The sequence below is a fragment of the Mercenaria mercenaria genome, chromosome 9 (assembly GCF_021730395.1).
Source record: "Mercenaria mercenaria strain notata chromosome 9, MADL_Memer_1, whole genome shotgun sequence".
In the NCBI taxonomy this organism is placed as follows: domain Eukaryota; kingdom Metazoa; phylum Mollusca; class Bivalvia; order Venerida; family Veneridae; genus Mercenaria; species Mercenaria mercenaria.
Window position 1 is genome coordinate 27,661,469 of NC_069369.1, and position 72,089 is coordinate 27,733,557.

The window sequence follows — 72,089 nt, forward strand, 5'->3', positions numbered from 1 at the left end:
TGTCCAGTTTCGATATCATTTATGTTTCTATTTTCAATTGGACGTTTTCAGCTTCCCAAAGGCATAAAAAGGGGGCCTCAGTGGCCAAATGGTTAAGGTCGCTGACTTCAAATTACTTGCTCCATATTGATGTGGGTTCGAGCTTCACTTGAATTTTTCATGTGAGGAAGCCATCCTGCTGGCTTACGGAAGGTTGGTGGTTCTACCCAGCTGCTCGCTCGTGATGAAATAATGCAAAAGTCGCCATATGACCTATAATTGTGTTGATGTGACATTAAACCCAATAAAATAAAAATAAATAAAACAGAGACGTCAATAATCGAAAAATATACTTATTTGTCAACCATGCATCCTGGTCATATGACCAAGTTTAAAATATCTGATTAACAATCACTATGGCTTCTTTACAACGTCAGTAAATAACCAATGTTACAATACTTAGTTTTCAAGGTATTTTCAGGGACTCTTGAGAAGGTAAGGCATTAATCAGGTTGCGACATAAAACTGACAAAACAAACTGAAGTACGTTTTGTGAATTATCTGCATCGAATCATAGGCGGTAGCTAACTATGTCGATTTTGCGATACCCTATAAAATTTTAATGGCTTTTTTGCCAAATGTTTAAAGTAGAATAAAGTATTTAGCTTACAAAATCAAAAAGAGCGAAAGCCAAAAACATACACTTGACAAAATTTTAATGCTTTCATGCAACCTTCATATTTAACTACAAGTGTATATTTCTGCAATCTGTAATACTTTTATAAAAAAAAGTAATGTGGTAATTTCAAACTATACCAAAATGTCAACGAAAGCGCCAATGTCATTTTATTCATTTAATGATTTAATATCATCTTTGAAAAGTCGCAAAAAACAAAAATATTAAGAATTGATAAACACACCAAAGATTTATAAGAAAAGAAAATAGTTAGTAAACAGAAAGATGTCGGTTTTATGTCATATCTAAGAAAAACATATTTTTGTTTGATTTGTATAACTTTAATCTATTTAAAAGCCAACATTTACAACAGAAGATGCTTGTCATTTTTCACATTAAACAACAACAAAAAAATACAAAAAAAACCCAAACAAACAAATGAAATAAGTGACCGAGTATTGAAGTGGTAATACAGAACTCCCTTACATGCAGAAACTTTCAATAGTGACCTTGACCTATGACCGACAACCATAAGTCATGTGTTGACACATTGTCTCATCATGGGGAACATTTGTGTGCAGCACTAAGATAATCCATCAATACATATAAAAATTATGGACTGGAAACAATGTTTACTTGACCTTCCATAGTGACATTGACCTTGACCTATAAGCATAAGTTATGTACGTGCATAATCTACATATTGCCCTCTATTCACATACCAAGTTTTATGAACCTAGCTTGAAATCTTTTTAGTAATTGCAGAATTCAGATTTGCAGACGGACAGACGGACGGTTAAATGTGAGTTTGTGTGACCTTTTAAACGGAAAGAGATCGTGAAATGAATAAGGTTGTATCAGAAAAGTTGCGACTTTTGTGTATTCCTTTGGTTTCAATGTTTACATTCAAACAATTCATTCATTGTATTGTTAACAAAATTCACCACACCTATGTGTTATTATCTGTCAACTATTTATTCACATAAAATGTATTTGTACAGATGAAATATGTACAAGCATACGTTTATTGAACTACGTTTGATTAACAGTTGGTATTTATGATGAAAATACATTGAAAACTTTGATCGTCACACAAATTAAGAAAATACATGTACGTTAATTTGCAACCTCTAAAGTAACATTAAAATTTCCTACGTTATGTGTAACAATACTTCCTTTACTTTGCTTGCTAACTTTTGATTTTGCTGACATTTTCCTTTCTTTAGTCACTTTAGCGACTAACATTTTGTCTTTATTGTCTTCATCTCCAAACATTTCGTTTTCATCTCTTAACTCACTTCCATCGACTGCTTCCCAAAATCGTTTGATCTTTCTTTTTTCCCTTTCTATCTGTGCGGGATCTCCTTTCTCCTTATCTACCACGTTGATTTGAAGCTTAAGTTTGTCTCTAATTGTTACTTCTTCCGAGCGTGGTGCTCGTTTCGCTCTTTGTTGTTCCCTAAATAGCTGTAGTGTCTCTTTATTCACTTTTACTCCATTCTTCCACTCAATTGTTTTCGTTAATTTTGGAATTTCATGTTCTTGTTTCGGTGTATTGTTATAGCTTTGTATGTATTGAGCTCGTCCTACCTCATGTTTGTTGTTAGAGCTTAAAGTGTCATCAAAAGGACCTGCTTTTTTATTTACAGTATATGTTTTGAACGTTTTCGCAGATTTCAGTGCCATCGCCGCATTCTGCTTTTGCGGCTTATTTTCGTATTCCATGTCTAAATCTTTATTTGCTTTGTCTGTATTTTTTGAAGTTTGCTGAACAGTCGCGCCTTTGGATGCTTTATTTACGGTTCGATTCGATATTGGAACCCGAATATCCGTTTCCTTCAGGGAATATGCTGACAGTTCCTTTTCCAAACTAATCTCATTTCCAGGGTTGGCATTAGAATCAGCATATACCTGTTGTTTGCTATCCTGAACGCGATGTTGTTTACTAACTCCTTTGTTTTGATGATTTGAATAACCCTTAGGGGTAGATGCTAGTTGACGGTGCCCTTTTTCCTCCTGCATTCTTTTCTCAGACGATTTCTTTGCAAGAAATGTGTCCCTCCGCACGCTTTTTCTTTCCTCGCCTTTTCTATAGCTATGACTATTCAGTTCATCTCCATCAGTGTCTCTGGCTTCTTCGTTATGTTCAAGTTTCTTTTTCTTTACTCGTTCCTCAAATTCTTTAGCGAGAAAATCCATGTCCATCATATACTGGTCTTCACGTTCCGTGTCGATCAAATGTCTTTCACGTCTGTTCCTTTGCTTTCGTACGCCTCTAAAGTTTTCAGACCGACTCGTCTTACTTTTTCTTTCATACCATCCGGTATCGTTATCATCGTTAGCCTCATTAATATTTATTCTATTAATTCTTTCAAACTTTTCGCTCGTATCATCGTTGTTAGCTTTTACCTTATACCTGTCATTCGTGTCTCGAGTAAAGTACTTCTTTGTTTCTTTTACAAAAGCGTCCATTTCCATCTTTTCTTTCTGTGAAAGTGCCTCTTCTTGAGCTAACCTTTTCTGTTTAGAGAGTTTCTCCCTTTCTTCTTTAAATGTCTCAAAAACTTCTTCAGCAATCTTCTTCTTCCAGATATCATCACTACTTTGTGTTTTTCTCAGTCTTAATTGTTCTTCTCTGTGTGTTAGTTCAGCATACTTTTGTTTTCTTTCAAACAGTTCTTTGTAAGAATCAGCTTTTGATTTTTGAAAAACGAAATCAGATGACCTCTGAAAAACTCGATATTTCTTCTTTCGCTGTTTCTTTTTCTGTTCCTCCTTCCTTTCTTTCAGAAATTCTTGTGCCTTTTTAATCAAAACCTCCCTATCCAATGGCTCAAGCTGTTGATGCCTTTTAGGTTCTCCGCGATTTTCACTTTTATTTCGCTTTTTTGAATTTTTATAGCCGGTGCTCTCCATGTCATCATCCATTAAATGCGTCCAGGCATCATGGATCAGACGGTTATGTTTCTCCAAATTTTTACTAGAAAGATAGGGAACATTTTTATCACTGTTTTTCATGTATTCTAACCTTAGTTTATCATCTCTGGTATTAGAAGAATTTCTTTGCTGAACTTTTTTCTTGTCTGCTTTCGATTTATCGGCGTTTTCTCCTGTCTGTTTTGTTGGCGGTGTACTTATTTCTTTATTCTTTTCATTTTTGTTTACTTCTTTGTTTGTTTTATCGTTAGAAGTGTCGTTTATGTGCTCTTTGCGACTTCCAGGTGTGCCTTTGTTTGCTTTTGTGTTTAGGGATTTGTTGCTACTTCCCTGTGATCTTATGCTTCTTGCTGATAATCGATCTGGAGTTCTACGGATAGCATCAGCCCTTGTTAACACTTCTTGCCTTGATGGTTCATGTGGTTCAGTTTCCACTCTGTAATATAAATCTCTTTTGATTAGTTTTTTTTTCTATTGCCATGATAGATGAAGAAATTAACAATTAGCGACACGTGTAAAGTTAAAGGTGTCTTATCTAACGTGGATAATCGACAAAAGAATCCATCTTGAACGGATGGAACAAGTACCAAACTCTGATCATGATAGCACTCGCAACCGAGAATCGAGCAAAGAGTTGCTGGCTTAATTACTGTGCAACAATTACTGACAGTCTGCCTATACGAGACATTTAAATTAATTGCTATATTTTATAAAGACATAGAGGATATTTGTTTGTTATGAGTGAATATGGAATATTTCTTGCATACCAGACGGGGATTTCCGGTATTTTTACCGGTGCTGGAAAAATCCATCTTACACCCCGGGGTGTAAGATGACACTCGTGCTTTAAATGACGTATTACGAACTACACATATTTGGAAGACTGATGTAGTAATTTATATTTTATTTCAAAAAACGGAATAAAAATCCAATACCTTGACAGTTCCTCTTTGTTCCTGATGGCATATTTCTCGATTCAAAACACGTTATTTTATCAAAAAAGTATAACGTTACGCTGCAACTGATAAAACAAAACCGGAACTAAACATTGTTATTTGTCTTTGAAACCTCATGACGTCTTTCCTGTTTACGGCCGTTGGTTTCCCGCGCTTTGTTTAAATACGCTGCTATAAGAAATAGTTGTAAAATGAAAGCCGTTCGATTGACTTTATTTTTATCATTATTTCTTGATATCGGTATACAAGAAAAAGATCCTGTCACTGTTTATAGGTGCATATAGGAATATCCGGCTCTCGGATAACTGTTTAGGCGGTAACTCGGTAGGAACCTCGTTACCGCCTAAACGGTTACCCTCGAGGCCGGAAATTCCCATCTGCACCTATAACCAGTGAAAGAAACTTATAATCTCACAGAAAAGAGAGAAAAATTTTAATATTTTCACGAGCGCGTAGTGAAAATGTGAAAATTTTCTCACTTCGAGGTGAGATATATTTCATATTCAGGAAAAACAAACAAATGTTCTTTTTATTTTATGCTTAATTACGTTGAGATGTGCATTTTGCAATAAATTTTAATATCAGCGCGAGAAACAGACGCGCGAAAACAGACATGACGTCAGACGTGTTGTGACGTTAGAAAGACGCACACAACTTTAAGTTCCATTTTATTTTATTTTTTGCTGCATAACGTTATGATATTCTCATTAAGTAAAATAATTTAAATCGAGAAATATACTATAAAGAACAAACTGCGACTACAATTTTCATCCTGTTTTAAGCAAATGATTTAAAATTCATACACAATGTACAAGTAGATCGGCATTTACGGTGAATGATATCAGTGAGTGATAAAATTGATAAAACACAGTATTTCATCAGTTAGCATAAAATAAAAGATCTAAAATTAAATAACGTAATTTTCACTTTAGTAAGGTTTTAAAGATTTCTTAAGATTTTTTTTACTATGGAGAGAATTGTTTTTAATTTTACATACATCTACTTCTATATAGGTCTATATTAGATCTACATCAATTTCAGTGATCATTATGGTATGTCACCATGCTCGTTTTTAATGTATAGACAGGATAAGTACATGACCAACGTGAAATTGGTAGTCAAATATGATATTCAAGAAACGAAGCAAACTATGAATCAAATTTGACTGTGTTGTAAGCTTCCGAAGGATTTTTTTTTTACTTTTCATTTGTGTAATCCAACTGATAAAATACTTCTCACATTTTCAATTGATTTTGAAACAAGCAAACTTTTAAAAAGAAAGTTAAAACAGACATGATGTAATTTCTTTTAATATGCACAGTTGGTATTAGTCAGATATTACACATTCTACTATTGCACTAGTTGGATTCAAAAGAATCGGATTCACCAAAATACATCTGTTCTGTTCATGTGTCCAGTGTAAAATGCTGGCCATGAAATAGCGCAAAACTTAAAAGACAAAGTATTAATTATTATATGCTTTTCAATTTTTTTTTACTACGGAACTAGGATAGCGATGACTAGATAGGTCAGTCAATATCAAAATGTTATTATGAAAGTCAATGAACAGAGTTAGCCGAACTCTAACATTAATTCAAAGGTATACCGTATATCTGAAATAAAAAATAAGATGCCGTCTTTGATAGATGTTATGATACGAGTATTAAGGAAACAAACTAGTACAAGCGTTATGAACTTCAGTACATCATAAGAACCCGGTAAATCGAACTCTTAAGTGGCATTTTTAGACGTTCCAGACAGTTATACGTGTGTCAGGTTTGTTCGAGTTAAACGGACTTTGAGTTATCAGTGATGTTTGAAAATACCTGAGTTTTGTGTGAGCACGTGTTCTCAATGCCTGTGTAAGATATTGCGTCATCACGTGGTTAGTGTTTACCAGATGTAGTTCCTTTAACTTGATACCATTTCCGAGGCTGAGACATAACTCTATAATATTATCAATCAACTGAAGACTGCAGTGCTCAATTTCAATTCTTTCTCTCAGTCTCCCTGAAACGCAACATAAAAACACCGGTTCATTTGATCTACATGTGTATTCGTTCCGCAGTCTGTAATTGTATTACAACACATTTGAGATGACCCGGACAACGTCAAGAATTTATAAGTGTGATATTGCATGTTTAAATATTATTCATATACCATCTGCTTAAAACTGTGGTTCTAAGGTATTTTCCTCGTACTTCAGTGGTGCTGACTCATCCTTTGGGATCATGGGACCCATCATTCAATGTACATTTTGTAAAATTAGCAAAGCCGTTGTTATGGGACTTAAGGAATGTTTCATATCTCATCACATCTCCAGAATCATCCCGGTAATTATTTCTACATGATTGCATTCTATGCGTCCTTACACCTTTTATTTGTATACATGTGGAATTCTATATTAACTATCTATCAATAAATCAGTCATAAATCAGAATCAGAATTGATAATATTATCATTGTTAGGTCAGAGTTTTTATTTTGGGGATACAACCTTCGTGTAATACTTATCTTAAAAAAGGCATTTTCCAAAACGCTTTCGTCCACCGATTTAATAAACTTGTAAAAGCACCTGCCTTTTTTTTAACTTACCAGTTCCAATAAGTGGCATTGCAAGAACCTTTATTCGATTCTGATTGGCTACGTAGAATACTTCAGTATTTATGCTGTCCATTCGGGAGAGGTTCTTCTGATTAATATGATGAATGGGCGTGGCAATTACACTGTGTAACACTTTTCGCATGCCCAAATCACCAGCATCACATATCAAAACATTACCCTCGACAAGTGTCTTGTTTGACCTGGAAAATACAGTTGAAGTTCTTTAACCTTTAGCCTGCTGGCGGCAAGTGATATATTCAGCCTTTGCGACCAGTGCAGACCAAGATTCGTGCAGGCTAATCATGGTCTGCACTGTTCGCTATTCCGTCAGTAAATTTTCAGTTCACACCCCTTCGTATAATAGCCAAAATTGAATGGTGGAGCTGTCCATTTTAGAAATGTAGCAGGCTAAGGGTTAACAATATTTTGAAACTGGCTGAACTATGATTAGATAGTGTTCTTCAAGAGTACACTAATTTTCCAATAGATGAATCAGTTATTCGCTTTAAGACCTGATTACGTTTATGACCTTATTTTCGATGAAGATGATTCTATACTGAGTGCCAAACGGGAACATATTACTACTTCTTATATTTCAAGACCAGTTGCTGGTAATAACAACAGATTTATCAGCCTCCGCGCAGGAATATTGTCAAACAATCTACTGTACCGATAAGGGGAAGTAACACTGTGTTGGAGTTCGCAACGCTCTATATAATTCCTTGGTCACAAGGAAGTTAGATAAAAAAAGGTGTATGGTTGTTAAACACGACCGCTCATTTTGCGAAATTTTTCGTATAATTTTTTCCAAAGAATGTTTGCGAAACACCTTTTCCAACGGTTATTTTTTCAGATATACCTATATAATATCATCAAAACTTTCAAGAGATACAAAATGTCATACATGTAAATTTGCATGATTTCAATCTGACTAAAGTACATATCCTATTACGCTACGCATAGGATCTGAGAACGACCTATTCATTGCCTCGTTCTGACGATCCTTTCGCTAGCCAATCAGAGCCTAACTTACAACATCTTGCAAATCTACCTGTAGCCTTGACTTTTGATATTTACAATTTTTATGTCATAATATATCAGATAGCCGGTTAGCTCAGTCGGTAGGCCACTTGCTTTGTAAGTGAGGGGTCCCGGATTCGAGCCCTGGAATGACTGCACATTTTTCTTACTCTTTGACATTCGAACAAGTCGTCTGATTGGATAAAATAAAAATAGCAATACTGGAAATCCAAAATATACAGAAGACGTATGTGAATGGGTCGTTCTCAGATCTTCGTTTAGAAGATCAAGTACTTTAGTCAGATTGGCATGATTTCAGCCTATCCGTTAACAGTAAGCTGTTAACACAGGATTTTTTTCTAGAATTATCTCAATTTGTGACTAACAGAGTAGAAACTTTAAATCTTTAATAATAGAAATAACATGTGTTTTTTTTATTCTATATTTCAGTTTTCGACATCTTAAGTGGCATTCCTTGACAACTGACCAGTATGTGCGGGACAACTGAAGTGACATTTTTCGACAACCGACCTCTTTGTGCGGGGCTACCGATTTTGCATTGCTTGCAAACGATATGTATGCGGGAGCTACCGAGTGGTATTCCTTGTCAACCGGCCGCTATGTGCGGGACTACTGAAGTGGCATTTATCGACAACCGACCTCTGTGTGTGGGGTTTCCGAAGTAGCATTCCTTAACAACCTACATCAATATGTGGGGATTCAGAAGAGCCATTCATCGACAACCGACATCTATGTGTGGGGCGTCCGAAGTAATTCCTTGATAAACCGACACCTATGTGTGGGGCTTCCGAAGTGGCAATCTTTGGCAATCTACATCTATGTGTGGGGCTTCCCAAGTGGCAATCCTTGAAAACCGACCTCTATATGTGAGGCTTCCGAAATAATTCCTTGATAACCGACCTCCGTGTGTGGGGCTTCCGAAGTGGCAATCTTGGCAACCTACATCAATATGTGGGGATTCAGAAGAGGCATTCTTCGACAACCGACATCTATGTGTGGGGCGTCCGAAGTAATTCCTTGATAACCGACCTCTATGTGTTGGGCTTCCGAAGTGGCAATCTTTGGCAACCTATATCTATGTGTGGGGCTTGCCCAAGTGGCAATCCTTGATAACCGACCTCTGTATGTGGGGCTTCCGAAATAACATTACTTGACAACCGACATCTGTGTATGGGGATCCTTTCCGAAGTGGCAATTCTTGACGACCGACATCTATCTATGTGTGGGGATTCCGAAGTGGTATTCATTGACAACCGACCAGAATGTGTAGGAATACCGTATGTGTGGCATTCCTTGATAACCAGGTATGTGTGGGGCTACCGAAGTGATATTCTTCATCTTTTATCGGTTTAGATCTAGTAAGTTTTCGACAGAAAATCTACCTATTTTGAACATGCAATGGGAGCGAACTATGATTATTTACAGTGTTATCACCGTTTTATCAGTGTTTTTCCTCATTTTCTGATGATTCAAGGGGTGGCGGAAGAAGGAAGATAGTCTCAGTTTTGGTATGGATCGGCACCAAAATTGTGAAAACGCGGGAATTATTACTAGTATATAACATTTACTTTTACACTTGTATCCGAACGGAGTTAAACTACTGCTTTGAGTTATAACTTAAATTATGTAGAAAACAAACCTTGATTGCTTATAATGTTTACAATAATATCTGTTTTGAGATAAGGAAAGTAACAAGTCAGCCAGTTTAAAACCGAAATTAATTTTAGATTCATTAAGCAACGTGTACATATTCATGGTACGAGGAAGTAAAAATAGTTTGTATGGTATCCAAGAAGGCTGTGATCAATATTTTCAACAATGTAAATCGATCAAGTTTAAACATTTGAATGAGGTTTATAGTGTCGTATATTCTACTTTAAACCATTTTAAAATATCTATAAACTTTAGAGCCGCGATAAATGAAACAGGACACGTTTTACAGGTAATATTAATTTTCCGTTTTAATTGTGATGAAAAACATGCATGGGCAAATTATTTGTCTATCTTAATTGCTAATTTAGCCATTAATGATTGTGTTCTAGGATTCCGTAACGTGTTAAGCTGTATTTTGTTTTAAAATATTTTATATTACGGCTACAAATGTTCTTAAAAAAATTGAATCATCCATAAATAACATGACTACTTGATACATGTATACAAATCGTTGGGGGAGACCACAACTTTCAAGTTATTTTCCTGTACTTCAAGTCAGCTTAAGTATTTCATTTATTTTAAGTTGTGAAGACTATAAAGAGTTACGTACCTTGCTGTTTTCAGGGAGGTTTTATATTTCTTTCCACCTAGAGATTGGATTTGCCTGGCCAATGTACCCTTCATGTTAATATCTACAGCACAAACAATCGCCTCAACGCTGTCGTCCAGCTTCAACACAGAACCTGAAGATACACCAATACTATATACACAAAGGTAAGTCAAATTTAATTATAATTTAGGACCGACTACATAGGCAGGTCAAATTCACTTATCAGGCCAGATTGTGACTGAGATTTGACATGAAATCTGCAAACACACAGGTATGTCAACTTGTAACTGAGACTGAACACGGAACGTGCAAACACTTTGGTAGGTCAAATTGTGATTGAGAATAAACATGGAACCTGCAAAAACACACACTGGCAGGTCAGGTTGTAATTGAGACTGAGCACGGAACTGCCTGTAAACACACATGTAGGCCAAACTGTAATTTAGAATCAACACGGCAAACATACGAGTAAACCGGAACCTGTAAACACACTAGGTCAAAATTGTGACTGAGAATTTTGCTTCGTAAAGGCTATCTAAGTAACACCAACTGTCCTTATTAACAATTTAAGGTTTTCTACGCCTGGTAGCTACATGATATGAACATACAATGTATATGAGCACCATGCTTATATTTAATATATGTCCCCATGAGACCATATACGGTGTGACATAGCTCAGGTTGACGGTGATAATTAGAATTTACGATTAATCTTCGGTTTTTGAGTCTGAACCTTCTGGCATCAGTTTGACACACTCTACATGGCAAAAGCTTCAGTTCTCTCCTACCTTTTTTTTTCAAGTCTGATTTTTAGATGTTTTAATCGTTTCGCATCGTCTGGTTTAAGTGATTTATTTTTCATCAACTTATTTTCATTCACGAAATATATCTTTCAATACTGCAAATTTTACCAGTTACGATTGAGATAGTACCAAAATAGAAAATTTAACATGAGCTGGTTATTATGCCTAACAATAGAACAAAACATAAACTGTTTAATAAAAACTAATTCAAACTTTTAACTTAAAATATCCTGTTCATGTTCTTAGCAGTACTGTGTTTTAATTAGCGTCATTGTAATGTTATGAATAGCATGTACATGCAAAAACGTTTAAGCTTTTTCTAAGTGTGTGTGTGTTCGGGTTTAACGTCTTTTTCAACAATTTTTCAGTCATATACTAAAACGACGGCTTTTTCTAAGTAATCGGGCAAATGACTAAACAAGTAGTACAATTTCGGCTTCCATATCTTGGAGGGTAATGTAAATTATGAAATATACTAGCGTGTTCTTTCGGGCTGTTTGATTTAAAATGCTACGTTTCAGCTAATTAAGTCAAGAAGGAAATGATACAGGTAGGAGGAAAGAATGAATAATGTTAACCTTTAGCCTGCTGGCGGCAATTATTCTGCCTTTGCGACCAGTGCAGACCAAGATCAGCCTGCACATCCGTGCAGTCTGATCATGGTCTGCACTGTTCGCTATTCAGTCAGTACATTTTCAGTGAACACCCCTTCGTATAATAAATGGTATTGCCCAAATTGAATGATGGACCAGTCCATTGTAGAAATATAGCAGGGTAAAGGTTAACTGCATTACATGATAAGATAACAGGATTAAAGTTTGATTAGGTAGTTGACAAAAACACTCGTAATCGTGCTCAAGATAAATGCATTTGTATAAACGTATTACCTGTATAGACATGAACTGCAAGCTTTTTCAGTACATCGAAAGTCCACATCTGTTCTCCTTCCCTGGTGTAGGACTGACCAGTGAACGTGACCATGTTCTCACTGCGATGTGTCGGCATGGACTTCAGGCTCACAGCGCTCTGTGAACGCTTTGATACCTCATTTAAATCATTTAACATAGGGTCAATTTCTGCAAAACGACAATTCATCGAACATTCTTTTTTCAGTACAAATTTCATTTAAAATATGAAAATGAAATTTGAAAGCCTCCTTTACTTCTTTTTATAAAGGCAAGCATATGGATATCTTTTAAAGTGGTTAGTTATATTCCATTTCAAATGCAAGTAAGGTGTGGAGACAGAATTATATTTGACATATGATCAGTATTACATTTGCTTGTTTTATGAAAAAATGCAGCTTTTTATGTGTAGAGAACCACCAAATAAGATATAAGATATACACGTACGTGCTGGTAAGAAAATAATACAAAACTAAACAGAACATTACTGAATCGAAGACAAATTACAAAATATTATTGTGCAATAACATGTGCACAAAACAAAACATTTAACAAATTCATAAAATAAAACTCCATTATTTACCTTTGATTATATGATGAGTCATATCGGCCACGCCGGGGGTAGAAGCCCAACTCTCGTAAGCATCCTTGATATAGGTGAGCATGTTGGGATCATTATCCACAAGGTGTATCTCTAGTACTGGGTACATTGGGCCCATACCCATACTGTAATCTATTAGTGCCTTCACATATACCTCAGCTACCAGGTCTTTAGGTATTCCAAAATACGGTTCTGTAAATATTTATTTCGATAACTTACAACATAACAGACGCATTATAATATATATAATGATGGTATAAAATATACAAGTCTAGTGCGTTTGTAAAGTTTCAGATTATTTTATGTTGAATATCACATTCTTTAGGGCAGTTTTTATTTGAGAAAGAAAATTTACATTGTAAACTGATCTATTCAACGCTCAATTATGGGGAATAAAGTGTTCGTGTTTTATTCTTTGATATAATTTCCGATATGCCATCGACCTGAATTAAAAACAGCTGATCAGTAACATCCTATGTGATCGGATTTTTGGCAAACAAAATAACACAAGAACCGTTGTTGTTGTTTTTTGTTCGCAGTTAAGGAATGTACTACACCCGTCACTCTCCCTCCCCCCTCCTCCCCCCACACACACAGCCCCTGCATCGGTTTAAATAGAAATCTTTATAAATATATAGTGCCACGCACACCTAATATACAGACCTTCGTTGTGAATGTTGATCAAATCAATGAGAAGAATATTTGGAAGTAACACTCGTCAAGAAGAGTTTTCAGAATATCATTGAGGATTTAAAGTTTTCACTAGACACAAAGGCTGAACATTTAAAATAGGACTAGGCAGGCTTAATTTCATAGGTTCATTGAACTGACAGGATCTACATACATGTATTTTAAAGGCACTGACCCCCAGAACCCGCCCTCTTAGCTTAACAGGGAGGGCGTCGATCTACGGATCGCCGGGTCTTGAGTTCGATCCTCGGGCGGGCCGTATGTTCTCCGTGACGATTTAATAAAATACATTGTGTCTGGAATCATTCGTCCCCCACCTCTGATTCATATGGGAAAGTTGGCAGAAAGAACAGGTTTGTAATGGTACAGAGTCCAGGAACACCGGTTAGGTTAACTGTCCGCCGTTACATAACTGAAATACTGTTGAGAAACGTTAAACCCAAAACAAAAACAAAAAAAAACAAAAAACTGACCAGCAGAATTTGGCTGATACTTATCCTTCTTTGAACTGAACATTAGATAGGGATAGTACCTAAAATTTCAAATTATGAAAAACAATAAAAAAATATAACGTTGATTGCTTATATAAATAATCTTAAACCGAATATAATATTTAAGTCTTGATCTAATCATTTTCAAGCATGTTATTGATGATTTTCTGAAACTTCTTATTTAATTTCCATGTACTCGCTCTAGTAGATAGTCCTACCTGTCTGGCCATTGATAAATATTTAATCCCCAATTATAACTTGATTATTGCAGAAAGAACTTATGTCAATGCAAAATAATTGTCAAATACATGCATATTGTGTGATATCACAAAATGTTTTAAGACTGATAAAATAAATTCAGATCCACTATTTAAGCTGAAATTTAGATATAATTTTATTTATATCATATTACACATTATATATAAAAACAAGAAAAAACTCTTCAATATTTACCATGAAAATGGACATTTAAATGAAAGACCTATCACTAAGTTTTTCACTACACAGTTACTGCATTCTGCCTTTTAATTTTCGTCATACAGGTGTAAAGGTAAATGCAAAGTAGGATTATAATTTGGGTAATTGATTGATCTCTAGTACTATGTCTACATTAGAACATGATTTTTTTCTTAATTTTCTTAATAATCTTAAAAATGCCAAATCAAGAAAAAATAAATATAAGCTTTATTATGAAGACAGTTTACCTCCGGTACCCAGTTATAAACGCTTTTTAATTTTGAATAGAACTTTTATGTTTCTATAACATATAATCTGTCAATAACTAAGTTTCAAAGCCTTCTTTAGAAATATAGCAATATTTTTTCTTTGTTGTTGTACAATTTCGAGGTCAGTGCCTTTAACACTGATTCAGGAAAATAGAATGTAAACACGTCCATAAAAAAGAGAATGTTCTTTTTTACGTCCAGCATATTTACCTGATCCTATTGTAGGAATTCCTATTCTCCTGTATTTGTGTGTCTCTGCAGTCTTAAGTGTATCATAGAGCGCTTTATGCAGGTCACTTGCACAATCTTCCCAAACTGTGTACTTCTGCCAAATTGGGGAAACCACGTGAATCATACCTAAAGCCGGAAGTTTACCTGCTGAGGTTACAACATTTTCACCCATATTTCCTTCCCCGTGTAATCGCAAGTGAATATCTAGTTCATCTTGAATCTTCTTTCCCGCTTCCGCGAATAGAGTTCTTGCAATGTGATCGCCTTCTTTTAAACTTGGTGCAACTACATTGACCAATGCATCCATGTTTGAAAGTTTTGAAATGTCATGTTTGTACATGTAAATATCCAAACCATTCACATTTATGTTGTACCGTATGGTTGGTGGTGGTTTCTTTGCCTTTAAAACTGGGCGTTTCTGACGTGTTTTTGCATTAACTTTAGTCGTTTTCTTTGTTGCTCTCTCCCCAGGACGCACTCCTTTGTTTCCCCGTTTTATAGCAGGCGCTTGACGTGGATCTGTCACACTTGTTAAAACTGATTTCGAATGATGCGTAGGATTATATCTTTCATTTTCTACCAAGTTCATTTCTGGATGAACGACCAGTTTACCAATTTGCTCAGGCGCAGTGGAATTTTCTGAATTTGTACTTTGTGGGTGTGGATTTTGAAACTGTGGATCGTTAACTTGATGATGAACATAAATTCTGTTTTGTACAGGACGAGCAAGGTTTCTTGCAGGGTATAGATTTGTTTCGTCCTCTTTTACCCACTTTGCCTCTCCTAACGCTGGATTAGACGAGTCTAGTATTCCATCTCCATTGAAGCCATCAAGTAACTCCGCGTTTGCTACGAATGGGTTGGATGGTCTTTCTTCAATGTCATCTGCGTTATTGACATTGCTACCTTCTAATGGTTCTTTGTTTATAGGATAAACAAAGTTTGGTGGTCTAGGAAAATTTGAATTATCAACGCGTGGTCCCTGAGAGCTAATACTAATATTGGATGATCTTGTTTGACTCTTCAGTCTTGATCTAGAGCTGCTTAAATTAAGCGTTGTTTGTACCATTTGTTTTGGTTTAGGTTCCTGATCTGCCTCTTCTATAGATTTATCACGTCGTTTAGTTGGGCCTGACATTTCACTTGCTATTTCGGACGCCGGATGTCCATAAAAGGAAGCCGATTTTATGGAGTTAGAGCTCTTTACAGTTTCAGTGAATTCATTTTCTCTGGCAATGATCCCAACATGAAGTACCCACTCTTTCTTTGCCCGAATGACATCCATCTGGTCTCTAGCAAACAGCCATACCCGAACTTTATTATCCGGATATTCCTTAAGGGCGTATAGAACCTTATCATCATTTATCTTAGACTTTGCAAAATCTCTTGCCTTCAGGAAGTCTGGTTTCGGAATGAAAAAATCATCTTGAAAAATTCTACTGATCTCTTTTGTAATTCTCTTTACCTCACTTTTCACCTGGTGGTAAACCGAGAAATGACAGTAGAGTTCAACATATTCCGGATTTCGCTTTGTTGGAACTGCCTTGATATTGAAGGATGTAACTAACTTCAGCTTAGCTATGTCTTCAGCAAACAGATGATCAAATTTCTTCGCATAGTCGCCATGGAAACGCCATATAACATTATTTCTATTTGGGTAACCGACTTGACACGTTATACCAGTGTCAGGAAACTCGTCGTCTTCGACCCAGAATCTCAAAGTCTCCACAGCCAGCCCTAATATTTCTGTATCCGGACCGATAAGTTCAAGTGTTCCTCTGTTTTTGTCATACTGATATCTCAGACCGAAATCACGGACTATTTTCGTTCCGACCTCATTGATGCCGCCCTGAAGTCGCCGGAATTTATCAACAAGGACAGGATCAATACGCAGCCGTGATTCGTCACCTTTACTACCTTTCTCTACCATCTTAAAATATAACGATACTTGTATTAAATACGACTAAAACATCTCAAATAAGTTGAACAGTAGTTTTATCTAAGTAAAATGTCAGGTGTTCAAGTTTTATTGATAATATCAAGGCCCTTTAAGGGCATCTGACAAGTGCAAATGCCTACCCATATATAAGAACGCCGAAACTAGAATTGTGTTTGCTGTCGGTTATATAAAAAATAGACACACATCTTCTCTCGGTAATCAAATATAAGTATACTAGATATGATATGTGGCCGTTTTCTGTTTTATATGGTGACATAGTACCGCCACACATTATTTAATTTACTTTCGTGTAAATTATCTATAGCAAGTGGAAACTCGAAAACTTTCATGAAAACTATTAAATTATCTTAACAAGAATATTTGATTGTTAGTGCCGTATAATGAGTGGATAACTAGAATATTTTCACGAAACCTGTTAATAACTACAGTAGAAATTTTTAATGTTGCCTGTTATTGCAAAACCTGATTTCATTTAATAAGTGGAAAACTAGATATTTTCACGAAACCTGTTAATAACTAGAAATTTTTAATGCTGCCTGTTATTGCAAAACCTGATTTCATTTAATAAGTGGAAAACTAGATATTTTCGCGAAACCAGTTATTTCACATGAAAGTTAAGTAGAAAACTCAATTATTTTCATGATACTACTTAACTAACATAAACGTTTTTACGCGGCTAGTTACTATAGATAAACTGTTTTAAAAAGTGTTTTTTTAGATATATATTTATATTCATAAATTTATATTAGCCGCGCCATGAGAAAACCAAAATAATGCGTTTGCGACCAGCATGGATCCAGACCAGCCTGTGCATCTGCACAGTCTGGTCAGGATCCATGCTGTTCGCTTTCATAGCCTATTACAATTAGAGAAACTTTTAGCGAACAGCATGGATCCTGACCAGACTGCGCGGATGTGCAGGCTGGTCTGAATCCATGCTGGTCGCAAACGCACTATGTTGGTTTTCTTATGGCGCGGCTCATATCATAGATATTAAGTGGCCATCTAGATTATTAACACGAAAGTAAGTTAAAAATCGTGTGGCAGTAATATGCCGCCATAGTTTTATGTGTAAGGCTAGCCAAAAGAACATAATTTTATAAATATCCACCAACCCCATTAAAACATTAAGTTCACATTTATATCAACGACGATCATAAAATTATCAAAATTAATACATTTTTACAAATTGTAATAAATGTATACCAATTAATATAGAAATGAAAAGAATAAAATCTTACTGTTTCTATTTAGTCCAATTATGCATACCAAAAAACTTAAAAGTTCTATCGCTGAATGAAATCAATGTTGCGCTTAACAAATTATGGTTACACATTCTTTATATTTCATTTTCATACTTTGGTCAATAACTGTGAATTAAAACAAAAGGACGTTTAAATAGTGGAAATTTGATAGTAGGTACCCTTCAATGAACTTTCGGTTTGAAAGCCAAAGTTGATTTTAATCACTTGAATAAAAAAAACGAATAATCAACTGCAGTGATGTGGCTGTAGGACATGGGTTGAGTTTTAATATATTTAAATTTGGAAAATGCGGACTTTATAATAATATCAAATTAACGGTACATATTGCTTCTTTATTGTTTGTTTTATATTGCTTCCTTTGATTTTTCATTTAAGCTGTGGTTACGTTTACTTTAGGCCTTAAATCAGTGATTTTCTTAGAGCTATTATTTGCAGATCCACTAGGCGAGCATGTTTCTTAAATACATTTCTGGAGAAAACCAGTTACTATTGTCATATAAGAATATTCAGCTGTGATTCACATAGTGCTAAGGGCTGTGGATATTGGAATAGACCTTTTCTTCTTTTTCTTCTTGTCCCTTTAAAATTCCATTTATAACGCTGTCCCTTTAAAATTCCATTTATAACGCTTAAACCTACCCGTAATAAAATACAAAGCAGCGATTACTATCAATTCAATAAAGTTGTCAAAAGATATATTTTAGTCATTAATAACCAGATAAAAGAAATCAAATGAAAGCCATAAACACAGTTTTTAGAAATAACGACAAAAATGATCACAAAACTTGTAATTTCAGTTTTTAATACTAGGATAAGTTATTATGTTCTATAATATTTGATATCTATCTTATTCATGTTTTTGTATGAATACAATTCGAAATAAACGGGGTTGCCCAAATTAGGGTCTGAAAAAAATGCATTTCTTCCTCAAGGTCAAATGGTTAGACTTAAATATTATTAAATTTTACGGAAAGACTTCTTTATTCGTAATATACATGCACCAGTTCCACTAAAGTCTACCAAACAAACTTTGAAGATTTTCTTTTTGAAACCCAGTTGTCACGATTTGATATGATTTCACAGGATTAATCATTTAAATACTGTTTTATTTGCTACAAGACATGACTGCCAAAGGTGGTGCCATTTTTTCATATATCCGGTATTGCTATATATATTGTTCTTTTCCAGATTTGCCTGACCTGTCATCCATCTGTCAGTGTGTACATCCGCCTTCAACCAAAGATTATGATACTATGTATGTGAAACCACCTATTTTATGTAAGTTTAGTTATGAATATTGTTGGCGCTTTCTGATTTAATACGAAAATAATCACTTGTGTTCGTTAAAGTTAATCACCAAGTAAAATTAAAGGCTACCTTTTTTGTCATCTATCACATTCAAAATTTACGGGGTACGGGCAAGGTGTCTCTATTTTAATTCAGTACCTGAGTAAAACAAATATATAGAACGATAAAGACATTCAGATTAAAAAGAGAACTATTGTGTTGCACATGAGTAAATCTCAGTGCATGTGAAACACAAACAGTCACAGTAAGTTAAATTACAAAAATTATACATATATGATTCATGCAAATATAGTCTTATAAAATGATGATAGTAAAACAATTAAAACCAATTACAGATCCTGAAACTTTTATCATTATTTAATTGTTTGCTATTTCTTCTCTTACAGTGCTTAAAATTACTAACTGAAAAAATGACAGCAGAAGTGTCCGTACCGGTAGGAATAGTTAAAGAACTCGAGAAACAACCAGGAGGAATGAATTCGATAAAAGATGATCTGAAACAAAATCACCTAATTGATGTCAAGTATAAAGGAAACGTCTTACATTTGACAGGACATGATGAAAATATTCTTGATATTGCAAATGAATTCCTACATGCGAAAGTTGGAAGGGCTAATGCAACAAATAAAACTTTAGGAGGTAATGGAACAATTGCGTGGACTTACAGAGGAAAGCCTGTTAAACATATTAAATGTTTATTCGATGCAGAATATAAGGAGCTCTTAACGGTCAAATCTATAGAAGCTGCAGAACCGAAAGTGGATAGTTTAGTTATTTCATGCAGCTATGCAGATTACCAAACGGTGAATGATATGCTCAAGAAACTCGACAAGAAAATCAAGAATTGCAAACAAAAAGCTGTTAAAGTAGATATCAAAGATCAACAGCTTGCAAAACGATTTGAAAAGGAACAAGTTGGCAATGATTTTTATTGTTGTTTAATAGTCGACAACAAAGATAAAAGTAAACTTCAGCTGGAGTTTTATGGAAGGGAGGAAAAGTATTATAAAGAAGGAATTTCAATATGGGAATCAATTAAACACGGTGACAAGAAGAAGCCCGCTTCGAGTTCTACATCTACTCGGAATCTAAAGGGAAACGAATCAATGAAAGATAGCAGTATATTGGAGGAGCAGAAAACTACAGGCCAACAGAAATTTACAAATTCGTATCAGACAACTGCTACTGCGTCCCTGCTTGAAAAGCATGCTACAAATACAAAGACATCAGAGACGGACGAGACAGCACCAGTTTCTGTACAAAAAACAATGGATGTAGATTGGGATGAGACAGCTAATGCTACCGGTTCGTCTTCAACAGATTCAACAAATCTATCAAAACCTCAGATGAACGTAATTTCTACTGCTAGTGCCTCTGGTGGACCAGAAGAAAATATATATTCACGTGCTGCTACTACGGAGGTGAAGAAAACACCTGGAAGAACGATAGGTTCTGGCGAAACAGCAAAATATTCTTTTCAAATTGAAAATATGCTTGTTTACGTGTACAAAGAATCAATTACAGAAATTAAAGGAATGGATGCCATCACAAATGCAGCCAATGAAAGGCTCATGCACGGAGGTGGTGTGGCTTATTTCATATCAAAAGCAGCAGGAAAAAAGATGGATCAGGACTGCTATAGCTATATAGCAAGGCAGGGACCTTTACAAGTTACACGGAATTATGTGTCCATTCCTGGCGATATAAAGTGCAAAGGTATAATCCATGCAGTAGGTCCCACATGGTATGATTACACAGACAAGAGAGAAAATTGCGCCAGAGATTTGTACGAGACAATTAAGAATATCCTCATTACAGCAAACAACAAGAAATGGCAAAAGGTGGCACTTTCGGCAATAAGTTCAGGTGATAAATGTATTTGTTTGCTACAAGTAATATCGTTTTGACTTTAACAGTTTTATCAATTTTTATTTTTTATTGCAATACATTTGTAATATAGGATAATGCGTTATTAAATTTCCTGAGCAAATAAATAAAGTCATGACGTATATCTTTAAACGATGAAAATGAAAGAACGAGAAAAATGTACATGTATATCATTTTTTGGTGATTTTAAAGATTTGTTACCATATAACAGGGTTATTTGGTGTCCCGAAGAAACTGTGTGCGGAGATGTACATAAAGGCATTTGCAGATTACGCAACAGAAGCTGATGGCACTTTAAAGGAAGTGCATTTCATTGATGTTAACCGTGAAATCTTAGATACTGTCATCGAAACACATAAAACTTGGATGAAAGACGCAAGTAAACTGGATTTTAAGAACGCTTTGGAATATACATCGGCCGTATCAAAAACGCAAACTAGAAAAGGTAAATTAATTTGATCATTAAAATTTAGACATTTCTTACCAGTAATGTTTGCCGGTACAGTATGAAATATCGCATAATGTACTTACAGTCAGCATAATTATACTCTAGAATAATGTTACATATCAAAATTACATTTCCTTATTACTAAAAGAGAATAGAAAGCTAAAATATCTGATTTATGTTTTGAAATACAATACATCATTGCATACTGTAATTGCAGTGTTCCGAGTCATATGTTACATGATTTACGAATGTAGATGCACATTTACTTGTGGAACTCTTTGTTGTTTCTTATTATATATCATGGACACCACAAATTATTCAAAACAGGAGTAGGATCAGAGGAGCAAGACTGTTTGATCCAGTTCCTTGAACCTGACCAAACTTCATACGGCGAAACGAGATACAAATACCGTGTATGTAAGAAATTGGCTGTATTTGTGTATAAAGGCTCACTGACACGACTACGTGGGGTTGACGCCATAGCTTTGACCATTTCCCCAGATCCGTACCAGATAGGAATTCTTGAAGGTGCTGTACAGAATCTTGCGGGTCATAAGTATGCACGAGAAGTTGATAAATACAGGTATTTGATAGAATGTATATTACTTTCCAGGTATTTTATTAATGTTGTCAAAAAGATGTAAGAACGTTTTACAAGGGTTGACTATAACTGGCTACCATATAACTAAACCATGCTGTAATTGGCATTTAAATAAGCGGCAGACCTTCGATGAAATCTCATTCGCTACTATCTTCAAAAGTTTGTACTCTTTTTTTAATTATGTTTAAAATTATTTAAACATGTTTATATTTGGAATGGTATTTTATATCACTGAAGAATCAAACGAAACTTACCATAGGACAAATTTGATTAAAGATATCAAATGACTACCTTTCCATTAAATATTTAGATATTTACTTTAAATGTACTAGTATAATCCCCTCATCAAATGTATTTAACTTTACTAAATATATAAATTAAGTTTGCATATAGAGCTACATTCATAATTAAATGTCATGCAGAAAAAGCTTAGTTAAAAACCCAGCCAGTGTTTTACTGGTAGTACACATTTATAATGTGTTTATCTATACATGTACATACAGTGTGTACAATTTTAAACCTAATGCAAAGTACCGTTTATACACGTACACTTGTTAATTTTATATTTACATAAATTATATGAAGTAAATGTTTTAGTTTTTTTAAATACATGATCTAATATACCTTTACAATTATAAAATTTTAACAAGGTTTACAGACAGGAGCAACTCCCACAATGTTGACTTTTTGATCCTTTGGAATTATAGAGTCCATTCAATGTTTATAATGAAACTCTGCTAGGCCGGTGCTAAAAGGAGTGAAGCCTGTTCCACATTTTAATACCTCTGCTGAACAGAATCTGCTACTATTTTGCTTGAATTCGAATTATGCTCCCGAATGGTCGTCTTATACATTTTGTTCAACGTTCCCTGCCATCGGGATCGTGTCTCAAAATTTTGAGGAAAAAATCAGTGTTAGACCTTTTATATGGTTAATATGTATATTCATCTGATGACAGTAAAGTTGGTAGGCAGTTGGTAGTTGGTAGTTGAACATTCGAATAACCAACTACTTACTAGTTGCCAGTTGGTTATTCAAAATGTATAAGCAAGTCTGATTACCTTTTAAAACATAATGATAAAAAATCATTCTAATCCATGTTTTGTTCTTTAATATTAATCTTCGTTTCTGCAAATGCATTCAGCAGTCTCTAAAAGTACCTTGAGAGCCAGTTGCCAATTCGCGATATGATTCAGAAAAGTTTTTTTCAGTAACAAATGGATAAAATCATTCAATATGATATTTTACATTGTTTTTCATATAAATATCTGACACTTTCAACATATAGATCAGTCTTGGAAACACTTAGGAGAGCCAGTTGCCAATTCGCGTGCGAATAACCAACTGCCTACTGGTAGGCAGTTGGTTATTCGACATTTTACTGACAGTCAGTGTTTTGGTAGAACATGATAAAAAAATTATTCTAACCCTTGTTTTGGTGTTGTTTTATGTTAGTATTTATTCTTTTAAATGCATTCAAGAGTCTTACAATGCACCAGGAGAGCCAGTTGCCAATTCGCGATATGTTTCAGAAAAGCGGATTTTTCAGATACATATAAATTAAAATAATTCAATTTTACATATATTATGTACTTTCATATCAATATCCGACACTTTCAACGTATAGGTCCGTCTTGGAAACACTCAGGAGAGCCAGTTGCCAATTCGCGTGCGAATAACCAACTGCCTACTGGTAGGCATTGGTTATTCGGCAGTACAGACAGTCATAGTTTTGGTCGAAAATATAATAAGTAAATATCAATCTAACCTTTTTCGTTCTTAATGTTAATATTATTCTTCCCTTTCAATGCATTCAACCAGGCTCAAAATCACCAGGAGAGTCCATTGCCAATTTCGCGATATGTTTCAAAAATCCGAATTTTTCAGATCACCTCATCAAATAACTCAATTTTTACTTATATTTTGTTCTTTCAATCAAATCCGCACTTTCAACATAGATCATCTTGGAAACACTCATGAAGCCATTGCCAATTCCGTGCGAATAAATCCAACTACCTGGTAGCGAGTGTTATTCAACATTTTACGGTCAGTCTTTTTTTGGTAGAACATGAATAAAAATTCATTCTAACCCTTGTTTTGTTTCTTGTTTTATGTTAGTATTTATTCTTTTAATGTCATCAACATTCTCAAAAATACAACCAGAGAAGCCATATGCCATTCGCGATATTTTCAGAAAAGCCAATTTTCAGACACATATGCATAAAATCAATCAATTTTAACATAAGTTTACTTCACATCAATATCCCGACTCTTTCCAACGTATAGGTCATCTTGGCAAAAACTTGGAAGCCATTTTCCAATTCCGGCAATAACCAACGGCCTACTGGTAGGCAGTTGGTTATTCGGCATTTTACATGACAGCATTGTTGTGATAGAACTTATTAAAAATTACTTCTAACTCTTTTTTACGCTTTATGTTAGTATTTAGTGCTGGTTAAAATCTTTCAACATCTCAAATGTCCAGAGACCAGTTGCCCATTCGCGATAATTTCAGAAAAGCGGATTTTTCAGAGCACAGATGAATGAAAATAATTCTGTTTTTCATATATTTTGTTTCTTTCGTATCAATATTCCGACACTTCGAACTATTGGGTCATCTTGTAACCACTCAGTAGAGCCAGTTTCCAACGCGCGTGCATTAACCAACTGCCTACTGTAGCAGTTGGTTATTCGCATTGTACTGTCAGTCATTAGATTTGGTTCAAAAATTGATAAAAAATCAATCTAGTCCTTTTCTGCTTAAAATGTTAATTATTTTATTGCTGTTCAATGCATTCAACATCTCAAAATGCACCAGAGAGGACAGTTGCCAATTCGCGATTTGTTTCCAGAAAACCCGATTTTCAGACACATATGCATAAAAGAATTCAATTTTACATATATTTTTCGTTCACTAGCAAATATCCAGGCACTTTCCACGTATAGAATCAGTCTTGGAAACACTCAGCGAACAGTTGCCCATTCGCGTGCGAATAACCAACTCCTACTGGTAGGCAGTTGGTTATTCAACATGGGTACTGTCATCATTGTTTTGAGGTAGAACACGATATAAAATTCATTCTAACACCCTTTTTTTGTGATTGTTTTATGTAGTATTAGTCTGTTTAAATAATGTCAACATTCTCAAATACCCAGAGAGAAGCCAATGCCAATTCGCATATGTTTCAGAAAACCGATTTTTCAGACACATATAAAAAAATAATCAATTTTACATATATTCTGTTCTTCGACCACTATCCTCACTTTCAACTATAGATCAGTTCTTGGAAACACCAGAGACCGGGGAGTTCCAATCGCGTGCGAATAACCATCTACCTGGGTACTTTGGTTATCACATTTACTGTCAGTACCATTGTTTTTTGTAGAACATGATAAAAAATTCATCTACCCCTTGTTTTTCAGGGGGGTTTTTTTTATGTTAGTATTTATTCTTTAAATCATTCAACATGCTCAAAATACACCAGGATAGCCAGTTGCCAATTCGGCGAAATATTCAGAAAAGCCGATTTTTCAACACATATAAATAAAATATTTCTAATTTTTATATATATTTTGTTCTTTCGTATCAATATCCGACACTCAACGTATAGTCCAGTCTGGAAACACACAGAAGCCATGCCATATCGCGTGCGATAACCAACTCCTACTGGTAGCAGTTTGTTATTCGCATTTATACTGACAGTCATTGTTGTGATAGAACAATGATAAAAAATACATTCTAATCTTGTTTTATTCTTTTATGTTATATTTATACTTTTAATATCGTCAACAGTCGCATAATGCACCAGAGCGCCATGCCAATTCGCGATAATGTTCAGAAAAGCGTATTTTCAGACACATATGGAATGAAATAATTCAATTTTAACCATATATTTTTGTGCTTTTCATACAATATCCGACTCTGCGAACTTATAGTCATTCGTGAAACACCAGGAGAACCATTTCCAATTCGCGATGAGAATATCCTACTGCCTACTTAGTAGTAGGCAGTTGTTATCGTAAAATATTTTACTGACAGTCATAGAATTTCAAAAATACATAAAAAAATCAATCTAGTCCTTGTTTCGTTCTTTAGTGTTAATATTTATTCTTTTTATTCCGTGTCAATGCATTCACAGTCCCAAATATGCACAGCAGGAGGAGCCAGTTGCCAAGTCGCGATATGTTTCAGAAAACCGATTTTTCAGCCACATATCATTAACCATAATTCAATTTTACATATATTTCGTATCTTCGTACAATAATCCTCAAAGGTCTTGTATTGTTGGGGGGGGAGGGGGGTGATGGGGGGGGGAAGCTGATAGAGGGGAGTGTGTGGCCAGGGGGGTTAAAGGGGGGAGGGGGTAGTGGGGGGGGGGGGTGGAAACAACGCAAAAGAGCCAGCTTCATGCCGGCAATAACCAACTCCTACAGTACCAGGTGTTATGCGACAGTTGACGGAACATCATTGTTTTTAGAACAGATAAAAAATTCAGTCTAACCCGTGTTTTGTGATTGTTTTATGTTATAGTATTCGTTGAAATACATTCACAGTCTCAAAATGCAGCCAGGAACCCATTGCCAATTCGCGATATGTTTCAGAAAAGCCTATTTTTCCAACATATATGAATAAAATTAATCAATTTTACAGATATTTTGTGCTTTCGTATCATATTCCGACACGTTCAACGTAAAGGTCAGTCTTGGAAACACTCAATAGCCAGTTGCAATCCGTGCGAAGAACCATGGGTATTCGCTTTGTACAGACAGTCATAATGGTGGGGCATAAATGATAAAAATATCAATCTAGTCTTGTTTTAATATTTATATAATCCTTTAAACTGTATTCAACAGCTCAAATCAAGTGGGTGGGGCCAAGGAGAGGCAGTTGCCATTCGCGATATTCTGATAAGCCGATTTTTTCGAAACACCATATGCATAAATAATTCATGTTACTGAAGTTCGTTTTTCTTTGATATCAATATGGACCTACACTTCCCAACGATATGTCTGTCGGTTAAACACTCGGAGAGTCCAGGGCGGGATGATTCGCATTTTTTACAGCTTATTCACCGAAAAAATTGTGATGAAAAAGAAATTCTCTCCTGTCTTGCATAGACTAAATTGGTATTGTTACGATGAAGTTTTACATTTAATTTGAGACGGGGAAAAAATGTATGTCCTCAAATCAGCAACAATCCGTAATGCTTACATGTACGCAGCAAACATTAAATCGCCTAAGTATTTAAATATATCCATCACTAATGGTGTTTCTATTTCTGTTCTATCTACTACTAAGTTAGGGGACGTGTATCTATAGGTTTTACTAGTGACATTCAATTATGAGTAACTGATGGCGTAGATGACTCCAGACTACAAGGAGCAGTTTTTTTGTTTTTTTTTGTGGGGGGGTGTGTGTTTGTGTGTGGCACGCCACACCTCTTCTGATGTTCCAAAGGAATGTGTCGAGATATTTATTTGAAGTAAACACTAAATGTCTTAAAAGATAGTTCAATTAATATTAATACTTCTATACTTTCGACCGAAATAGTGAATTTTTGACAAATGTTAAATAACCAACTGCCTACCATAATATATTCACATCATAAGTCACCATGAAATCCTCGGAAATCACAAAGCTGCAGATCAAGTTTCAATAACCCCGTCCATGAAGCGAGTTATCAAGAAGTTTTTCAATCAAAATCAAGCTGGAACCAGGAATCTTAGTCACATAAATCGGTGTGCAAAGGGGAGTCATTTACGCATCGGAATGTAAAGCAGTGTGCAGAGTTCAGCAGGGCCGAACATCTGACTGGGGTTAAAATGTCTAAGTAGCAGTTACGGAACAGGGAAAAGGCATTGTAAATTTGAAAGATTTTCAGTTAAAGGCGAATCAAAATCAGTGCTCAACCCGCGAGAAAAAGTTCTTCCAATTTGGAAAAAATGTTGAAACGAAAAAAAGACAAAAAAGGTTAAATAAACAAAAAACTGGTCTTCCTGAAAAATCCGAAAAAACAAACGTTAGTAACAGACTTTTCTTATTACGCGTATCGCAGGAATGCGGCATCTGGTCTTCTGATTGTTTCGAAACTCTAAAATAAATCCAACATAAAGTACTATTTCTCTTCGCTATTTTCCGTCCTCATAAAATAGTCGCCGTAGGATAACAACTGCCTTGTCAATCACATTTTTTCAAAATATCTGTTTTTCTGTTGAAAATGAAAAAAAAAATCATTCATTAAACTGGTGTTTGTTCTGAATGTATAAAAAACCCATTTTTAACAGTTTTTTTAAAGCTTGCATTCGTCGTAAGACCATGACAACAGTTGCAATTGCGAATTTTATTTCACTACGAAACATGCTAAAAGGGTTTAAGCATTGAATTTAAAACGGTTGAACATGTTTTACATATCTTCTATCTAACGCTTATCTATCACATGCCAACAACGCTATTTTATTTTTCTCCATTGAATTATTTTTTCATATCTCCCGCTGAGATAATGATACTTTCGCATTGATTAAAAGACTGAAAAGCTCAGCAAATTAACCTTTTCTGCGATGAAATCCGGCCGAGCTTCTTTTTAATAATTTGTTCTTTTACGGTTTTTTCCAAAAATTTCGAAAACAACTTTTTATCAAATATTGAATTGAAACCATTACCACCATCAAATGAAATGAATCTAACTCGAAAAAATGGTCCACACTTGTGTTCTTTAGAAATAAGAAAGTTATCGCCGTTTTCGAATGTTACTGCTGTCGATCTTCAGCACTGACGCAATGTTGAAATAATAGCATAAATTAGGGGCCGTGATTTTTAAAACGTCTCGGCTAAATCGATCAAAAGAAGTCATTTAATAGCAATGTCGCCACAATTTCTCAGTGCTAACAAGTAAAGATTCCTAATTCTGTCGTCATTTGGTTAATCATAACTTTTTAATGTTAATAAATGCAGTTAGCCTAACTTATTATTGATTTTATCACATTAAATGTTTGACCTTATATCCTTTTCGATATAATAAAATAATTAATGCATTCCGAAGGTTGATATGATACCATGTTCACCCTCGCAATATGAATATAGCCTCGCTGGCGCCTCGGTCGATATTCATCATATCTCGCGGTGAACATTTTTCCAGACACCCTCTCAGGAATGCAATATTTTATATAATATAGTGGCGGACATGTTCTTATCTTGGTGAATGCATTTGGTTGTATTGCTTTTTGTGCTATTATATTAAAAGCATACATTATAGATAGGGTGTTGATTTTAGTATATAAAGTGCACACTTCTTTACATATAGTTTTGGCAGTATTTAAAGTGCAAACATGTTGTTTATATTAAGTGTTGTAATCTTATATATAATACATATTTGTTTATAACGGACTTCGTTCAATACCATTACATTAAGTAATAACTTCTTATATAAAGCGGATACGTGACAAAAAAAATAAAGAAAAAAATAAAAATTATGCGAGTGGATTGTTCATATAAGGAGTAGTTATGTCGTTGTATAAATAGGTCCATTTTCGGAAGTCATTTACCCATCATATATCAGTCCTAGATTGCTATAGACCGAGTGCATGTCATGAATATTACTCCCAATCATATAAAAAGGACATTATCACTCATCAGCGGACGATAGATTACGGCAGTGTCCCCCCAAAAAACTTTTGGTAATTTACACTGGACCATGGGTGTGAAATAAGTAAAGGATGTGAAAACAAAAACATGTTAAAGAGCCTGCCGTGAGAAAACCAACATAGTGTGTTTGCAACCAGCATGGATCCAACCAACTGCGCTCCAAGCTGTTCACTTATCAAAGGCTATTGCAATTAGAGAAACCAGTTACGAAACGCACTAGTTTGATTTTCTCATGCGCGGCTCTCTGGTTTTTCCTCATCGGCGCGGCTCTTTATGAGATGTAATATATATAAATCATGAATTTGAAAGCACTTCCACTCGCTATTTAGTTATATTAAAATATCAAAGCAATAACCAAAAACATGCGTCATTTTATGAATAAATAACACCCGTTAAGTAAGTTAATTAATGTACAAAATTCGGATATATGCATGATTCCGATTTACTTTGCGCCATATTGTTCGAGATTTTGCTATTGAATGTTAAAAACAGGGCCCCTGACACTCACTTTTCGTGCAACGCCCAGTCCGAGATGCTCTCGGCATTTTTCCGTTCCTCGCTTTGAATGCCATGCAATAAATATACAAAATTATCATAACATAATATCTTGAACATGTGTATTTCTTCATAAAGAACCCGAAAATTTGATAGATAGATGTATCAATTTTCCTGGCTGTAAAATTTGGAGATGAATTGGAAAAAACAAAATAAACAAACGATGATTAGACTGAGGACTCGGACCCTCAAGGCCCGAGATCGATGCTAACCCCGTTTTGTCCCCGTAGCTACCTTGCACAAAACGATATTATTTACGCAATAATTAGATCGCTATTTAATTCGACACAGAACTTAATTACGAAATACAACACGAATATACATCCACTAGGTCCAATACTTCCGGACAATAATCCACAATTGTCGTAAGTATTGGACCTGGCACTAATTTATAACTTCTCAAATATTCCGGGCGTTTTCATTGATTTACGCATAATTAACATATTTTATGTTGTCAGAATTGCATAAATTTTTATTGTGTTTTTATTTCTGACGCTGTGTCATGAAATTTCTTTTTTATCTAAGATACTTAATAAAAAATGTTATTCACTTCTTTTAAAACGGGTAAATTAATATGAAATTCTTTTTAATAAAATGAACCAGAAAATATGATCTATACGTTGATACAATAAAGTGGTAGTGATTGCACATAAAATTTCAGCAGGCTGGGGGATATGGTCAACGTGGACTCGAACACTCAACAGGATAATTGGCAGCTGAACGCTTTGTACCATACTAACCTGCACATGCGACAGTATAGCATTTAAGAAATATAATGAGAGTAATAGTTTTTTATAATCGCTATATAGGTTCTGACACCGACATTAATTTAACGGAAATACACGGAATATTCATGGACAACCAGGTCAATACTTACGGACAAAATAGACTGTACATCTTGTTTATTTTCCTATGATGACTTTAACATGAAAATTCAAAGCTTGAAGAAAGGTGTCTTTCTGTTACTATCGTTACCTTGTAACTTCTATCCTAGTACATACCTCAAACCGTCACACAGTCATTCAAAATACTATCTTAGCTTATGTAAAAAAATAAAGAAAAAGAAAAAAACTAGTAGAACCCGTTTTCGATTTAATTCCGTGAAAAGAGTATCTTCAATGTTTTAAAAACAGGTTAGAAAAGTTCGTCAAAATGTAATTTTATGACATCCTAATCCCGTTATTTTTACAAGAATTAATTTAGTGAATCGTAAACGAAAAATTCATAATTTTAGAGTTCAATCTCCACATCCGCCATTCTCGAGATTACTAGTTGAAGAGAAGAGTCGGTTCCTAATCCAAATAATGCTTACAATTGACGGTATCATTTTTTCAAATCCTTGGTAAACGACTGGCGATCACGGTCCAAGTCGGCCTATACGTTGAAAGATCGGTTATTGTATACAAAAAACAAAATATATGTTAAATTGATTATTTTATGCTCATGTGTCCAAAAATCGCTTTTCTGAAACAATCGGATTGGCAACGGCTCTCCTGTGCATTTTGAACTTTTGAATGCATTTAAAAGAATAATACTAACAAAAAGAATAAAACAAGAGTTGAATGAATTTTTTATCATGTTCTATCTAAACAATGACTGTCCCTAAATTGTCGAATTACCAACTGCCTACCAGTAGCTTGGATAGTCGCACCGAAGTGGCAACTGGCTCTCCTGATGTTTCCAAGATAACCTATATTGAAAGTTCGGATATTAAATATGGAAAGAGGTAATATATGGAAAATTAATTATTTTATTCATATGTTGTCTGAAAAATCGGCTCTTCTGAAACATATCGCGAATTGGCAACTGGCGCTCCTGTGCATTTTTAACTGTTGATTGCATTTGATAAAGAATAAATACTAACATAAAAGAATAAAACAAAGTTAAATAATTTTTTATCATGATCTTATCAAAACAATGATCTGGCAGTAAAATGTCGAATAAACCAAATGCGCTACCAGTAGCAGTTGGTTATTCCGCACCGAATTGGCAACTGGCTCTCCTGAGTGTTTCCCAAATTATTCTATATGGTGAAAGTGTTCCCGGATATTGATATGAAATAAACATAATAATCTGTAAAATTTGAATTATTTTATTCATATTTTGTCTGAAAAATCTGCTTTTCTGAAAACATATCGGTATTGGCAACTGGCTCTCCGGCGCATTTTGAGTCTGTTGAATGCATTTAAAAAATAAAATACGACAAAAAGAACAAAACAAGGGTTAGGAAATTAATGTTTTTATCATGTTCTACCAAACTATGACTGTCATAAATTTGAATCAACCAACTGCCTACGAGTAGGCAGTTTTATTCCGCAACGAATTGGCAACTGGCCTCCTGAGTGTTTCCAAGACTGACCTATACGTTCGAAGTGTCGGATATTTGATTCGAAAGTAACGATAATATATGTAAAAATTGATTATTTTATTCATATGAGTCTGAAAAAAAACACACTTTTTCTGAAACATATCGCATTGTGCAACTGCCCTCCTGGTGCATTTTGGGACTTGAATGCATTGAAAGGAATAAAGATTAACATTTAAACAACGAAACAAGGACTAATATTGATTTTGTGATCATTTTCTACCAAAACTATGATGACTGTAAAATGTCGAATAACCAACTGCCTACCATAGCAGTTGTTATCGCACGCGACTTGCAACCTGCTCTCCTGATATGTCTCCAAGACTGCCTATACGTTGAAAGAGTCCGGTTTTATTGATACAAAATAACAAAATATTATGTAAAAATTGAAATGATTTAATGCACAAGTGCTTGAAAAATCGCTTTTCTGAAACATATCGCGATTAGCAACTGGCACTGCCGGTGCATTTTGAGACTTTTGAAGCATTTAAAAGAATAAATACAACATAACCAAGAAGAAACAAGAGTTAGAATGAATTTTTTATAATCATGGTTCTATTCAAACAAGGACTCCTGTAAAAGGCGAATAACCAACTGCCTACCATAAGGCAGTTGTTTTATTCGCAGCGAATTGGCATCTGGCTCTCCTGATGTTTCCAAATTAGCCTAAAACGGTGATAAGTTTGGATATTGATACGAAAGAACAAAATATATGTAAAATTGAATGATTTTATTCATATGTGTCTGAAAAATCGGCTTTTCGATACATAGTCGCCGAATTGGCAACTGGCTCTCCTGGTCATTTAGAGACTGTGAAATCATTTAAAAGAATAAATACTAACATAAACAACAACAAAACAAGGGTTTTAAATGAATTTTTGGTATCTTGTTCTAACAAAACAATGACTGACAGTAAATATGTTGAATAACCAACTGCCGACCAGTCGGCATGTTTGTTGTTATTTCGCACGCGAATTTGCAACTCTGCCTCCTCGTGTTTCCAAATACTGACCTATACGTTTGAAAGTGTCGATTGATATGAAAGAACAAAATATATGTAAAATTGAAATAGATAATGCATATTGTCTGAAAAATCGGCTTTTCTGAATCATACGCGAATTGGCAACTGGCTCGCCTTGTGCATATTGAACCTGTATAATCATTTAAATAATAAATAATAACATTAATGAACAAACAAGGACTAAATTTATTTTTATCATTTCGAACCAAAACTATACTGTCCTGTAAATGCCGAATAACCACTGGCCTACCAGTAGGCATTGGTTATTCGGGCACCGAATTGGCAACCTGGCTCTCCACTGAGTGTTCCAGACTGACCTTTTATGTTGAAATGTGGGATATTGATATGAAAGTAAAGAATATATGTAAAATTGAATTATTATATTTATATGTTGTCCTGAAAATTCCGCTTTTCTGAAACCATTAGCGCGAATTGCCACTGGCTCTCCTGGTGTATTTTGAGAATGTTGATTGCATTTAAAAGAATAAATAACTAACATTAAACTAGAACAAAACAAGGTTAGAATGAATTTTTATCATGTTTCTACCAAACAAACTGAAGTAAAATATGAATAACCAACCGCCTACTAGTAGGCAGTTTGTTATTTGCCACGCGAATTTGGCATCTGGCTCTCCTAATTTTCCAAGATAACCTATATGTTGAAAGTGTCGGATATTGATATAAAGAAGGAAATATATGTAAAATTGAATTAATTTATTCATATGTTCTTAAAAATCGGCTTTTCTTGAAACATATCGCAATTGGCAACTGCTCATCCTGGTGCTTTTTTGAGACTGTTAAGGCATTTAAAAGAATAAATATAACATAAAAGAATAAAACCAGATTAGAAATGATTTTTATCATTTCATCAAAACAATGACTGCATAAAATTGTCGAATATACAAATCCTACCAGTATGACATTGGTTATTCGCTACCGAATTGCAACTGCTCGCTGAGTGTTTCAAGAGTAGTCGATTGTTGAAAGTGTCGGATATTGATAGGAAAGAACAAAATATCTGTAAAATTGAATTATTTTATTCATATTTGTCTGAAATAATCTGATTTTCTGATACATATCGGAATTGGCACTGGCTCCCTGGTGCATATTGAGACTGGTTGAATGCATTTAATAAGAATAAATACTAACATAAAAGAACAAACAAGGGTTAGAATTAATTTTTTATCATATCTACCAAACTTGACTGTCCAGTAAAATTTGAATAACCAACTGCCCTACGAGTAGGACAGTTGGTTTTATTCGCAAACGAATTGGCAACTGGCTCTCTCTGTGTGTTTTCCAAACTACCTATACGTTTCAAGGTCGATATTGATACGAAAGAACGAAAATATATGGTAAAATGAATTATTTTAAATTTTATCATATGTGTCCTGAAAAAAAACAACACTTTTCTGAACATATCGCGAATTGGCAACTCCCTCCTGTGCATTTTGACTGTGAAGGCCATTGAAAGGAATACATAGTAACATGAAACAACGAAACAAGACTAATTGAGTTTTGTTTAGGGGGGCAATTTCTACCAAAACTAAGACGGTCTGTATAATGTCGAATAACCAACTGCTACCATAGCAGTTTGTTATTCGCACCACGAATGGCAACTGCTCTCCTAGTGTCTCCAAGAACTGGCCTATACGTTGAAAGATCGTTATTTTTGATAAAAATAACACAATATAGTAAAATTGAATTATTTTATGCACATGTTGTCGAAAAATCGCTTTCTCTGATAAATTTCGCGAATTCAACTGGCACTTGATTTCCCTGGTGCATTTAGAGACTTTTGAATGCATTTTAAAAGATTAAATTCTAACATAAAGAGTATAAAACAAGAGTTAGAATTAATTTTTTTATCAGTTCTATCTAAACAAGACTGTGCTGTAATAATGTCCAATAACCCCAACTGCCACCAGTAGCAGTTTGGTTATTTCGCAACCGAATTGCATCTGGCTCTCCTGATGTTTCCCAAGATTAGCCTATACGTTGAAAGAGTTGGTAATGATACGAAAGAACAAAATATATGTAAAATTGAATTAATTTTATTCAGAGTGCTGTAAAATCGCTTTTTCTGAAACATATCGCGATGTGGCAACGGGCCTCCTGGCATTTTGAACTGTTGAATGCATTTAAAAGAATAAAGACGAACATAAAACCAACATCAAAACAAGGTTAGAAGAATTTTTGTATCGTGTTTACCAAAAAAATGACTGACAGTAAAATGTTTGAATAACACAACTGCCTACCATAGCAGTTGTTATGCGCACGCCGAAATTGGCAAACTGGCTCTCCTGAGTTTTTCCAAACTGACCTATAACGTTGAAGTGTCGGATATTGAGATGAAAAGACAAATTATATTAAAATTATATTATATATTGCAATATGTGTCTGAAAAACGCTTTCTGAAACACAATCGCGGAATTGGCAACTGGCCTCTCCTTGTCATATTGTTAGACTGTTGAATGCCATTAAATGAATAAAAATTAACTAGTATATACGAAACAAAGGACTAAATTGATATTTTTTATCATTTCGACCAAAACTATGACTGTCGTCCAAATGCGAATTACATCTGCCTACCAGTAGGCATGGTTATCGCACGCCGAATTGGCAACTGGCCGCCTAGTGTTTCCAAGCTGACCTTTTTATGTTGAAAAGGTGGATATTGATATAAAGTACAAAATATATGTAAAATTGAATCTGATTATATTTATATTGTGTCTTGAAGAAATACGCTTTTCTGAAAACATAGCGCAAGGGGCAAACTGCTCTCCTGGTGGTATTTTTGAGATGTAAGGCGTTAAAAAAGACATACAAACATTAATCAAGAACAAAACAAGGGTTAGAAATGAATTTTTTATAATGTTCTTCCTACCATAACAATGACTGACAAAAAGTAAAAAAGTTGAATAACAACTGCCTACAGTAAGGCATTGTTTAGTTGCACGGCGAATGGGGCAACGGGCTCTCCTAGTGTTTCCAAACTGATCCTATACGTTGAATAGTGCCGATATTGATATGAAAGACAAAATATATGTAAAATTGAATTATTTTATCATATGTATCTGAAAAAATCCGCTTGTTCTGAACATATCGCGAAGGGGCAACTGCAGATCTCCTGTGCATTGGAAGAAAGAATTCTGTATCAGTTAAACAGAAGAAATACTAACTTATAGCAACACCAAAACAAGTAGAATAAGGTGTTTATCTGGTTCGACCATATACAATGGACTGGCATAAAAATGTCGAATAACCAACTGCCTACCATAGGCAGTTGTTAGCGCACCGAATTGGCAACTGGCTCTCCTGAATGTTTCAAGATTAGCCTAGACGTTGAAAAGTTCGGATATTGAACGAAAGAAACGAAATATTTTAAAATTGGAATTCATTTTTAGCATATGTGTCCGGAAAAATCGGCTCTCCGAAACATATCGCGAATTGGCAACTCTCTCCTGCATTTATGGGACTGTTTAGAATGCTTTGAAAGGAAATATATTAACATTAAAGAACGAAACAAGACTAGATTGATTTTTCTTATCAGTTTTGACCCAAATCTATGACTGTCAGTAATAGCGGCCGAATTACCAAACTGCCTACCAGTAGGCAGTTGTTATTCCAACGCGAGATTGCAACTGCTTCCTGATGGTTTTCCAAGACGGTCTATACTTCGAAGTGCGGATATTGAACGAATTAACAAATATATGTAAATTGATATTTCTTCTTATTGTCGAAAAATCCGCTTTCTGAAACATATCGCCGAATAGCAACTGGCTCTCACTGGTCATTTTTGAACTGTTGAATGCATTTAAAAGAATAAATAGTCAACATAAAAGATCCAAACAAGGTTAGAATGAATTTTTTAATCAGTTCAATACCAAAATAATGACTGTCAGTAAAAATTGAATATCCAACTTGCCGACTAGAGCAGGTGGTTATTCCACGCGAATTGCAACTGGCCTCCCTGAGTGTGTTTTTCATACTGTCACACTATATACTGGTTTTTTTTTTTGAAAAATGTCGGATATTGGTTCGAAACGAACATAATTATATGTATAATTGTAACACAAGACATTAACCAATGTGGTCTGAAAAATCGCTTTTTCTGAAACATACGCAATGGCAACTGGCTTCCTGGTGGTATTTTGAGATCTTGTCAATGCATTTAAAAATAAAAACTAACATAAAACAACAACCAAACAAACTGTTCCACACGAATGATTGTTGTATGGTGTTCCTTAACGATACAATGACTGACATAAAATGTTGAATAACAACGCCTCGCAGTAGTTGGTTATTCGGCACGCGAATTGAGCAACTCTCTCCCTATGTTTCCAAACTGATCTATACTGAAAGTGTCGGATAAGGGTACGAAAGAACAAAAAATATATGAAAATCGAATTATTTTATTTATAGTCTGAAAAATCGCTTTTCTGAAACATATCGCGAATTGGCAACTGGCTCTCCTGTGTATTTTTGAGATCTGCTGAATGCTTTTAAAAAATAAATTACTAACAAAAAGCAACATACAAAACAAGTTAGATAGGAAGTTTGTATTTATGCGACAAACAATACTGACAGTAAAATGTTGAATAACCAACTGCCTACCAGTAGCCAGTTTGTTATTCGCACCAATTGGAAACTGGCTCTACCTCATGTGTTTCCCAGACTGATCTAGACGTTAACCGTGCCGGATATCGATATGAAAGAACAAAAATATGTTAAATTGAATAGGATTTTTATGCATATGTGTCCTGAAAAATAGCATGTTCTGTTTCAGATCGCGAAGTGGCAACTCTCTCCTGTGCATTGTGAGACTGTTAATGCAATTTGATAGGAATAAATATTAACATTAAAGAACGAAACAAGACTAGATTTGATTTTCTTATCATTTTTGACCAATCTATGACTTGTCATAAAAAGCCGAAGATACCAACTGCCTACCAGTAGCATTTTTGTTTTATCGCCACCAAGTGGCAACTCTCTCCTGATGTTTCCAAGACTGACCTAAACGTTCGAAAGTTTAGGATATTGATACGGAAGAACAAAATAGATTAAAATTGAATTATTTCATCATATGTGTCATGAAAAAACTGCTTTTTTCCTGAAACATATCGCGATTTGCATCCTCTCCTGTCATTTTGAGACTGTGAATGCATTTAAAAGAATAATTACTAACATAAAAAATAAAACAAGAGGTAGAATGATTTTTTAGCAATGTTTCTATCTAAACAATGACTGTCAGTAAGATCCGAATAAAACCAACTGCCTACCATAGGCAGTTGGTTATTCGCACGCGAATGGCAACTGGCGCGCCCTGATGTTTTCCAAGACTGACCTATACTTAAAATTCGGATATAGATACAAAAGAACATAAATATATGTAAAATGAATTATTTTATGCTTATTTCGAAAAATCCGCTTTCTGAAACATAATCGCGAAATTGGTCAACTGCACCTCCTGTGCATTTTAGACGGTTGATTGCATTTAAAATGATAAATAGTAACATAAAAGAACAAAACAAGGTTATGAATGAATTTTTATCATGTTCTACCAAAAGAATGACTGCATAATATGTTGAATAACCAAACTGCTACCAGTAGGCATTTGTTATTCGCACGCAAGGGGGCAACTGCTCTCCTGAGTTTTCCAGACTAATTTATACGTTGAAAGTGCCGAGATTGATATAAGAACAAAATATCTGTAAAATGAATTATTTTAATCATAATTGGCTGATAAGTCGGCTTTCAGAACTTATCCGAAGTGGCAAACTGCTCTTCCTGGTGCATTTGAGACTGTTGAATGCATTTAAAGAATAATATTAATATAATAGAGAATCGCAACAAGGAATAATTGAATTTTTATCATTTCGACAAAACATGCACTGTTTTTCTGAAAATGCCGAATAACCAACTGCTACCATAGCCAGTTGGTTATCGCACGCGAATTGGCAACTGGCTCTCCTTAGTGTTCCAAGACGGACCTAATAACGTTGAAGTGTCGGATATTGATATAAAGTACAAACTAGATGATAAAATTGAATTATTTTATTCATATGTATCTGGAAAATCCGCTTTTTCTGAAACATATCGCGAAGTGCAACGGAACACTCCTGGTGCATTTTAAGACTCTTGAATCATTTAATGAAGAAATAAATACTAAATAAAACAACACCAAAACAAGGTTAGAATTAATTTTTTTATCAGTTCTACCAAAACAAGACTGTCATAAAAAGTCGAATAACCAACTGCCACCAGTAGTGCAGTTGGTTATTCGCACGCGAATTGGCGCCCTGCTCTCCTTAGCTTTCCAAGACCGGACTCTCATTTGAAAGTGTCGATATATAATGAAAAACAATATAAAATATCATAGTGAATGATTTTTCCATTTGGGACTGAAAAAAGCTTTTCTGAAACATATCGCAGAAATTTGGCAACTGGCTCGCCAAGGTACGTTTAGAGACTGCTGAATCATTTTAATTAATGAAGATTAATATTAAAGAACAAAACATGGATTATGAAGTGATTTATTTATCATTATGCTTTAAAAGGTAATCAGACGTCTTATACATTGTAAGTACCTACTGTTGCAACTAGTAAGTATTGTTTATTCGAATGTCCCCAACGAAACCAACTAACCAACTGCTCTACCAACTTTACTGTCATATCATCGTGACTATGAAACGTAGCATGAAAATAAACAGTTATGTATAGCTAATATGGCGTATGCGTCCATAAACAATGATAAGCATTTTCATACTACGAAGTCATACCAACATTCGTCATCTAGCGCAAAAGTGAATAAGTTCTTCTTCAAGTCAATGCAGTGTCAACTTTCTTGCGTTGAGTGACGATGTATTATATGTTTAAGACATATGATTATTTTTCTCAAGTCAAAAGGAAAAATGGGAAGGTTTTTGTTTGAGCAGTGAACGGGCAATTTAGGAGGAGGTAATCATGGGGTACATCTTATAATCGTCGCCAGTAAGACGACATGACAAGAGCTCCAACATCCTCGCTATATGACGGTATTGCCCTTGCACTACAATCAAATCCAAAATTTTCGGACTCGTGGGATCCCCGTTTTTGGACTAGTAAAAGTAAAAATAAATATTTATATCTATAAATGTCAGAACAAATCTCATTTACCATATGGACGCAAATGCTTCATTTTTAACATTTTTGGGCAAAACTTTTGTATTGATTCAGGTAGCCCTGTTGTTGATACCATTTTTTAATTCATTTTTGTCTATACACATTTAAATGTAAACCATATTCAACCTTAATATGCAATAAGTTAAAATTTCATTTAAATATAAACAGTATATATTTAGCTTTCATAGTATATATATGCAACATTACAAAGATATTGTATTGACAAAATATCTCGAATTGAACTTATAATTCACTTTTCGCACAGGTGAACAAAATTTCCGTTTATAGACAGGGCATTTTCATGTTCTCCATACTTGCTATTCATGTAGCATATTTTAGTCAAATGTTGTCGAAGATAACCTCTGCCAAACATACCCCATAAAATGAATTTTGGGGAGGTAAAATCAGTGTCTGAACGTACTTCTTTGTGTAAAAGGACGACATTTTGAGCAATCAATCAATCACCCGAATACAGATTATCATCAATATTGAAAGGCGATTATTTGAGCACATCTAATATATTACCTAGAAAGTGTCAGTAGAAATATATCTACTACATTACATATAAAACTTGTAAATAGACAGTAAATATGACCTTTTTAGATATAAAGTTAAAACATTTAATAGACAATTTTGAACATAAAAGAGTATCACAATAGTGCGGACGTCCTTGTCCTAACGCATTTGAATCCCCATCCCCATAGTTGTGTTTGTAAAGATATTTAAATGGTTAAATGGTTAACATAAAATACAAAGGCATTGTAAAACATATAGACAACGAGGAAAATAGAACACAGGGGACCCGCCTTGTAACAGTCGGAGGCAAGCCACTCCCGGCTGATGATGATTAACACCTGTATCCTAATCGACAACATGTTCCGGAGTCACAGAAATAAAAGTTATCCCCGCCAGATGAATCCTATACACACGTAACGGTAGCATGATATAAAACATAAAATCGCTCTTGCAAATTTACATATAAAGCACGGCTACATAACTTTATACCCATATAAAGTACTAACTGCCTTTTCAGAATGCATCAAGAGACCCGACGAAACGGGAAAAGCCATGGTAATAAGCATATTTCTATTGATGTCTAACATTTAACTGTTTACCCGTTTTGATTACAGGGGCAGCATATAGCAAAGCCGATGTTAGAACACTTTGCTACAATGTTATCCAAACACTTGTAAGCGTGTGCAGTGATACCAGTAAAACATTGGAAGTCAAAGAACTCCACCTTGTGAATTTAGACAGAGATGTTAGTTTATGTCTTCAAGATCAATTTACTAGATTGATTAAAGGTACAAATGAAACTGAAAAGAAAACATATGCACAAACAACGTATTATTCAAGTAACACTCCGAGGTCAAATAACATAGATCATCATTGGATGCAACATACACCACTTGAAGCTATCGAACACGCTAAGGCTAAACCATCATCTGATGGAACGGACAAATGCAAGGTATCTCAGGAGGATGCCCCTAAAACGATTGAGAAAGCACCAGCGAATCGTCAGTGTGTATACTGTGATAAAACGGCAGAAATAAAACTAAAGGAATGTAGTCACATGTATTGTCCTGCCTGTGCAGTTCCCGTTAAAACTAATGCTGTCTGCTTGAAATGTTCTAGAAGTTCTGAGGAAACCACCGATAAATCTACAAATACAGCGGAAAACTGTCCCATATGCTTGGAACCTTTGAAGAAAGCTGCAGTATTGCCATGTAGTCACAAGCTTTGTCATGAGTGTTATGAGACAGTAAAGAAACAAAAACCACAATGTCCAATTTGTCAACATATATTTGGAGAGGTAACTGGAAGTCAGCCAGATGGAAGGATGTTTTATCGCTACGTTACATGGAAAAGTCTTCCAGGCTATGATGGATGCGGAACTATTGAAATATTTTATATAATTCCACCTGGAAAGCAGGGGGTATGTCAGATAAAACACTTATTTATCATGTAGATTAATTTACGTGTAAGCGGTGTGTTAAGCTACATTTTAGAAAATGTATCCAAATCAAGGGGAACTGTGGTTATCGTCCAAACAAATTACAAACATTCGTCTAGAGGAGTCACCTATATGGTTTAGCGATGGCGTCTATAAATCTATAAATAAGTTTAGATACACACACGGTCAAATATTTCAATGTTCTTTTGAAAAATTACATACGGCTTGCCTGCCTTGTATGAGATGTATATAGCAGTGCATTGGACACACATGAATTGAAAATAAGACTTGTCGTATTATACTGTATTGCTATCTACATCCTACAGGGTTCAAAGTATTTTACAAGGGAATAAAAGGGACATATTTGCACTGGAAAGGGCCGATCGCAACTGTGACTTTTTCACATTTTAGAATATTTCTTATGTCCGGGTTTAGTTTCACACCGATACAATTTAGGTTATATGGTGACATTCATTTTTAGAATAATGTTATGAAACAACTGAAACAAACACTTAGTCGGTGGTCTCTGCAATGCATCGTTTTCATCCTAACTAGTTATAAGTGAGAGAAGGACAAACTGTCCTCCAACATTGTCAATGCATACATATTGTCCATATTCTGCTAAAGGTAAAGGAATTCTGCCAGCTTATCATACGTTTAAAGAATGATTATATTGATCACATTTTTAATCAAAGAACTTATACCCTGAACGGCCCGCTTTATTTTAGGTCTGTTATTGAAAATGCACACGGCGTGTGCGTCATATAGATTACGATCCCCTTATAGTACCCGTAACGTACAACAAACATGGAGTATAATTTACCGACAGATGGCCATTTTTGGCATAACATTATGTACAAATATGATACATGAAACAAAAAATCAAGAAATGAACTAGGTAATAACAGAAAACATAAGAAGGACTCCTGTGGAAGAATAAAAAAAAACACATCCTATCTTTTTTTTAATATATTAAATAACATAACTTTTATAGTCAAATCCAAGCTTTTGTAGTTTAGAATATCCGCAATTTTCCGAGGTAAACTTAGTTTGGAGTTTTTTCTAAATTGCGTGAAAAGCTGTCTTTCACAAAGCAGACCAAGCTCATTACGGGACGGTCATCAATCTCTATACTCACCATGATGAAAGAATTTCTAAGCAGCAGTTGATAGCTAGCCCTGGTCACTGATCTAAAAGATAAAATCTGAGGTGACAAAAATAGGTGCGAAAAATTATGTTTCAAAGACACAAGTAGTTTCCAATTTTGACATAAAATTAGCACTTCTATTAAACTTCAATATTTGTTCGTAACGCTAAATTTCAACGGTTCACTATTATGTTAATATCACAGAAGATTCACCCTTATCCTGGCAAACCATACATGGAATAGAAAGACATTGCTATTTTTCCCTACAACAAAAAGGCCAAAGAGATCCTCCATTTTAATTGAGAAGAGCTTTTGACAGAAGCATTGTGTTCTACTATGGAGAGGTCCCAAGAACCACAGGAGAAAGAAGGTGTTTGTCCACGTGAATGGCGACATTCCATCATAAAACTAGCCCCACAGGGGGCCTTGACAGGTTTAGGTTTATTCCATGTTTAATAGTACTCTACTAATTTAAGGTACCTCCTGCACGTATACAGATAATAACGGAAGGAAATGACGAGTACGTCATATACAATTTTAGGAATGAAATAACGTAGAAATAAGACTCGGTGTACGAAATTAATACGAAATTTAAAGCAACCCGCATTAGTGAATTTATTAAATGGCGCTATGTTACTATCTTTGTCAGAACATAAGATATTGAATACTTTAAAGTATATCTCTCAAATAACGCGCGCACACTAGACCTGCACATTATATTTCATCACTAATAAAAACCATATGTATATACTAGATGAAAAAGTTTCATTAAAAATTTTTCGTAAGAAAAAAATATGGGCGCGAAATTTATCCAAAGGGTGTAAATTAGACGCCCGTATGTAAACTTATGTAAGTCCATATTGATTTAATCAGTTTAAACACAAACATCAAGCACACCAGCATAAATCTCCTTTATTCACCCGCAACAGAGTACTACTATGCCTGAAGTGTTATGTGAGGGGCCCTCGCAGGGCTACAGTAAAAAAAAACATTGTAAAAAAATAAAAACTTGGAAACATCAACGAAAAAACCAGGATTTCGCAAATGAAAAAAGCGGAGATAGTTTTTCATCGGAGTCCCAACTATGTTTATACTTCTTTGTAATCGAAGCATCCGCCCTAGACCATTGAGACCCCAAACTGCACACCCCAGATGCAATTACTCACCATCCTTTCACATCTTACACAATACTGTATCTATACAGGTCCCTATGTTTGCGCTATCTCATGCTCTATTACATTAATCCCAACCTAAGAGTATAATGGCGCGACACCAAAATCTCTCAAATCTTATGATCAACCATAACTTGATACACAAGACGCCTGACCCAAATGCACATTTCAGAACCGCCCTTCTCTTACCAATCCATAACTTCAGGCCAAGTTTGGCGTCTTATAGCTGTGTTCCGAACCTAAAGTTAATTGTGCCGGAAACCAGAACTCTTTGTTTTTAGCAACATCGAACCTTGACACTTGACCCAAACGCAAGCTCCCAGCCTTCCCGACCACGCCTAACCAGCTACCTACAAGCCCTAACCGGCCAAGTTTTAGGGTCTATAGCCCTGTTTTCAAAACTAAAGTTATATGTGGAAAACCAAAATTCCTATTTTTAACAACATGACCTTAGACTTTGACCGCAGAAATGCAATCCTAGCCTTCCTTTCCTTACCATCTACCTACAGGCCAAGTTTGGTGTCTATAGCTAAAATCCAAAGTTTCTGTGCTTTGTTTTGGGTTTTAAAACAACGCCGCGTGTTTTTAACAGTTATTTTACATCTAGTTATGTAACGGCGGCAGTTTAACCTAACCAGTGTTTACAATTGGATTCTTCGGACAACCTGTTCTCCGCAAAGTAACTGCCAACTTCCGCCCACATACGCAGAGAGAGATGGCGAGGACGAAATGATTCTGCCAGACACACATTTCTTTCACAACAAATTGTCACGGCGCCCCTCTAACGCCTAATCGAGCCCAGTGCCTCGAAACCACTTCACGACACGGCCACATCCGAACAAGAATCTCTCTGCGCTCCTCCCCTACTGCAAGGACGGACTCACAAAGTTATTGTGCGGAAACCAAAATTCTATTACAGCAACAGCGACCTTAGAACTTAGAGATCCCAAATGGCAATTCCCAACCTTCCGTATTTTTCCTCCAACCATCTATCTACAGGCCAAGTTTGGTGGGGTCTTCAATTATGCTTGTTCCAAACTGAAGTTATTGTGCTAAAACAAAAATTCTATTTTAGCAACAGTGGCCTTGACTCGAATGACCGCAAATGCAATCCAAGCCAGAACGACAACGTAGCACGCCAGTAAGAAAAATACCAAACTATTGTGTCGTTCTGATGTGTTGGTGCGTTCGAAGGGCGCCCACACACCAAAAAGATAAGCGCTGATACGACAAATAAAGTATCTGTCATTCTGGCAGGGGCGCCAAAAACGACAGCTGTAAATTTCACGTGTTTGCATGTTGGTGTGTTTGAAGGTTTGTTGTTTACTTAAATAATCATGCCGTGTAAATAAATAAATAAATAATGATTTGAATAAGAAACAATCAGTCATATATAGGCTATCAAACATTCTATTACAGGTTTGGGTATCCTGATCCAGCGTATCTTTCGCGAGTCAGAGAAGAACTTGCAGCCAAAGGTGTGACGGAATAAACAGCAACATGAGACATGCTATAAACTCTACACAACCTTCTGGTTAAAAAGTAGCTTAATTGAAAACAGCACTCAGAACAATATCTAATCTAAATTCACATGAAAAGCAAGAAGAATGAATGTTTAATGAAATGTGACATTTCTCAGATATGCTTGCAGTTTATATATATAACAATATCTATTTATTATTCCGGTCGTTTTTGCAACTTCTATATGGAACTAATGTTTACCTATTGTCCCGGGAAACAGTTGTAAATATTTTAGCCATGCCATACAAGTGGACTCTTCTATTCAGTCCACTATTCCAAGCGCAAAAGAGCCTCATCTTAACGTCTTACACAGGTTTTACGTTTCCACTTTCAGTTTCCACTGCTGATCTGTAGGGGAGGGTGTATTTTGGATGAAAATCGCACCGGTAAGAATAGAATTGGAAACAGGGGGAAGTCGCACCAGAAATAAAAGTGTTTATTTTTGATGAAAAATATTACCTTTTCATAAAAAAAACACTATTTAATAAGGGGATATGGGGCTGAGACTTTGCCAATAACCTTGTGTCACTAATGCCAGCCAAACAACAAGTACAATCTGTTTACCCCAGGAAGTTTCACTCTTCATTACAACTTTTATATTCCACACAATAGACATGATACCTGATTGTAAATTCCACTCTCTTTTATTTCAATTTTGTATTTCATATCAAAATGTTTTTCTATAATAATCTCTAACATGCGAACTTAACAACGAGTCTACAATATGGGGAACGGAACAAATTGTTTGTTTTTACTGTCATAAGTGCAAAAGGCGATTATTTGATATATGTTTAAGGACACTTTCAGATTTAACCAATCTTCCACCATTTTCTGTATTATGTCTAACACATCATCTAACTGGTCCCAAATCAGCCCCGAATCGCACTGATCCGTCCGTCCGTGTACAATTTTTGTCCGCCCTGTAAACTCTGCCATCCATAAAGGTATTTCGCATAATTAAGCGCATAAATGTTCAACAAATAAGACAACATGTCATGGTGCAAGATTCAACCCCAAGCTCCAAGTCAATTTCACACTAAGCAGGTCAAAGTTAACAAAGTCTGTTTTTCGTGTCCGGTCCATTAACTCCCATCCATAAAGGGATTTTCAAATAACTTGGCATAGATGTTTACCATAATGAGACAGTGTGTCATGTGCAAGATCCAGACCCATAGCTCTAAGGTCAGGTCACGCTTAGAGGTTAAAGGTTAAAGGTTAACATGGTCTTTTTCCTGTTCGGTCCATAACTCTGCCATCGATAAAGGGATTTTAAAATTACTTGGCATAAGTGTTCCCTATATTGAGATAACCTGTCATTCGCAAGACCCAGACATCCTAGCTCCACAGGTCACGGTCAAAGACTTATAAGTCAAAATTTACTGTTTCTTGTCCGTACAATAACTCTGGGCCATTCTTCCAGGATAATTACCTTGGCCCAAATGTTCCACTATAATAGAGTGATGTCATGGCGCGCAAGACACAGAGCTCCTAGCTCCAAGGATCAGTGTTACCTTTTTTGTCTGTCACGAAATGATTCTACCTAAATTATCTACGCATATTTTGCCAGACAGCAGTAGCATTCTTGGCAAACGCTTCGGGCATTAGTCACTAATAGTACCAGCTTTGTTCAATCAGTGTTTCCTGTCAACAAATAACTTCATCTCAAATGCTGAGATGTTAAACTATTTTTGCTTGTATTTATTATTTCCTTGTGTTGGTTTTATTTTACAGTGAGTTGTTACTATGTTGTCTATACATAATGTCTTGTAAACTGCATATACTATTGACCGTTCTTATCCGGTTAATGCGTACTTTCTGGTTATGCAAAGGAATGCTTATGCAATTGAGAACAGGATTTTATGGAAATTAAATTCCTGAAGTATTAAAGTGCACTTAATTGATCAATGAAAATGTTTATTTTATCAGACTGCGCAATTATGTTTGAGATATTTTGGAAATATTCTGATCACTCAATACAGCTTTTTAACAAAGAAACTGAAAAATTAGATAATTCTAATAAAGTCCAACATTGATATCAAAAAATTACAGGCCACATAACTAAAGGGCGACAAATATAAACTACCAACGCGCGTTTTTTCCTTTCTTCATGTGACCATTCGAAATAAGGAAACTATTTCTAAGGTCCCAGTCAAATACACTACCCTTACAATCCTAAGATATGATACCTTAAAATCTTCAAAGCATAAATTCAAAATAATAAAAACCCAAGTTTACTCTGAAACTTCTCGGTTGGTATAGGTGCGTGAAATTAGCCCACTAAGCAGCAGGAGTAAGCCAAGAAGTTTTCCAGCCCCGGAGTTCGGCCAAGTTCACAGCACGTTTAGCCAGAGTAGGCCCAGAAGAAGTCCAAAAACTCATGCGTATCACTGGCAGCCAGAGTAGCCAGAGCTTTCAGCCAGAGCAGTCAAAACTCTGGCGTTACTCTGGCTGCCAGAGTAAGGCCAGAGTTCAGCCCAGAGTTCACCAGAGAAGGTCATAACTCCGGCTTACTCTGGCTGGACAGAGTAACGTCAGAGTCAGTCAGAGTAACCATAATTCTTGCGGTTCAGCCGGAGTTCGCCAAGATTTCACAGCCATAAGTTTAGCCATAGTACCCAGAGGAAGTCAAAACTTCTGGTTACTGCTCGGCAAGCCAAGAGTAGCCAGAGCTATTCAGGCCAGAGAGAAGTCAAAACACTGGTTACTACTCTGGACTGGCCAGAGACTGCCAAGATCAGCAGCCCCGAAGTTTCAGGCCAGAGAAAGTAAAACTCAGGTACTACTGGCTGTCGGCCAGAGTAGTCCCAGCATGTATCGTCAGAGTAACCATCATTCTGGTTACTCTGGCTCAGACCAGAGTATGCCAAGAGTTTCAGCTGGAGTACCCAAAGAACTCTGGTTAGATTTACTCTGGCTGGGTCCAGAAGTACGCCCAGAAGTTACAGTCAAGAGTTCATCCAGTATCCAGAACTCTGGTTACTCTGTACTCTGGCTGCCCCAGAGTTACGCCATAAACTCTCAACCAGAGTAGGCAAGTTTCTAGATTTTTTAACATATTCTGGCTACCTCTGTTCAGCCCAAAGTAGCAACCAGTAGCCCCCGAGTCACCAGATATCATTTGCTCTGGTCACTCTCTGGCTGTTTCGAACAGAGTAGCTCAGACGTTCAGACCCAGAGAAGCTAGAGTTTCTATGGATTTTACACATGCTCTTTTCTGACGCTGGCTGTACTCCTGATCAGCCCAACTAGCACATGTACCAGAGTTAACCCAGTACACCAGGTATATTCATCTTACTAACGTTCATTTATTATGAGAACTTACAAACTAATATGTCATTTCTCTCCTACACATAGCGTATATAAAACTGAAATTTCAAGTTAAGAACTATTTTCAAGTAGTTGAATTACCAGTCTAGCCTACGGTGGTTCTACTCGGGCTAGCCCAAGAGTTTCCTAGGGTTTTAACATGTATTCTGGCTACTTCTGTTCAGACAAATAGGCCAGCGTAATCGGTCCCCCCTGTGTTCGCAAAACATTTTCAGTCTTAGCTGAATTCCGATCTTTGAAACTAGAATGTTATATTTCCTTTCTAATACATGTTTAAAAACTGATTTCAAGTTCTAAGTAACTATGTTCACACACTAGCTATTTATAGTAGCGGCACAAGCCAGAAACTATGGTTACTCTGGCTGATGAGTAGGCAGAGTCAGCCAAGTAGCCAAAGTTAGATTACTCTGGCTGCCAGAGTAACCAGAGTTCAGCCAGAGTAACACACACCTTTATTAGACATTGGAGTAACATGTTCTGGCTACTGGCGCGAGTACCAAAGCAGCGTAACTTCAAATATCTATTTTGAAACTGATCCACACCTCTGGCAGACACTAAGAACATAGCAAAAGACAGGCCATCACCGCTCGACGACTTAATGTAGATGACAAAGAACCATTACTGTCGAGCGGGGCGCGGGAGGGAGGTGAGGTAGGCAGGAGTGGATGGGGGAAGGAGGGGGGTGGTGGGGGGGGTGGGGTGTGGGCGGCTGCAACCAGCGGACACTCACACACCACAACACCACACAAAATGCGGGACATTCGGCCAGGTGGTTTTATATGTACCATACATACTCTGCGATATTGTCACATGTTTAATTGTTAAGTGCGGCCCTTGATAGTATTTAGTTTTGTGGGGGTTTAGTGGTGTGTAGTGTCGCGCTATCAAATTTGGATTAGTTATGGTGAGATCACAGATGAAATAATCAGATCTATGGAGTAATTATCCTCATAGAGAGCGAGATGTTTTTGTCGCAATGGATGCAAGATGGTGTTTATAAGAGTCTACTAATTGTGGGCTCGCGAAGCTCGTAAATGTTTGTAGGCATTTTCTTTTTATGGATCTGTTAGAAAATTGAGTCTCTCATTTTGGTACTAAATCGAGAGGTTGTTACTACTAGCTTTTGAAGAGTAATTTCAGTAAGGGGTTCAAAGTCATAGACATCACCTAGAGATGAAGCATTTTTCATGTCTAGTTGTTTAGGTCGTGGATTTAAGTATTATATTTGCGGTAAGATGATAGTTTTTTTGGAGATTTCCTAGTACTATCGCAGTTTATCCTGAAATTGAATTCCAGAGACCATTACTTCCCATTATTCTAATTTTTTGTCAAATCATCTTGAACTTTGTACAGTAACATGTATTGTACCACTGCGCATTGACCTCCGGAGGGTGAAATATGCGAATGGTATGAATGATGAAAAACACGATGGTTAACGATGGACGAGAAAAAACTCGACGGTGGAAAACGCGATAGTTCCACATCCGACAATTTCATCCATCCGCGCCATTGTTTTCACCATCAACACTCGTTGTTTCCCATCGTGCCATCGCGTTTTCGTCCATTGTACCACTTGTGCATTGCGGAGTTTAGTATTAAATAAAAAGGCCTGACTGTCCAAACGGAACATCGTACTTATGGGAAATATCTGTACTGTTGTAATGCAACACACGCTATTTTCAAGGCATGCTCACAACTGGACATTGACAAAATTTCTTTTTAAAAATTGTGCTCCATGTAATTCGCCGTGCCGTCCGGCTAGCCTATTATTTCGCCATGATAGTAATTTGCACCCCAACATGGCAGGCACATATATGCTCCGTTTTCCGCCAAGGGCTCAAACTTCGCGACGTCGGATCTAGAGACACTGAAGAACGCTCACGTCACTGAGCAATGGAGGCGAATTATTTTTTTTAAAACCCAAAAAAGGTTTCTTCTCTATCAAAAGGTGCAAAATCATAACAAAATCGGTATTTGCAATATATCAATAAGTAACTTGGTTCTTTAGCCATGAGCAACCAAAATGTAGCGATCAGTGCTGATGGTTTGACTATCGAGTGTGTAATAAATACGTTGCCCACATCAGGCCCTGTATCAAAACTGTTAAAGGATATTGTAAGAACTTGTATCGATAAAAATACCCTTCTTGACAAATGATACAGCGGGAATCAGAGTTACATATACTAGAAACTAGCATCAGCCTTGAATATCCGGACTCGTCCAATGTTTTTATTACGACCTTCGTATTTTACATTAGAGTCCCCTGCGAACCATGGAAATTTGGAAATGCCATTGTATAACGCTATAGAAAACTGTACAAAACCCCCATTTGAGTCAACGCTTTGAAACTAAAGTCAAGTTATGAAGACAAATTTGAAGGACTATCAAAATTTTGTTTTTGTATCTTAGAAGGACAATTTAAATATTGTGTTAAAATATTTTCAAACGTAATGGATTTGAAAACGTCCCACAAAATCCTGACGCTACCAGTTCACAAATAAATTAGATGTGGCTGTAATAACTCACAATATACAACTGCGGCTGAATTAGATTCTGCCACATGACCTTGCAGGCTACTTTGTATAATGTTACAATTAAAGAAAAAATGAAAACATACAATACCAAAAGGCATTATCTTAACAATGTATCGCGTCCGTCACTGAAAAGTTTACCACCTATATATACCATCCTTTACTATTTTATTCAATAATCGACTATCACTTCTTCATGCCTGTGCGCGTTTTTATTACTCATAGACCCTGTCTAATCATGTCCTCCCTAACCCATTTTCATACGTACTGTGAGAACAGCATATACGCAACCGTGCAATTTCGCGAACATGAAAGTTCGCGGCGCGCGTCAACCCGGCCAATGGCCTGATGGCGGTTGACTCGGCCTTAAAACGTGTCATTCTCTAGCTAGGATATTCTGGGTCTTTTATTGATGTATCCCTTTCGTCTGTCGACTAACTTTCTAGTGCGCGATGAAATGATTTGCGATAAGAAAATTCGTACATGTCAACATTGCTGGAAAAAGTCATCTTTGGGCAAGTTTGCAGCCCGTGCCTCAAAGGAGCTTAATCGACATTGCACAAATCTTTTAACCCCAATGACGTCTCCAGCTGCGTCAAAAACAGTCCAGGCGAATTCTTTGCAAAATACTAAGGTCATTATGGTGGTAAACATTTCAGTGACCGAGTATAATAAAACCCAACACGCCCGTTGCATAAACACCTCTGATTCTCACCTTCTTTTTTTTTGTCTTTGGAAAAGCGTAGTCATTTTCTGTTATCGTGTCTACTCCCTTAACTGTGTTCGAAAACATCATGCCGTCCCTTACATCTTCTTCTTGTTGTTGTTTTTGTTATAATTCTAATTCTTACTATAGGCGTGTTTTAAAGACTTACCGCCAATTCTACACAGTAAATATTATAGAGACCTGTCACAGCTTTTAATCTGTGAATTTCCCAGCCATCATACGAATACCCGCACGATCCCCACAAAACGCAACAGTCTTCTTAAACCTCTTGTATTTACATAATAGATCTATATAAACAACCCATTACATAGTGCCGCCTAATCATGTATAATATGATTTCATGAAAATTGAGAGGTCCATCACATTTTTAAAACATGGCTCTAGTTTACATGATTTGTCTGTATTTTACTCCTCGGCTTTCTCAGGCCCGCCAGAGTAACCAGAACCCGTGCGCTTTCAGTTATTCCTGGTTACTCATGGCCAGGCCAGAGTAGCCAGACCTACGTGAAAATATATTAAATAGACCTGTCCCTGGTCATCAACATTAACCAGAGTTCTGATTAATCGCTACTTCTGTCAACAGGTTTTACTGTCTATTTCTTTGCTTATAATTCTGATTACAGGTAGCTTGTACCAAATGCCATCTCGAACATTCTGGACTGTTCATGGGCGAAGCCAGAGTACGCCAGCCCAAATGAAATCATGGCCCCCATCTGACTACCAGGCTGAACCCAGACGAGCTAGCAACATATTAAAATCCTAGAACGTCTGGCTACTCTCGGCTGCAGTCTCAAAGATACGACAATTCTTTGAAGTCCGTTTTATAATCACTGATAATATAAAACAACTCAAAAATCAAACACTGAGAGAACCAAAAGGGTCATTTCGCAATAGGATATTACAGTATTATTCTCTGGCTATTCGGGCTAGCCTAGGTACTAGAAACCCCCCAATGGACATTTCTGGAAATTCTGGCTGTTCTGCCAAAACCAAAGTAGCCAGACAATTGACATCCTGTACTCGGCCACCTGCCAGCCAGAGCAACCAGGTATCTGGCTACACTCCTGCTGACGACTCTGGATATCTCTGGGCCAGCCAAGAGTAACCAGACTGAACTTACTGGCTGAACTCCCCTCGGCTACTCTGGCTAAACTCACTGCGGCTGAACCTCCTGGCCAGCTACTAGTGACCAAACGTCACTCGGACTACATGGCTACATCTAAATAGCCACAAACCCCCCTTGAAGATAAGTTATTACCTACTAAAATTCAGTTCTGAACATGCTATTTAGATAAAATCGACATCATCTGAGCTCCGTGGCCATGAAGAAAACACACATAGTGGGAGCTTCTTGGACCATAATTGGACTCCCAACCAGCCTGAGCGTTAGGAACCATACTGTTCGCTAACAGTTTCTCAAAGTCCAATAACCGCTTAAAAAGCACCAACAACATGGAAGACTGACAAAACACCGACACCGTACTGCGCACCGTCTGGATCCCTGCTGAGTCCCAAAGACCACTATGTTGTTTTCTTAAGGCACGGACTCAATTATTAAATTTCATAATTCAATATCAATAGCTAAGCACTGAAAAACTTGTTGCTGAACATGGACCTGGTTACTCTGGCCTTACTCTGGACAAGACCCATTTTGCAAAAACATGAATTACACAACACTCCTTACAACTCTGGCTCTCCTCCTGGCCAGCCAAAGCGTACCAGAGACCAAAAGCATCCTGTGACGCGGGCTAGCCTCTGGATACTCTGGCATCGACCAGAGTAGTCACAAAACAGTGTTACAACCTAGACCACCTCTCCTACAAGGCCTGAACCTTTGGCTTGAACTCTGGCTCTTCTGACTGAACTCTGGCTACTCTCGAGCCATCCTGAATAACAAGGGTCTGGCTACTCTGCGCTACTCTATATAAACCAAATTATCTAGCCACTCCTCTGCAACTCTAAATAGCACTTTTCTTAAAAATAGTAACTTCAACTTGCAATTCAGTTTAAACATGCTAATTTAGAAGAATTTACATATACAAGTTCACTATTCAAAATTCCCAACTAAGACGGCAACATCAGTTTCTGTCAACCCAGGTCTCACCTATGACCATGCTCTTTAAATCATAGGATACTCACTCTGCGCTACTTCTTGACCAAAAGCCACGGACGCTACAATCAAGCAAATAAAAGCCCAGAGTGACAATCCGGGCCTACTTCGTGATACTACTGGCTGACCACGGTAGCCCAGAACCCAACTTTCACATCCTACAAACTCTGCGCTTTTCCATGCTGGAACTCTGGCGCTACTCTGCGCAGCCCAGGGCTAAACTAGCCAGTTACCAACCTTGAGCGACCTCTGGCTGCGGACTACTGGCTTACCTCTGCCACCATACGTCGCCTAGAGTTCTGGCCACTCTGGCTGAAACTCTGGCTACTCCTGGCCACCACGAGTAACCCACACGCTTAAACTCGACCTTTCTCTGCTGAACTCCTGGCTACTCTCAACCTGAGCCTACTGCCTAGAGTAACCCAGGTTTGCGGAGACTTCATCTGGACCAAACATCGGCTAAAATCTGGAATTGGAAACCTGAGAAACTCAGAGGACTGGCTACTCTGCTGAAACCTCTGGGCCGAACTCTGTGCTGAACCTGGCTACTCGGGCTGAACCCTCCTGGCTGAACTCTGTCTACTCAGGCGCTCGGCTAATTCTTCACGCACCATGGCATTGTCTATTAGCGAGTTGCTTGAAATCTTACATTGTTTTACATGCTTAGTGTCAAGCTGAGAACAACTTGTTGCCATATTAAACCCAAAGAGACGATTTCTAATTGAAAGATGTTTGATATTTGTATGATACATGTTATTATGTTTTGCGACATGGATTAAAGTTATTAGTCATTGAAATAGTACTCTAGTTTTCGGACATTTGTTTTTCAATATTTATGGGTAGTGGGCAGGGAATTATGCTTTGTTAATAGGTACAGCAATTAAAAAGCATTGTCACACATTTTACTATTATTTTTACAACACTCGGGCCGCTGACTAAACACAAAACTGACTTTGTAAAAACTTTTATTGTACCAATTTGGAAGATGATGTTAACTGTAATTAAAGCTTTAAGTTATACCGAAGATAGCCAGATGGAAGAAGAAATTCTTCTTATGTGTTGTATGTATTGAACAAATGTACTTTATCGAATGAGAATCAAAATTAGAATGGGAATATATACCCATACCTTATTTAAAATAACCACATGGTCAAATCAATAATGTTAAAATATAGATGCATTAGCAAACGTCAAATGAAATACTTGACAACTTGACAATCAAAACCACACACACATATATATATAGCATGATCTTAATCATTAACTTTACATGTTAAATCTAACAGGACGTTTAGGACAATCCATTAGTAACAAGTGATCTCATTATAGCTGGGCAGATTAAGTCATTTATTCGGGAAAATACTGCATTTGGTGATGCAAGCATGACATTTGGCATGTTTACTCGTCTGAGCCTACTTTTTTTCAAAAAAACCCGTTAGCCATTTGAAAAATTCAAAATGTCGGCCATTTTTCAAGATGGCCGCCACAAGAAGTTAATTTTTGACTTGAACAGACAGACCTTTACCGAGTTCTTTTTGTCATTTTGAGGAAAAGATATCTTTTAAGATGTTTTAAGTGTGCAAAACCTATTTTTGATACACAAAAGACTGGTTTCAAAATCTAATATGGCGTCTTTTTTTCAAGATGACCGCCGTTTCATGTAAGAAGTACTAATTTGCTATTAACACTGACATTCCTAGTTAAATTAATATTAATGTTATTGTCAAATAACATATTTAGAGTGTTGAAGGACAGTTTTTGCCTCGCCTGCGACTTTAGGAACTGATGGCGGACTAAGGCGTAGCTTTTCCGGCGGCGACGGCGATGACGACGGCGGTGGTGGCGTCAAAGTAAAGTTTATATGTCAAGTCTTTTTTCAGAGAACTACTATGTTTATTGGGTTGAAACTTTACACATGCTTTCATTAGGCGCTGCACCAGGCCAAGTTTCATTAATCCAAGATACATTTTAACAAAATTATTACACTTTATAACTTAGAAATTTCAACGTTAAATCTTCGGATTAAGTCTTTTTCTCAGAAATTACTACGTTTGTTGGGTTGAAACTTCACACATGCCTTCATGGTCATTAAGCATTGCAACGATATTGTTTATAATATCCCTTTATGGCCGTCACTGCTTTATTGGAACTTGTGGTCAAACTTTATATAAGGCGGACATTTTTAACAGTAAAATGTATGTAGCAATAAACGCAGACACACTAATTTTGATAAACAAAAGACCTGCTTTGTGTCATAGGTAAAGCAATTCAGATCTACTGTACTTGTTCCCTCTGGAAGGCATGTCTCAAGATTTTAGTCGTCACATTTGCAGCTGCATAGATCTGTACACGGGACTCCAAAACGATAGCATTTGCACCTACCACAACATCCTGTTTTACATGCACACCAAGCTGGTTTCATATTGGGGCAGGTACTGTTTTGCCAAAATGGAAGTCGAGAATCCTGCTGAATTGAGATTGGAAAAAACAAGGTGACCTTTGGCAGATACACTGGACAACGATTCCACCAGTTGCAGATAGCTGTAAAGAACTGACCAAATTTGCATGTAAAACAGAATGTTGTGGTAGGTGTAAATGCTATCGTTTTGGACTCCCGTGTACAGATCTATGCAGCTGCACATTTGACAACAAATTGGCCAAAATATAAAGTCTTGAAACATGCCTTCCAGAGGAAACAAGTACAGTAGATCTGAATTGCTTTACCTATGACACAAAGCAGGTCTTTTGTTAAAAAAAAATTGATGTGCCTACGTGTACGATGGGCGTTCAATATGTAATGTTACTCCGTATGTAGTTCCGTAACCGCTTATTATTTTAGATGCGGTTTTCGGCACATAATAGAGTAGTTTATTGGCAACACAATGCTATATAAATTATATAAATCGGTAGATTCAAAGTAAAAATATAATCATTTGAGTGAGGTGTACTTGGGTATACTGGACAATTTTATGTCCAAAATATTGAGATTGTAATATGCAATTCCGTGATTCTATTATTCAACAACTAGAACTATAGTTCAATTTTCAGTTTAAACAGATAAAACAAATCATGATATTCACAAAAACATATGAAAACTAAAAAAAAAAGTTTATATTTCAACAGTAAGTGATGCCATAAACACACTAAAATGGCCACCTCCCAGGTTAGCTATTTTCTTTTTTGACAATGATCTTACATTTGAAATTCCTATTAGTATGTGAAATTGATGTAACAGGGTTATTATGTCTGCATTATGTCTATTTATATCTAAGGGTCATTATGTCTGATTCATGTCATTATGTCTATTTTTGTCTTATGGTCCTTATGTCTGATTCATGTCATTATGTCTATTTATGTCTAATTATTGTGAACATGTTTTGTAATGTCCTTATACTTTGTAATTGTATTTCTGTAATATGTTGTATATGGCTTCATATAGAAGAGACATCCTATAGAAATTCCTATACCAATATTGATATATTGTGTATATTAATATTCATATATTTAGAAGTCCCACTTTGTAAGTCATAACATAATTACAGTCATTTATTCATTCATCTATCATTCATTCATTCAATCAGTCATTCTAACTGTTGATTCATTTCACGAAACATCATACATTCAGTCACCTGCTTATATTTTGGTGACGGGTCTCTTGGGTTTTATTCCCGCCATGCTTCACCAGCGCATGCGCACTTCAGACAGAATAACATCAGTGAAAGACGCAAGTCTCGTGTTGTGGTTTTCTGTGCAACTTTTTGCACATTTCTCTAAGTTTCTATGCCTTTTTGTGCATTGCAGCCCATTCCAGACGATAACTTACGATCCCTTCGCCCTGGTGTTGGGACTATACTTTGGGGGGCGCGACATTGATACTGACTGTATTTTGGGTCAGGACTTCCTGTGTGAACACGCAAGGAATCGCTGGTCATGTGGGGCCAAATCAAAGAAAATGGCTGTTTACACTCAAGAAGCAACATTTTTGGTCCAATCTTAATGAATATTGGTCAGAATATTTGTCTCCATGAATCTCGGACTAGTTAAAAAAAATTAGGTCACTAGGCCAAATCGAAGATGCCATATTTTTGCTCCAATTTTCATGAAACTTGGTCAAAATGTTTATCTCCTAGAAATTCAGAGAGTTTTAAAATGGGTCATGAGGTGTCAAATACTGGGTCACTAGGTCAAACATATTTACACTGTTATGGTGTGTTACTCAGGTGAGCGGCCTATGGTCATCTTGGCCCTCTTGTTTCCATCAAAATCTAAATGGAAGGCCTTCACAGCAGCCTGTACCTCCTCCCTCAGTGTCTTCTGGTCCACAACCATCACAGGCTCTGTTTGAACCTCAACAGAGGTACAAAGAAATTGAGATGTAGTAGGCACTGACACAGATGACTTTTTCGGAAGCTTTTTGCATTATCTGGCTGATAACCACAACTTTACAGCTGTTTGTACCAAAGGTCCTGCCTCATCAACGAAAGGGCCATATGTACAGGCATGTAAAAGTGTGTTTAACATGCCAGTGGCCTACCTGTTCCTTTGTCTTGTTTTGATGTTATTAGAGCACTAGCCCCACGCTAAGGTCATGCAATAGTGACTGGTAAAGCAGCTACTGTTTCAGCTATGAGGCATAGTGATGGAAATAATCTTCTGTATACTGGCTGACTCAGTTGCTGCTCTATCAGCCACTTAGTGGGACTTAGCTAGAACTAGAACAAACTTGGGGGAGCATTTAAGGGATCAGAATATCAGCAATGTGGAAATATGAAAATACCACTAAGCGAGTCATATTGGTTGGCTGTTCCCATAGCGCATGTGATCACTGGGCGGAAGCAAAATGTCTAGGTTTTTTTACCAGTCAGTGGCATAGTTGAAGGGCATAAACTTACTGCCCAGCTCACAGGTCTGCATATTAGTGCATTATTGAGTAATATTTATGCTTCCAAGGGATCTTTTTACAGATTTTATTACTATCCCTTACCTTGTCAATATCATCGTAGCTGCGACATACATTCAGCCATCTTTTCTCGGTAGCTAGACCAGGTGACATCAGCATTTTCAACCGTCTGTTGACAGCATCAAGCACAAAGTCCCCCACCCTCACTTTAACTTGGGTTTCCGATGACTGTGAAAGACTCGTTTTTTTCTAGGAAATGTTTTATTTCTTGAGGTAAAAGACACCGAGTTCTTAAATCTAGAGTCAATTAATTAATAGTTTACTTGTTTCAGATCATAGAACAGTGCTGAAGTCTTGTATCTTGCTATCAACATTACTTCACTGTTATTAAGTCTGACAGCGGATCGCAACAGAAACAGGCCAAACATGTATGTAAATACTACTTCAACCAGGAATTTGTTGTTTTGATTTTGTACTTGTTGTAGCCAATAATAATATTTTTTACTGAAGGGCGGCAGCGGTTTTCCTCGCAAGATTGAATGTAAGTCATTAGTAACTCTTGATGTACCAGACAAAAATATATTTAAAATCTGCAAGGACTTGTGGTGATCTGTAGCTACATGTCTGGGCCCACAGCAAAGTATATATCCCAACATTTTTGCAAGATCTCTGAGACATACATCCCATATAAGTTTGACTTTACTTTTAGTAAGATAAATAGAGAATAATAGGTTAGTGCCGTAGATGAGAAAGTTTATCTGGCGAGGCGGAGGAGGTTATCGGGTGAGCCGAAGGCGAACCTGATAACGTCCTGAGCGGAGCCAGATAAACTTTCTCCATCTTAGGCACTAACCTATTATTCTATTTATCTTGTCATTACTTCATTTTCCGATATTTGGCAATTTATTTCACAAAAATAAGTGTGCGACAACCGTTTTAATAACGTCATATTTGTAATGACGTCACTTATATAATGACGTTATCACCGACACAGTAATGTGGTTACAATTAAAAATCGCATTAACTTCTTCGTTTTTGAATAAAAACTCATTATTTGACCACTCATTTTCTTAGTTCGGACATTTCCAACACAATGGTGATGGTTTCAATATGAACAACGGATGCTATGACATTCGAGTTCACTTTTATGTACGATTGACGTTTGATGACGTTACTACTTGTGTTCGTGCCAAGGCGATGCCTCACTGGGTTCTTTGTTCGCTTAGCCTTTGTTGCCTATATGCTTTACACTGTCTGTTCTTTTTTCTGTTAATATTTTTATCATACACACAATCCATTCCCGGTACTAGGAGGCTGTGTTTTCTTAACGTTGTATTTTCTAGTGGATCTTACCTCGTCTTAATAGTGTAAGGCTGATCATTATATTATTGCAATATTTACTTAAATTACTGATCGGACCTCAAAGACGTAAATGGACTGGTAAAATGGTGTTTTACAGCACATTATGAATGTTTCAACATTTTTTTCTTAGGGTGTACCTGAAACAGATAGAGCAATGACAGACAAAACTGCTTTTCTAGAATGGAGACGGTTAACCTCTGTGTATTGTTTTTTCGATTTTGGATAAAGAAAAAGCCGCATGATGCTAAATCTCATATAGAATAGATTCGACAATATCGTGTCTGCTGAATTGGCATGATATTAGAAGCAAACCGTTAGCAGGGCGTTGTTTCAGAAGAAGTGTTCTAGTATGAGCCCATGATGTTTAAAATAAATTACATAGTCATTCTTTTGGACATAGATTGTGGGACCACGATTGGTAAATAAAATGCATACATGTCTTGTGCTTACTGTTTATTTGTGGGCGCCATGACACTTTATATCAGTGCAAGAGCGATCTTTAACGCTTTGCAAATATAATTCAAAATTTATCTGTAAAGCAACGTTATGCTGCACAGGAAGGCATTGAATCAAAGAAGTTAGGCTTACTTTTCTGATGGACATTCAAATTTGGCCAATGCCGACCACTAAATATTTCGGGAAAATTTATGTCATTTTGTTCAAATTTAACATATTTGACTATAAGTAAGTTTATAAATAATAACAATATACCGTATGCCAATTTTAAAAGCAGGATATCATCTTTTAGAGGTAAGTATGTTGATATGTTGTTTTGATGTATTTAACTATTCCTACTTAAATTCCTAGCAAGTAGTAATTAGGATATTTCAAATACGTATGTGCATTTTCTAAACGTTGTTGATAATCTCTGTAAGTAAAGGTTTAATTTTCGAGCTGTATAAAATCGGCCGTCTTTGTATCCACTTAACCATGGTAACCTTTATTATGCTAAACACGACTGATTCTGCCTTTGCAACCAGTGTAGATCATGATCTGCACTGTTCACCATTCAGTCAGTATTTTATGGTAAGCACCCCTTTTAACAGTTTATGGTACTGTCCAAAATGAAAGATGAACAAGTTTATTATAGACATTTAGCAGGGTAGGGGTGAAAGGTGCATTTATTTTCTCTAAGTGAGATATCGGTTAACGTTATATACTTTGCCATAACCAGACATATGTTTTTTATTTGAAAATTGTAGCTGTTTAGAATTGTCCCTGCCCCATGTGGTTCTGGGACGATCTGTGTATGAAAAGAATTGGAACCACTGCCTTACCCTTGCATGATCGTAAGAGGCGACTAATAGGGTCTTAACACTTTGTTTTGCAGTAACTCTGTGATTCCAGCAGGTGTGCAAATTTTGATTCCATACCTCATGTTTTTATTTCGATGTAAATGAGATATGGAACCAAAATTTGTAGTCCTGTTTGGCGCCATATAACCTATACTGTGTTGGTGCGCCGTAAAACCCAAATAAATAAATAGAATTGTCCCTTTTCTCTGTGTAGATACTACCAAAACAAGTTCCACCATTGCTAAAACAGACATTCATCAAACGCATTTAGAACTTTACAACAATTATTCTCTATGGATATTTGAAGCTTTGTAAATGGTAATTTGATTGAATTATAATGGCTTATCGAATGTGCAGAAAACTGGTATAAGCCGGAAGAAATATAATTATAAGGCGTAAAAAAATCTTTGTTTCCGGTATCCCGACCTACCCTAAATTAAAGGCCCGACCCTTAATGTTTTTATTGCCGTGGACTTTTTAACAAACAATTGCAAAACTGAACTTTTTATGCTTTAAACATGGTCAGTGATGTTAGAAATCACTTTACTGATGCTCTAAAGGCATAACCCCCTTATCTGTATTCATTTTTGACACAAATATAATTTCTGAAAAGTCTCATTTATTTAAAAAAATCAAAGAAAAAATTCCGACATACGTACCCTAATTTTTTTTAAGCATGTTACCGGAAACAAAGAATTTATTTAGGCCCAACGTTTGCATTAAATGTAATATGTCTAAGGCAAATATATACTGCATATAATACTCAAGGTAAATATACTTTTGCTGATATCTGCCGGTATCCGATTATTGTACGACAAGACTGAAAACGCATTCAGGAATCATTTCAGTTATTGTGGTCATTTGCTTGTGTTAAGGATGCCATAATATTTCACTTAAGAGATCACTTTGATGCCAGATCAAATACATTTTGCTTTTTGCGAAAAATAAAACAGCTTTTCACCCTTATTTTTGCCTGGCTTTTGCCTAAAATTGACGTAAGATTTTCAATGGGGTAGGGGTAGGTAATTTGTAATATCTGTTAAGAAAGATCAGGTTTGGTTTTGATATTTTCCTGACTGATACATATAATGATAAGAAAGTTTTCAAGCTTATTGTTTTGCCTAGAAAATATAAATTAAAACAAAAAGAACAAAAAGTATCAAAAATCACCAGTTTTTAAGTTTTTTTTTTAAATAAATATCTTAGATGCACGGTGACGCAAAATTTTTTCTTTCCATTTTGAAGCATTTTGTGTGTTATTAAAGCTGAAAAATATTTTGAAATCTTAACGTCATAATTTTGTTTTGTAGATCTAAATGCGTTTTTTTCCATTTAAAATAAAGTGGGTGGGGTAATTATGTCAACATGTAAAAATGAGATTTGTTAGTGGCATTTATGCTTTATAGCCGCGTGGTTTGTGTCACTGGTTCTCATCGCTTGCCCTCTCGCCGTTGTTTGTTCGAAACTTGGTAGTAGTGTATAGGTGTGAAGGTTCCATATATAGGGTAAAATGGGGTAACTGGGACAATGGGGTAACCGGGACACTTTACACTTTTTTGTAAATTAGGGTAATACGGGTTACATCCCCAAAACAAGATCATTTGTTGTAAAAAAAGTATTCAGTAACACAGCCTTATATGGTAAAATTTTCTCCCGAAGAAATTGCGAAATGCTTCAAGGATCGATTTCTTTAACTATTTGATGTGAACATTATATATTAAATAAAAAATAAGAAAACAATAAATTACATATTTTATATAATTATATCTATTTTTCTTAGATGGTGCAGTAAAGTATTCTTGCTTATGTTGCTGTCTAGTGAAACATTCAGTAGAAATTGTCACCTGGTTTTTATTGTTGATCCAGCTTATTTGTTTCCGGTAATCAACTAGATATCTTAATGATATTTAATTTCATACGTCTTGGTCATAAATGTGACGTCATGATAATATTTGACGTTAGCAAGCTTTTGTACAAATATAATATGGAACTAAACTTGTTTGAAATACTAATATGTATTATGTTCATTGCAAATCAAGTACACGACATTATTCTTTTAAAATCTTATTAAAAAAATATAATTATTTTGTTTTAATGACTTTCATTTTGCATAATATAGTGGTCTGTCATGAACTGTTGTATTGACGTCAGGCAATGACGTTATTAAACAGGTGCTTGTTTGTGAAACATGGCATGTTTGGAGTATTCATTTTATTATGTCTTGATACCTTAAGTTATAGAAAAGTTGAAAAACTGTAGGTATATAACATTACTATTAAATAAGCTGACATTTGTTTTTAAAAATACAACATACTATATTTAGAACGTGCCTTTTCACAAGTGTCCCACTTACCCAAATGTATTAGGGTAACTGGGACACTGCCGTTAAGGGCAAAGTTTTCCATGATTTCATTTTTGGATGAGCCCAATGCTGGAAGATGGAGGGGGCATGCTCCCGTATACAGTACGTAAAGTATTGTACATTACTGGTCCTGACCACTATAAATGGTCAACCTTTCAATTCACTTCCATTTTAAAAGACCGGAATGAAATGAAAAAAAAGAAGATCTGATCATGATGGAACTCCGATATTTCATAAGTAAACCATTAGGTCATAGGTGTGGTCAAAATCTATCGTAGCTTTACTCGGATACCACTACTGAATATTTTCTACCCGTTACCAAGTTAAAATGATCCAAGTCACTGTTCAGTATTGTGATCGTATTTAATAAGAGACGACCCCTTGACCTTCATCCCCTCATTCACCTTAAAATCCAGCGAATTTAGACTTTTTTTTGATAGCCTAATATTGCTATTTTATTATTTTTAGAAGAAATTTGTCTGCAAAACTTATATTAGTAGTATTCATAATGGGTGGAGCGGAGGGACCAACGGGCAGTCTTATATATCTTGATATTTCTTTTTGTTAATAATTTCTTTAAAAGATGATGTTGTATCAAATATTCAGGCTAACAAAACGTCAAGTATTAGTCAGACTGCCTATTTTTATGAATAGTTGTCACACGTTTTCTGGCAGTTCTTGCCCATGGATCCTTTTAGATCTCCACCCTTCTAAATCCTGTTTTATCCATCCACAATCCTCCTCCCTATTGTTTTATAATGCATGAAGCTAGTTTAGTTATGGTCCTTATTACTTTTGTTTTAATGTTCCGTTAATATCTGATGAAAAAAAAATTAGGTTTGTTTAAGGCTGTTTTAAAGTTTGGACAGTTTCTTGTGTAAAAATCACATGTATAAGTATATAATGTATTATGTCAAGTTTATGTTTGAATTTCACATAGTTATTTAAACTTATTACAGTTTTGATTTTATATTATTTAAATGATAAACATGCATTCAAACATATACTGATGTTATTTGAGTTAAAATGGACCTTCTGACTTCCATGTGCAACCATGTATACGAAAAAAAAGTCAGAAATTGTAATTTATACCGATTCATATTTTCAATTCAAACTTCTTTTTTAATCTGTGGGCAGGAATGTTGACATTTGTCTTAAATGTGACTTTAATATACACACGTTTAATACAACTAAAATGTCCCAAGTTACCCCAACTAGGTGGGGTAACTTGGGACACTTGGCCAGTTTTCAATTGACTTGTAGTGCAGCACAGGTTATCAGGTGATATCAAAACTTTATATACGTCATATATTGTACATGTTGTGTATAGCGACATATCAATAAATCAAGTTTTTATTTGGTGTTTCTACAATATTATACAACAGTGTTTCTTTAAGTGTCCCAGTTACCCCATTTTACCTTACCGTTGTATGAATATATCTGCGGATGTCTGTAAAGTGTATTTTTGTACTTGCAGAATGTATAAATGTTTAGTTCTGCTCAATCCAGATTTAGATTCTGTGACAGGCTGAATCAAACGGAGCCTGCAACATTTTTCATTTATGTCGTATTAGGCGACCTGTCGTTTTCCTTTTTTTTCTATTTTAAAACTCGACAAAACAAACAATTGATAAAATTCAATTGTCTACTTTTTCAGAACAGACGATCCTTAAATGAAAACATAATTTCAGTATACGTTACAACATTTATTTAAAGAAATACAATTTAAAGCTGACGATCACATATTCTGCACTGGAAACAAATATACAATTCATTATATAAATAAAATTGAATAAAAAATTTGATATGCTATCTTGAAACGAATTCAAACGGAATATAAAATGTGAATGTCAATCCGAAATTAACCAATTACAATTTATACTTTTTTTAGTCAATGAGAAGTATCAAATTATTATTTTGAAAGATGCAATATTTTTTTTTGTGGACAGTATCATGCTTTTGGTCAACTGAGGGATTGATCAGAGTAAAAGTCATACAACATTATAAAATGATAAAGGTAAGGGTTGGGACACCGTTTGTTTTGCAGCATTTGAATTCCTTCACTCCACAGAAAGAAAATCAAATAAATGAAAAGATGAGGGTTAGTTACACTTTGAGCAGCCGGTTTGCAGTTTCTTAGCTTTGTTGATCCTTTTTTTTTTTCAGAGTAATGCATACCGAATTTGTCTGAATGCCTTCTGGTAGCCGCCATTCTTTTCAATGACCTGAGGAAATCTGATAGAAGATCATCAATTGAACATTCTGTAAAATGATACTAAAGTCAAGCCAGCAATTTGTTTTTAAGTTTTGACTATATATCATTCTAACACGACCAGCAAATAACCTACATACATGTACAGCAAAATCTATCTCGAGTTATTCTGCAATAAGCCACTCGCGTGCAATGACGTCATCTGATCCAGGTGCGTAGCACAGTCGTAAACTTTTCTAACACCGTTGATACTAGTATGTCGGGTTAGAATCAAAATAAGTGTGATTTATCGTAGAATAACCCGAGTTTTTCGTTCTTATGTAAAACTAAATATCACTCAGGCCTACGGCCTTCGTGATATATTCTTACGCATAAGAACTCAAAACACGGGTTATTCTACCTACGATAAACCACGTTTGGGAACTTATTATTTCTTAAATATTTGTTAAATGTGGTTCTGCCCAAATGATACCGTATTGTTTAAATGATTTGAAGGAATCTGTCGGTCACCAAGGATAATTTGAATAAAATATTTTTAAATCAAGCTAGACGTTTGAGCGAATAATTTGACAGTTTAATGTAAAGCCATATAGGAAAAGATTCTTTAAATTCTTCATATAGGAAAAGATTCTTTAAATTCTTCATATGGTTTCCATAACAACCAAGCATCTGGCTGGATAACTTAGATTTCAAGGAGTCAAAATGTGAAACGCTTATTGGTCAAGTCAGTGAACTTCAACTTAGATTGAAATTTGCAAAGTGTTAAAGAGGAAATGGTTTATGAATGAAGCAAAATGACTTCAATGTACAACGGTGGACGACGGACACCGGCTGATAACAAAACCACAGCTGAGATATGAAACTTAAGCGAGCAAACAAATATATACATAACTGACCAAGTTATAAGTACATTGATTGAACAAAGTAGATAAATGTTTATCCAAGGATTCTATTAATCTAATAATATAAATTCAGTATATGAGAAGAAATCGTTCAGATATCAAATGCAGTTAAACCAAATCTTGGACAAACTTTAAACAGTTCATGCCAGATTGTTATATAACAAGGGTGATGTTCTTCGACCAGTAGTTATGAGAAAAAGATATTAAATAATTTTTTTATTTTACAATAAAATATTAAAACGGACGCAGGCCATCCACGTATACTTATAGCCTAAATTGAACATTTTGCTGAAGTTAGCTAAACACATACAACAGACAAATTAAACGATGTACACATGAATTTGTGAAAATAAGAATGTTAATATCTTCCTGTCCATCATCGTGTATAAGTCTTCAAACGTGTTTAGTTTTTTATTTGACGTTGACAGGCCATAGCTCTGCCAGTCCCAGAACAATCCGCATTTTGCGGGTAAAACTGAAGCAATCGTAAGAATCTGCACTGACCTCCATTTTTTTCGATCCACACCAGCTCGTGCACGCCATTGGCTGCATCTATTAAAATTTGAACATAATCTTTTCATATAATTTGATATCATCAAACAACAGTTTACACGCTTATATTGCTACCATGTACTGTATTCTTAATACACAATATCATGGTATCACAACAAACAAACTTTACCGGAAGCTTTATCGGCTACAAATACTATACACGGGGCAATTCCTCCCGATAAACCATTAACACTTAGCCCCATATTTTGAGCAAAACAAAATCAAACAACACAAAATCATATAAAGAAATGGCTGCTTTACATGGCAATCGAACAGCATATAAAACATGTATATTAACAAATGTCAATTTATTGCTATATATATATATATATATATTGAAATCTAGCAGTGGACTGCATAAAAGGGCCACACTTCGGACCTTTTTCAAAGAACTGTTACTTATCTTCGTTTTATTGCACTTGCAATAATGTGTAAAAATTTCACCTAACTAGGTGGAACGTTGTTTTCAGTAATAACAAAATTAAATGGCATTTATTTTTCAAAACGGTAGAACTTTTTGACAATATTCAAAGCATCCAGTCGCATATCGACAATGTACATACAAGTACGATCGGCTCTTCAGTAAAAACGTACAGCGGTTTTAGGACGTTTATGGCATTAATGCCGGTAGTGGCTGAACTGTACCGCTGAGCCGTGAGTATACTAGTATATAACAAATTCAGATTGTAAAAGGATTTAATTCTAAAAGTTACAAGTTCGTTTTGCCTTTGGTCGGCATATAAATATATAATATTACTTTGGTAGACTGACGCTGTGACATAAAACTGGATAAATATAACCAAGAATTTAATACCGTCGTCAATATTTAAATGGTAACCATACTAAACTGATAGCAAGGACAAATGATTGTACTTAAACCAATTTGTAAAACAGATAACTAAGGATTCAATTTTTAAACAAATGTTATTTTATTGTCCTAAATTCTACAAAAATTGCCATTTTATTTTCGTTAATATTTGTATCGTTGTTTAGACTTTTATACTTTGGAAAGTGTAGTTTATAAACTGCTTATTTTGATCAAATATTTGTAAAATGTATAAGTAAGTAACAGAAGAGGATACAACCCGGAAATCCTAAAGCACAGTGCCTGTTTGGTTATTGACTCCTCTACAGTTAGTCACTACGCTTTCCTATTTGATGGTGCGATTACTAATACACTTTATAAAGTGTAAGACTCTGTGATGCTTTTCTCCTAAATCCTACAAATACGGACGGAGGGAGTGGAATTTAGTCTTACAGTTTGCTTAGTCGTGCACTTAAAAGTTAGGCTCCTGGTGCTCTGAATTTAGACAAGTTGTTTAGTACTTTGGTGTATTTATATCTTAGATTGATCCAATTTACAATGTCAAAACTTGTCATATGTGAAGTCATGGTCGTGACCCTATTGGGGCTCGAAACCACGACCCCTGGATTGAGCGGCCGACACCTTATCCACTAGACCACCGCTCCTCTTACATTTTTTACTGCATCTAATCACGCTTTTCAAAAGTACAGATAAAAGCATAGATGCTGAAGTTCTGTCATGAAATGGAAATACTAAGGCTGTAGATAATGGTATAAACGATACAGTCAGTTCTATAGCAAGTACACCACACACACACACGCACACGCACACGCACACGCACACGCACACACGCAAGCTTAATCACGATTTGCTGTATACTTTACAGTATCTTTGAACAGTAATATTTTTTATATTTAAAGTATATCAAAGTAACTAAAAACAATTCATGGCCAATCATTATATAAGATTGCTATATACTCAGTTTGGTGACAGTAAAAAAAAAAATTACGGCCAGGGTACATTTCCCGGAAGCAAGGAACATCCTAAACAACCAGATAGCCATATATCACAAAGTAAGACCGCGACAAATAGAAACTGTAGTGGAAAGTTATAGCAGACGAGTTGCTTTAACGCCAAGTACATTTTAATCGTATGCAAAATGCAAAAATGGGTAAGGGGTAAGGGATAGAAAAACGACTGGGTGTTTAGGGAAGTGGAAAATGCGAGGATGAATATTCAATAGGGAAAGTCACGCTAAAAAAAACGCAGTCCCCACTAAACCGAAAACCACAACAGTCGAACACGAACGAGCACACACATACGCACGCACCCACACACACACACACACGCACGCGCATACACACACACACACACACACACACTCACAGAGGAAAAAAATACAGTGGGGACACCGCCCAGGGATATCCGGTGACAAAGAAAAATGTGGGCATCTATCTTACTCATAGTGAAAGGAGGGTGGGGGGTGTTAAAGGGCGACAAGGGAAATAAGGAAAGAAACATAACCAGCAAACAAAACAATATACGTAATATAAAATAATATGAAACAGGCAAAAAAACAAGCTGAAAATAGGGTCATTGCCTTTAAACGGTTAGTAATTCAAGCTAGATTAAAGTCACAAACTTTGACTATCGCATCTATTTTAGCAACTGTGACCTTGCCTTTAACCCTATGATATCAAAATAACTCTTTTTTGTAACAAAAATGTAAGTATCTGACCTGCATTTGAACTACTACCCATCTGTTCAGATCTACGGATCGAGGGGTACTGAGTTAGAACACCGGACGAGGCGGTTGTTCTTGATAAAATATTTTGTGTCTAAACTAATTAGTCTTCCATCTCTGTCTCATGTGGGGAATATTGCAGTTACTTGTGGAAAACAGTTTAGTACTGGTACAGAATCCATGAAAATGGTTAGATTAACTGCTCGACGTTAAATAAATGAAATACTGTTAAAACGGTACTCAAAGCAAAGAAAAAAACCCGGGAAACTTTGAATAGCAACCAGTCTGTGATACAAACAGAAAATACAATTGACAATCGTGTTATCGTCATTTTTTAATTGTTTTATGC

The 72,089-nt window shown here is 35.9% G+C and overlaps 2 protein-coding genes across 2 annotated transcripts; one reads left to right on the forward strand and one right to left on the reverse strand.

The window, feature by feature from the left end:
- Positions 1-312: 312 nt before the first annotated feature.
- LOC123546072 (uncharacterized) lies at positions 313-18,215 on the reverse strand. The gene is made up of 8 exons (XM_053551087.1): positions 18,103-18,215; positions 14,881-16,831; positions 12,747-12,956; positions 12,146-12,334; positions 10,456-10,588; positions 7,143-7,351; positions 6,375-6,558; positions 313-4,028 (listed from the first exon to the last, which is right to left on the reverse strand). Exons 2-8 carry the CDS (start codon positions 16,829-16,831, stop codon positions 1,772-1,774), a joined length of 5,133 nt encoding a protein of 1,710 aa, XP_053407062.1. The 5' UTR covers positions 18,103-18,215; the 3' UTR covers positions 313-1,771.
- LOC123546787 (uncharacterized) lies at positions 9,755-47,121 on the forward strand. The gene is made up of 9 exons (XM_053550479.1): positions 9,755-10,134; positions 10,470-10,619; positions 19,315-19,404; positions 19,821-21,300; positions 21,533-21,766; positions 22,097-22,409; positions 42,213-43,053; positions 44,695-44,738; positions 46,810-47,121. The coding sequence occupies exons 4-9, from the start codon at positions 19,845-19,847 to the stop codon at positions 46,880-46,882; spliced, it is 2,961 nt and encodes a 986-aa protein (XP_053406454.1). The 5' UTR covers positions 9,755-10,134; positions 10,470-10,619; positions 19,315-19,404; positions 19,821-19,844; the 3' UTR covers positions 46,883-47,121.
- The last annotated feature ends 24,968 nt before the right edge of the window (positions 47,122-72,089 follow it).

Excerpts from the sequence above, each read along its gene's own strand:
- LOC123546072 (XM_053551087.1), bottom strand. The coding sequence starts at position 16,831 with ATGGTAGAGAAAGGTAGTAAAGGTGACGAATCACGGCTGCGTATTGAT. Across the intron at positions 12,957-14,880 it reads AATTCCTACAATAGGATCAG|AACCGTATTTTGGAATACCT; the intron begins GTAAATATGCTG and ends AAATATTTACAG. Across the intron at positions 7,352-10,455 it reads ACCTCCCTGAAAACAGCAAG|GTCAAACAAGACACTTGTCG; the intron begins GTACGTAACTCT and ends TGTATTTTCCAG.
- LOC123546787 (XM_053550479.1), top strand. The coding sequence starts at position 19,845 with ATGACAGCAGAAGTGTCCGTACCGGTAGGAATAGTTAAAGAACTCGAG. Across the intron at positions 21,301-21,532 it reads ACTTTCGGCAATAAGTTCAG|GGTTATTTGGTGTCCCGAAG; the intron begins GTGATAAATGTA and ends ACCATATAACAG. Across the intron at positions 21,767-22,096 it reads AAAAACGCAAACTAGAAAAG|GAGTAGGATCAGAGGAGCAA; the intron begins GTAAATTAATTT and ends TATTCAAAACAG.